Here is a 71381-nt window from a genome sequence, read left to right on the forward strand (position 1 = left end):
TATTACCACCAAAATGGTGGACAATGAGATGGGCTACAGGCCCAGGCCCTGCAGGAGGGCAGCCACAAAGCACGGCATTAAAGGTCTATGTGGTAAAAGCTTGGTCCCCAGCAGGTAGAGGGACCTCCAAGAGGTAAGAACTAGTGGGGCGTCTTCAGGTCTCTGAATGTGCCTGAGAGGAATTGTGGGCCCTGGTTTCTCCCAGTTCTCTTTCTTACTTCCTGGTCATGAGATGAACAGTTTTCCCTGCAAATACTACCCACAAGGATATGCTGTCTTTCCAGAGGCCCAAAGCAATGGGGCCAGCTGATCATGGGCTGAGATCTCCAAAACTGTGAACCAGGCCAACAAGTTTCTCTTTGTAAGTTGGCTCTCTCAAGTGTTTTGAGATGATGGGTGCTCCAGGTACCTATCAGACTCTCTCTCTCTCTCTCTCTCTCTCTCTCTCTCCCTCTCTCTCTCTCTCTCTCTCACACACACACACACACACAAACACATGCGTGTGTGTGTATCGAAACACTACTCTGTACCCCATAAATATGTGCAATCACTACATGTTAATTTGAAGTTGGAATCAATTCTTAAAAGGAAAAGGGACAGTGCCTACAGTGGGCAATTGATATCTTAAAGGAATGGAATTTTCAGGTTTTTCTAAAGAAGCCAGAAAGAATCAAACCTTTTGTCTTTCTGGCAGCTGCTGACATACCATCAGCATTGTTCTTACCCATTCCTAGATGTGTCCCTCTGACAGGAATTTTTCTTAGCTGCCTCTCCAGGCCTTCTAAGACCCAGGAGGGTGCTGCCCATGGTGTTAACTCTCTGGCCTCGTGGGTTCTTGAGAATCTCTTGGGCAGCCAGCACATGGGAAGTACTAAACTGCTGCCTGGCTAAGAAAGAGTGTTAGACTTTTGGTGGGAGACCTCAGTGTCTCCCAAACATCTGGCCTTCCTCAGACCAGCTCCCTTCAATAGCAGCTTAAACTTACTTGTGACAGGAGACCTTACAGCAAGTTGAGTCCACAGTAAAATCATTGCAGCCCATCTGTACTGGCTGGCTGTATGTCAACTTGACACAAGCTGGAGTTACCACAGAGAAAGGAGCTTCAGTTGAGGAAATGCCTCCATGAGATCCAGCTGTAAGGCATTTTCTCCATTAGTGATCAAGAGGAGGGCCCCTTGTGGGTGGTACCATCCCTGGGATGGTAGTCTTGGGCTCTATAAGTAGGCAAGTTGAGCAAGCCAGGGGAAGCAAGCCAGTAAGTAACATCCCTCCATGGCCTCTGCATCAGCTCCTGCTTCTTGCTTTGCTTGAGTTCCAGTCCTGACTTCCTTTGGTGATGAACAGCAGCATGGAAGTGTAAGCCGAATAACCCCTTTCTTCCTCAACTTGCTTCTTGGTCATGATGTTTGTGCAGGAGTAGAAACCCTGACTAAGACACCATCCATCCCAGGGAGTCAGTCAGCATTGCCCTCTCCAATCCTGATCTTTTCATTCAACACCATGGAAACCCCAGAACTCTATCCTTCCCAGTTCCTTGGACCCATCACTGCTACATCTCTTAGTGGTGTCACATCTATGCAGGTACTGGATAGACATTTACAGCAGATCTGCAACAAAAAGGAAAATGTGGGGTGGGACTGGAGGCAATACCTGCCCTGATGAAGCTCCAAGTGTCAACTCAAGTAATTCCAGAACCAAGAACTTGCACAAACTTTGCTGAGCATTAGAAAGGGAAAAAGCCATGAGCCAGGAAGGGAAAAACATGGCATCTGACTTAGTCTGGTTGTTGGTGGGTCACCATGTAAGTCTGAGTGGATTCTTAGGGAGGTTATTTAGCAGGGAGTCCCATGATCTGGTTTGCAGAGTCCAAGTATGACAGGGCAAGATAGTGTAGGGGTTCCTCCATCTTGTATTCTTGCTGAGGCCATTTCAGGTTTGACTAGAATTTGATTTCCCTGATAGACAGTCCCATGGGAAATTACCCCACTCTATTCTAGGAACCCAAGGTCAAGATACCCCAGCTAACTTACCTTAGGTTCTGTGAAACTGCAAACTTGTGCAAACCTCCCTCTCCAGCTAGCTGCTTATCTTATCTTCTGTTAAACTGCTTGCTTGCATAAAGTCTCCTCTGTAGCTGCCAAGAGAGATACCAGAATGTGGTTTTTGCCTTTAAAAACCTCTTACTCTAAATACTTGGTTTTATACTTGGGTCCTAAATACCTGTGTATATTCTCAATTGGCTGGATTAGAAACTTTCACTTGGGGGCTGGATAGATGAGCACCAACCTCTCTTCCAGAAGTCTTGAGTTCAATTCCCAGCAACCACATGGTGGCTTACAACCATCTGTAATGAGATCTGTTGCCCTCTTCTGGTATGTCTGATGAGAGCAATGGTATACTCCTATACATAAAATAAATGATTCTTAAAAAAAAAATTATGCTGGGCAGTGGTGGTGCATGCCTTTAGTCCCAGCACTCGGGAAGCAGAGGCAGGCAGATTTCTGAGTTTGAGGCCAGCCTGGTCTACAGAATGACTTCCAGGATATCCAGGGCTATACAGAGAAACCTTGTCTCAAAAAAAGAAAGAAAGAGAGAGGGAGGAGGGAGGGAGGGAGGGAGAGAGGGAGGGGAAGAAAGAAAAAGAAAGAAAGAAAGAAAGAAAGAAAGAAAGAAAGAAAGAAAGAAAGAAAGAAAGAAAGAGAGAGAGGGAGGGAGGGAGGGAGGGAGGGAGGGAGGGAGGAAGGAAGGAAGGAAGGAAGGAAGAAAGAAAGGAAGAAAGGAAGGAAGGAAGGAAGGAAGGAAGGAAGGAAGGAAGGAAGGAAGGAAGGAAGGAAGGAAGGAACTTCCACTTGGCTACACACTGTGTCTGAGTGGTCATATCTGTTAGGCCATTCCTATAACAAAAGCTCTCATTGGCTTCCCTACTAGAGACTATGTAGGTAGAGGCACTCTAGCTTACGCAGGGACAGTGAGGCTATAACAGCAGGCCAAGAAGAGAAGGCATGTGCTGACAGCAATGATAGGCTGAGATATGGGTGCCCTAGCTATATTAAAAGAAGCTAGTGCAGTTTCAGAGAATAAGTGGGCAGCTCTGGGGCCTGTCGGTGTCTGGCTTACATACCTGGAACTGGTGGTACCCCTGAGACAGGGAGCCCTGGATGAGACATACTTAGAGCAGGCATCCCAGAGGGCAAGGGGAGAAGATTCCATATCCCAAAGCCTTTCTGTCAGCAGGCAGCTTTCCAGGCTGCAGGTTCAATACCTTTGCTTTTGACCAAACACTTCATGAACTCAAGGACTAAGTTAAATGCTACTTGGACACATGAAAGGAGGACAGGGCTGACACCCTGATGGAGCATTTAGACTGGGAGGGAAAGAGATGGTCAAAGCTTAGAGGGCTTGAGTGTGAGAGTCAACCAAGCATCTTGGAACAAAATGGGAGGAGGTGGGGGCATGAGTCTCTCTCTCTCTCTCTCTCTCTCTCTCTCTCTCTCTCTCTCTCTCTCTCTCTCTCTCTCTGTGTGTGTGTGTGTGTGTGTGTGTGTGACACACAGAGAGAATAGAGAGAGAATAGAGATAATGTGTACAGTGGAAATGTGTATGTATGGGGATGTGTGAGTGTAAGAGAATATGTGAGAATAGTATGTGGAAATGTTAGAGTGTATGAGATTGCTTTTGTGAGTGTGTATCAGAGTGTGAATGTGTGGGAGTATGTAGGAGTGTGTGGGAGTGTGTGTGAATGTGTGGGGGTATGTAGGAGTGTGTGGGAGTGTGTATTATGAGTATGTGTAAGTGTGTATGAGTGTGTGAGAGTATGTCTGAGTGTGTGGGAGTGTGTGGGAGTGTGTGTGAGTATGTGGGAGTATTATGAGTGTGTGAGTGTGTGTGAATGTGTGTGAGTATGTGATTGTGTATATGTGTATGTGAGTGTGAGTATGTGTGAGTGTGTGTGAGTATGTGTGAGTGTGTGTGAGTATGTGTGAATGTGTGGGAGTATATGAGGGTGTGTGGGAGTGTGTATGAGTGTGTGGGAGTAAATAAGAGTGTGTTAGGGTGTGTGGGAGTGTGGGAGGGTGTGTAGAAGTGTGTAAGGGTGTATGAGGGTGTGTGGGTGTGTGTGGGAGTGTGTGAGGGTGTGTGGGTGTGTGTGGGAGTGTGTGAGGGTGTGTGAAGGTGTGTGGGAGTATGTGAATATGTGTGAGGGTGGGAGGGTGTGTGGAAGTGTGTAAGGGTGTATGAGGATGTGTGGGTGTGTGTGGGTGTGTGTGGGAGTGTGTGAGGGTGTGTGAAGGTATGTGTGAATGTGTGTGAGGGTATGTGTGAGTGTGTGAGAGTGTGTGAGGGTTGTGAGAAGGTGTGTGATGGTGAGGGAGTGTGTGAGAGTATAGGTATGAGACAGCATGAGAGAGTGTGAATAAGAGAAAACATAGTTGAAGGAGGTCCTTGTTTAAGCACTGTGAGAGTGGAAACATGAGAATACATGGCTTCCTGTGTGCATCTGTGCATATGTGTGTGTACTTAAGAGAAAGCATGAAGCAGACAGCTGATCCATGCATTCTCTATCCATGTGTGAAGGCGTGAATCTGACTGAGAGAGGGGACAAGAACAGAGTAGTTAGGCTAGCCCGACCAACGGGCTATTCCCAGAATGAGAATGGCCCCTATAGGCTCTTATGTTTGAATGCTTGATCCCAGTGGGTATGACCTTGCTGGAAGAAGTAAGTCAATAGGAGTGGGCTTTGAGGTTTAAAAAGACTCATGCCATTCCTAGTATGTTTTCTGCCTCCTACTTGCAGTTTGAGCTGTGAGCTCTTAGCTATTCCTGTTGTCATGCCTTCTCTTTGCCATCATGGACAGATCAAACCCTTCCTTCTCTAAGTTGCCTTAGTCTTGGTGTTTTATCACCACAATAGAAATACAACTGAGATAGCCACTATCTCCAGTGGGACAACACTGCTGTATGCAGCAGGGCCATGGACTCTAAGCTCCTGGGAAGACCTGTCACCCTGAGCCTAGATGAGGTGATAGCAGCTCCTGCTCTATTGGGTTTGCATGAGAGTTAAGTGACTCACAAAGTTCTTCCTAGGACCAAGCACATAGAAGTGCCCAAGTCACCGACAGTGGTGTTACAACACCTTTAATCCCAGCACTTGGGAGGCAGAGGCAGGTGGATTTCTGAGTTCGAGGCCAGCCTGGTCTACAGAGTGAGTTCCAGGACAGCCAGGGCTATACAGAGAAACCCTGTCTCAGAGAAGAAGAAGAAGAAGAAGAAGAAGAAGAAGAAGAAGAAGAAGAAGAAGAAGAAGAAGAAGAAGAAGAAGAAGAAGAAGAAGAAGAAGAGGAGGAGGAGGAGGAGGAGGAGGAGGAGGAGGAGGAGGAGGAGGAGGAGGAGGAGGAGGAGGAGGAGGAGGAGGAGGAGGAGGAGGAGGAGGAGGAGGAGGAGGAGGAGGAGGAGGAGGAGGAAGAGGAGGAGGAGGAGGAGGAGGAGGAAGAGGAGGAGGAGGAGGAGGAGGAGGAAGAGGAGGAAGAAGAAGAAGAAGAAGAAGAAGAAGAAGAAGAAGAAGAAGAAGAAGAAGAAGAAGAAGAAGAAGAAGAAGAAGAAGAAGAAAGGAGTGCCCAAGTCAATAACCCAAGCTCTCCCATCCCCAGCAGCCCTGCTGGAACCTGGGTCTCACGCTCTCCTTGCATTGAGTGCTGTTTCAGTGGTCAACATCATCCCAGAAGCTCTGAAAGACTCGCGGTGGAGGGACACTTCACCCACAGGTATCTTTCTGGTACCTAACACAGGTTGGCACAGAGTGGGATACAGCAAGCATTAAAAATGAATGACAAATTGTAAAACAGTAGTTTCTTTGCCTTCTCTTCTCCCCCATCTTTCTTCCCTGTTTTCATTTGACCTGGATCCCAATAGAAGGGCTGGTCTTTATGTTAGTTAGCTGAGTTACCTGAGCTCCCTGGTAGAATGAAGGTAGTACCCAGAACCCGGACAAGAAGTAGAATTACTAAGACAGACCTGAGGTTCCCTCAGACTACATGGCGTGCTTAATGTCTACCAAATAGCAAGCACTGTTTCTGGAGCAACTGGGGATAGTCTGGGCCCCAGTAGCTCTCACATTGAGCCCAGTGACTTGCCCTCAGAAAACAAGCAATAATGATAAAAAAAAAGTGTTTGTTTGTTTCCAGAGTAGCTACATTAGGGAGAGAGATGGGGTGTCAAGTGCCCCCCTCCCCTGAAGTCCATCTTTGGGGTCTTGAGATGAAGTTTTAGTTTAAACAAAGAGCAGAGCGTGAATAACTGAGGAGCCCTGGGGAAGGTCGGGTCCAGCCATCCCTGAGCCATCCTTGTCTCTGCTCCATCCTGCCTGCTACTTGGCCGTCTGACAGCTTGTCAACACTGAGTGAAATGTCCTTCTGGGGACTAGAGCCCCCTCAGCCTTTTCCTTTTCCAAGCCTGAGGCTCCTAGGGCACTTTTAATTTCTTGGAATCCACTATTTCAGTATTCTGAGAGCTGGATATGGGGGCTTCTACGTCCTTTGAGCCTCCTCATTCCAGCTGTGGTGGGTTTCCAGTTCGTCTGCATCTGCCTCTGCCCGTCATCACTTTCCTCAACTCCGGACTTTTGAGAAAAGATTCATCTTAAAAAAGGAAAAAAGAAAAACAAGAATGTCAAGGCTCGTTTTTACTTTATATCATTTAAAGATCTCATTCCTCATCCCAAGCCCCCAGATGAGGCCTGCTGGTTTCTTTCTATTCTGCCATAGTGGCCAAGTCTTCGAACTTGTTTATTGCTGTTGAGTTTGAGATGTTAGCAGACAGTGTCCTTTTGCCAGATGTACTCTTAAAATTGTCAAAGAGCTAAGAAATCCTTATAGATGGATGCATGACAGCTTTCCCCGCCCCTTGCCCCCCCCCCCCCCGAGCCTAAACACCTACTGTGGCCTGAGACCTGTGATCCTTGTCCTCTGGGCTAAGCCCTACCATATTTTCCGAAGCTGAGGCTGAGATTGAGGCACCAATATGAGAAAAAGAGGCAGCAAGCAGCTTTGCCCCCTCCACCCCTCCATGCTCCTTTCTCTAAGAAATTGCTCTCTTCAAGCAAGAGAAACACAAGCTCCCTGAGAGTGGACGGGTCTACGCAAAGAGGTCTGTCTGCAGGAGAGGGTAGCTCACTGAGAAGCTAAGAGGCCTGTCTGCAGGGGAGGGTAGCTCACTGAGAAGCTAAGAGGTCTGTCTGCAGGAGAGGGTAGCTCATTGTGAAGCTGCATTTGTCTGAGTGAGACAAAGAAAACTTTTTTTTTTAAAACTGGGACACAGGAAAGAGGTTAAGACAAGCTCATTGCTTAGAAATGAGAACAATAGGAGTCCACCTGACCCTGGCATGGCCATCAGCGTCCACTCCTGGGCGTCCGAGCTTGGCACAATTATCCTGCAGATCATGATGATTCCAGGGGACAGCGTTTTCTGGTTTTGCCTGTGACTTCCATTTTCTCGTTGCTGACAGAGCTGTCTTTGTTGCTCTTCCTCTTCTGAACGACAGCTTCTGGGACTGGCTTATGAAAAACTGGCCTCCCACAAAGGCTGACGGTCAAATGCAGCAGCCAGCTCATCTTAGCTGCTTCCGTGAGAACTTCTCCTACAACTCATGTGGCTTTTCTTTTTTCTTATTCTTTTTTTTTTCCTTTCAATTTTCTTTTTTTTGCCTTGGAAATGGGCTTCATGGCTATGGTAGGCAATTAAATTTCCAAGCTGGAGAATGCCCATGTCCTCTGCCAGGAACTGCTAGAGCAAGCAAGCCAGGCCACGGGCTTTGAATACTTGGCACGGAAGTGGGGCCTCTGATACACACAGTCTCTCCCAGGATGGGCTTCCCAGAGGAGTGTGTTTGTCTTTGTTCTGAAAAGGAAAGTCCAATCCCATCCCAGCACTAGCTACACCACAATCCCAGAGCTAGGTGGCACCTCCTTTCCAAAGCTGGGCAATTGCCTGGTTCGCTAAGTGTCACCGTTGGCACGGTGCCATGGAGGGTTGGCTTCCAGCATGCAGGTCAGTTCTCAGGCCTGCCACTCAGCTCTCCTCAGTGGCCCCAGCCTTTGGAAAACTGCTATCTCTCAGAAGAAAGGAGAGCCCTGTGTTCCTGACCCAGCCTTCTCAAGCTGCTGACTGAATCACGGGGTTTGGGGCTAGCATCTAATTTCCAGAGCTGCTGTGAGCAAAATGCTAACACTTGTTCCAGAAGCAGGCTGGTGCCCTGGCTGTAATTCTAGACTGGGGGCCACTAGAGAGGAATCCAGGCTTGGTAGATTATACGTGCACGAGGCAGGGCAGTGGCCTGAGCCTTCCTGCAAGGGAAGGGACGTGTGTGGATGAGAAGGTCCTGAGAACTCATAGGTGCTTGGATAAAAAGTGGGACCAACTAATATGAAAGGAAAACGCTGGAGGGCTTCTCTGAGGAGTGACCTTCTAGGCAAGCCCTCCTGGGACAAGGGGCCTGTGGCTCCTTTAGGAATGGCACGGAAACTGGAAGGGGCTAGTGAGGGGTGGCAGTAGAGATGAAGTAGGAGCAACAGTGTTAGTCTGAACATTCTGTGATAGCTTTAGAGCTAGGAGAAGGACTAAGCTGGCTTGTTTGAAGGTCTCTGGTTTCTTGGTAGGGAGATGATTGGAGGAGGTGGGACTGTTTGTGGAAAGCTGCTTCAGGCCCTCGCTGTATCTTTGACAGACAGAAGGCATGGTCCATGAAAGAATCTGGGCTTCCTTCTCTAAGACTTCCTTCTCTGCTACACCAGAGGCACTCTGGACACTAGGACAGGACAGTAGAGATCACCTGGAGCGGTCATTTATAAGGATGGAGATGTCTGTCCTGCCCTGAGGATCTCTGTTGCAGCCTGGAGAATACTCTCCTTCTTGGGGACACTTGCATAGTTTACAGGCAGCAATACCAGACCCCTCAGCAGCCACTCTTACCAGGGCCTGCAGTAATCTGTGTTAACTGTGTAGTCTGAGTTCCTCTTACAGGATAGAATTTACTAATGTGTTATGCAGAAGAAAAAAACATTTCTCCATTAACACCAGCCACTCCGGTATACCAATAAGCACATTAAGAAAAGCGTAAAATTCTTCAAGCTGGTCTAAAGCAGCAATAAGAGAACTATGTATGTATGTGGGAAACGGAGGAGAAATGGCTCTCGAGCCCTTGCCTATTCTGAACATGGAGAGTCAGCTGTGAGGGACTGACAAACATATCCAAGCAGAGTTTGCTAGGCAGGTCTCAGAAAGCGCCTTGTTCTGTGTCAGAGATCTCATTCCTTGCGTGCTAACAGCCTGGTAGTGACCAGCCAGTGACATCAGAGAATGGTGTACAGTCGAGCAAACCCCTCTGCAGTGTCCATTTAGGGGGTGAAAGGTCACATGAGTGCTTACAACAGGGTATGGTATATTAGGCAAAAAGCACGTGCCTGGCTTCATGGATGCCCAGGACAGCAGACTAATTGTCTATATAAATCATCACTGATGAATTTAAAACACCTCAGGGGGCTGGAGGATGGCTCTGTGGTTAAGAGAACAGCAACCACACGGGGGCTCACCTCTGTCTGTGACTCCAATTCCAGAGGATCCAATGGCTTCATCTGACCTCTATGAGCACTCTGTGTATATGGTACCCAGACATACATGAGGACGAAACATTCGTACAAAAACAAACAAACAAACAAAACAATGACAACAACAACAAAAACCAAAGCATGTCAGATACTTGCACACAACCTGTTTCACGGAATTCCAGAGTGAGCATCAACTTCTTGAGCTCCGTACCCATGGAGTCGGCCGAGTGTCGAGTGAACATACTTAGGAAAACCCAGTTAAACAAACTTAAGATACAAGATACAACATATGCCTATAAAGACACCCACAGATTCGTTCCTCTAGGTAACAGACACATGCGTTATGAAAGAGGCTATACACCTATTGTTTTTCTGGTTTTAACTATGTCATTGATTTTTCAATGTGATGGACCAGTGCATAAAAATATAACTGATAATGAAAGTGTAAAACTCCATGTGATGCTCTAGAATGGCTGCTCTAACTATAGCTGTTCATTGAGATGGATGGACTTTGAAGAGAGAGAGAGAGAGAGAGAGAGAGAGAGAGAGAGAGAGAGAGAGAGAGATTGAACATAGAATGTCACAGTCATAGGTGAATAGGGGACTTAACTGCTGCCCAGTCAAGGGCTCTGTGTCTATGTGAATTGTGAACAACCAACAGTAGGGAAGTCCAGGCCATGGAAAGAATGCTGTTGTATTGGGAATACCTGCTGGGACCTTGGCAGGAAACAACGTCACACAAGATTCTGTAGAAGAGCTCTGGACTTCAGGTATAGATTTAGAAAATGAAGAGAACAGTGCAGTTTGAGGTGGCTCAATAAACCAGGCAGTTTATTGTGGTGCTAGTTAAGTTTTGAGTTATAATAGCCAGCTCCTAACCTCTCATGAGGTGGCAGGACATTCCACACCACGTGATTTAGTCTGGGACAGCCTGAGTGACAAGCAGCACAGAGGAGCCAGGTACTGGGTAAATCAGGGGCTGTGGAGCTATAGCATGGCATGAGAGAGCTGCGGGGGGGGGGGGGAGCTTGGCCTGGTTTCCTCAGGATGTAGAGTTTGGCCTCTGACAGTGACCAGTGTCTTAGAGGCAGGTCCGTGAACTAACATGACAGAGACAGACATCTCCACCCCATTTCCCCCAAGCCTGGGTTCTAGGTACATACTGGGGTTCGAAAGGCACTTGCTGAGTGACATCTCCTGGTTCTTGTGTCCCAGAACAAAGACTCAAACTGGGGACACATGGATAATGATTATCTATTAACACAGCATAAGGCATTCTCAAGGCTGGGACAAATTCTGCAGTTAGATTCTCTTACATGTTAATCTTGATTCTGCTGGAACCTCTTGCTGGGTCCTGTTCTCTGACATCGCCTTGTATAGAAGAATTTCTTACCTCTGTCTCCTGCTCTGTTTCTGTAGAGGTAACAGACAATAGAATCTTAGGGTCCAGCAGACAAGCGTCCTGAACTTCGGCTTCTGTTTTTAGGAGCTACTAGTTGGAAAGGATGGGGCTATGCCTCGTGGCCTGCAAGTCTGCTGGTGTCTACTTGGGGACCTTCCAAGGATAGTAGCCTCTTTTTTCTCTCTTCTCCCGGAAGTGGCCACATTGAATACATCTCCTTTTTCTGCTTCTCAGTGTTCCTCAGCATACTGGTAGTGGCTGATGTTCTCATTGGGGGTTGCCAAAACCCTAATAGCTGGTTACACCGTGGGGACAGGAGGCACTTAAACTCTGCTCTGAGGCTTGGGAAGTGCTGAGTGACTTTTTAATATTTTTTCTCTATTTCCCACTTTGTGGCAGGAACACGAACCTACAAGTAACTTTAAAATTGCTCTCCAGGAGCCATTGGGGTTTGGTGTTTATTTAAGCTGCATTAAGGTAATGAATTAATTAATGCATAAATTAATGCATTAAGGTAATGAAGATTTTTAATCTTAGTCTTTTAGCTTGAAACAACTGTGCCAGGTCACAGGACAGCCTAATTTTAGAGATGAGCCCAGCAGTGTCTCCGGTCTGGCAGGAATGAATGTTAGTGATTATTATAAGGTAACTCCCCCTTTGCATACAAGACCATTGCAACAGTGGTCCCCGGGAAATTAGAATTTCCCCAGAAGTCTCAGTCTGGAAGAAGGAAGCATGATGCACACCAGTGGGAGAATTTGGATCTCAGAAAGAGAGTTCACACAGTTCTGAATATTTGTCAGACTGCTTTGAAAGACCAGAGAAGACAGACCATGATTGGCAGACTCTCACTTGACCAGGACTACTAAAGTATGGATTCCTCTTGCCTCCATAACAATCACAACCTCACATCAGGATCCCAGTGATAGACTCGGGGATGGAGGGGTCCATGGGACTCTTTGTTTCTCCTCCAACACTGGCTAAATCTCTTTTCTCTGCCTTTCAAGATGACATGTTTAATTGGCCTCTTGAGGACGGATGGCTGGGTCTAGCATGTTAGGATCTGGGCTCTGGCTCTAACAAATCAGGGAGAAGAACCACCCAGGACTGGTTTGCATTGTGGCACAGACTTGAGCCCTGGCACTGCCCCCACCCTTCAAATACATACACAGCAAGTGGCATTCAAAAGTCAGAGCCTCCAGGTAGCTTCTCACTGGAGATCCTGAGTGGGTATCAGAAATGCTGGCAGCACATCTCCAGTGCACAGGTCTATTAATAGCTGGGGCTGCCTCCTGTAGCTCCCTGGGCAGCTCTGCTATTCTGTTCTGAGCACTTCTGAGTCCTCCCTAGACCCCGTTTCCCCCTTATTTCTTCTTCACTTCCTGCTTTCTGTCCAGCTTGTCTGCCCTGCCTCATCTCTTACTGTCAGCACTAATCAAAGGGATAGCAGTGGGAAACGAGATGCCTCACCCCATGAAAGAGTCCACCAAGGCAGTGTGTGCTGTCAGAGGTCACCATCATCTTGGCCTGGAAGTGGCCTGTTTACTAAATAGAAATGATGACATCAGTCAAATGTCATTGGAAAGCAAATGCCCAGAGCTTGGACAGAGAGAGATGGAGGGTTTCTGAGAATGGGTCCCTCCCAGGTCTGTATTACAAAATGTCCCATGACTCAGCAATACTATAAGAGGTCACTAGACAAATGCCAGGCTCCGGCCCATTGCTCTTTCTTGGCCTGGTTCCCAAGGCTGCCAGGCCTCTTCTCCCATTCCCTTTGTTCTCCATACCCATCCGCCCCTGCCCCACTTGATCAGAAGATGTGTAGGCCTTTTAGAAGGCCTTTCTTCCACTCTTCCCCTATCTGTGACAGAAAAGGCCTGTCCTTGTGTCAGAAAGCAATCCACCATCATTACACTCCAGCCAGAGACAGGAAAGGCAGGGTGATACCCCGAGGCATCACCTGGAGGATGGATGGGACTGGATCCTGTGCAGAAAATCACAGGAAACAGTCACTGCCTTGTTTTCCACAGCATGAGATAAGGCCAGGGCAGGCTGTCCATGCTGCAGCTCAGGAAATCAGCACCTGAAATAGGAACCTAAACTCCATGGCCTCAGATGAACTGGGCTGGTTAGGTTCTGTTACATTTGCTCAATGGCTTTTCCACAATGCAGGTGAACCTTGGGCAGGCAAGGGTCCCAAGTTTCACCTTTAAATTCTTCTGACAGTGAGGGTTGCCAATCTATCACCTGTAGTGTCCCCTCAATGTCAGCTGCCTTCTATGTGGGGCTTTTTTGTGAGCAGTCAAGTGGTTTCCATAGTTTTTTGGGATTCTTCTGCCCGGCGTTTGTCTGGATAACTCCTTCCAGCCCAGAAGTCTGGTTGTTACCAGAGTTGTCAGAGTCTGAGCCTGGGCCCTGGCAGCCCTAATATGCTAGCTCAGCCGCTGGTTCTCAATAGGTCCAAAGTCAAACAGACATGCAATAGTAAAAAAGCAGGAAACAACGTATTCAATGTGGCCACACTAGAAGAGGGACAGTGACTGGCCCCTATCAAGTCCATCTGTGGGGTCCTGACAAGAAGCTTAGGATTAAACAGAGGCTGAGAGGTATGAAGTCCTGGACAAGTGGGGTTCCACCAATCATGGCCCATCACTGTCTCATCTCTGGTTGTGTAAAATGCTCTGTCACATGTCAGAACTGAGTGAAATCTCTCCCTGGAGACCAGTTCCCCCTCTGGCCAGCACTGATCTTCAGCCTCTTCCCTCTTCATCCAGACTGAGACTCCTAGGGCACCAATTCTTGGGGACCATGGTTTCACTAGCCTGATATCTGAGCATCTCTTTAGAATCCTTGGTTCCTGCCACAGCAGCTACAGCTCACACACTCAAGGCTCCTGTTCATCCACTGTGTGTCAAGCGTACCCAGGGAGACCCACCCTGCTCTCAAGGAAGCCTGGTTGAAGGGAAAGGCTAATGAGCTTCCTGTAGGGATCAGGATGACAGCAGAAACATGAATTGGATGGGGTAGGGAATGCTAGAGGGTGGTGGACGCCATGGGAACGGAGTGCTCATGCTGTCCAGGGATTGGCAAGCTACTTAGCCTCAGTTGACTGTTACTATGTCAGAATGACTCTGGGTTTATTTACCTAGGTTTCTAAGTAAAGCCATATATCTGGTGTGTGTATGCGTATGCACACACATGCGTGTGGAGGTGCACAAGAGGAGTACATTTGCACAAAAGGTCAGCTCTGAATGTCATTCCTCAAATAGCATTCACCTTTACAATTTGTTTTATTTTTTCGAGACATGGTTTCTCTGTGTAGCCCTGGCTGTTCCGGGAACTCACTCTATAGATCAGGCTGGCCTCGAACTCAGAGATCCAACTACTACTTCTGCCTCTTAAGTGCTGGAATTAAATGTGTGTGCCACTATTACCTGGTTAAAAACTTTAAATTTATTATTAATACATGGATACGTGCACGTGGAGATATGAGGGCAGTTTTGTGGAGTTGGCTCTCTCTTCCACATTTCCACCCAGAATGTCAGGCTTGAACAGCAAGGACCTTTAGCTAGGGCCACCTTGCCGGCTCCCATCTTCATTTTGTTGTTGTTGTTTGTTTTGTTTTGTTTTGTTTTGTTTTGTTTTGTTTTGTTTTGTTTTGTTTTGAGACACGCTTTCTCACTAGTCTTTAGCTTGCTCTTTCAACTAGGCTGCGCAGAAAACCCTAGATTATCTGTTTCTGGAACCTAACATCACCATGCTTGGCCTTTTTAATATAGATTCTGGAGATTCAACATTCACACTTGCAAGGCAGATCTATTACACACTGGGCAGATTTATTACATCTCCTTGGCCCATGGTTGGAAGTTTGTACCTCCTTTTTCTTCTTTTAATACTGTATGGGCCAAATGAACTATGCCTGTAAGGATGTACGGGAAGCATCCTGTAATAATACAAGGTAAGAGCTGAGATAGAGGAAGTCTCAGGATCCATGTATAGGGAGATGCTGTTGAGCCTACCCACATGGAGAAGTAGGAACATCTCAGTAAAGATAAACTGAGTCTTGAGCGACAGTTGTGCTGGCACAAGGCATGACATGGTACATCCTTGAATGGCCATACAAATCATTACTGCAGACTGGGCAAGCCTCCCCCCAGGCAAGTGGTGACTTAGAAATGGCACTGTGCATGCCCGTAGAGCTTCCATTTCTCAGCCTTCCTTGTAACCCAGTGGCCATATGACTGATGAGGTCTCTGTTCTCATAGGAGAAGGTTCATATTCTTCCCACCCTGGTCATTGGTAATGGAAGTGTATGGCATGAAGCTGGTTAAATCTCTTTGGTTTCTGTAAAAGTGCAATATATCCAGCCCATAGGGAGGTTGTGAGGGTGAAGGGGATCTGGAAGGGAGGAAGAACTGTGTCTGATGTGCTCTGTCTCCCTGGCATTCTGCCTGCCACATTATGTCTCTGATAAGGCAGAGAAGAAAGAGAGCAGGAGCCTGGCTCCTGGCTCCTGATGCAGTCCTGTGCTGGCAGGCATGGATAAGTCAGTCAATTGCCCTCTGGTCTAAGCTATAGGATTTTGCAGAGTAACATAGACCAACTGGGTCCTTCCTGGTTTGTGGGAACCAGGTAAAAGGGCCTCATATTTCTACAAATACAAACGTGGTAATTTGTAGAACACACCCATATCCAGGCATAGGTGGCTTTTGGAGCCCTATGACTTGTGAGCTCAGATTTTCTCATGGCAGCGTGGTCAGTACCATATAAATGATGTCTCAGGAACTGGCTCTTTCTTTACGTCCCAGTTGTCAGCAAGAGCATCTTTACCTGGTGAAGTATGGGTAGGCTGAGTTAGCTTTGCTGAAAGGGTTTACTGCTAACCCTGCCCAATGGAGCAGGGCAGGGGAGTAGCAGCCCTTTTTTTCCCCTGCCAGGTCTTCCTGCCAGTCCAGGAACATGGTTTCCCAGTTGCCTCAGAGGTTCCAAAGCAAAGAATTTTGTTTACAGCATGAGGAAGTTCCTCAGTCCCTTAGTCCCTCAGTCCCTGCAGAGAGGCCTCACCTCTCCTGTGCTGCTCCTAACTCGAGTGCACATGGCACTTGCACTGTTCAGCCATCCTGGGAGACATCCTGCTTTTACTGTTGACAGACTTTAGCTGAAGGATGCGCCTATCAACACCACAGAGGCAGCATGGAGGCCCTGGGTACTTCCACTCACATCTCTTCCCTGGCCCTCACTCTGGTCTTGCAGCCTGATGTGATAGTGAGGCTGTTCTCAGCACTCCCTTCCACTCCCTTCTCCCCTCTCCTCTCCCAGTCCCCCCGCCTATATTAGATATCTATTCTTAACATCTGTTCTACTGTAATAACACACTGCCATGTTCTTGAAAGAAGAGTTAAGGTTTTTGTTTGTTTTGGTTGGGTTTTTTTTCAACTTAGGAGACACATTCACATAAAAGAAAACAATGCTTTGCTAGAGTTAAGGCCCAGATACCAGGAATATATTTTGTTTGGAGGTAGAGGCCTCTGTGTGACTGTCTGGTTCTATTCCTACACAAAACAAAGAGTCAGAGTGGCACCTAAGAGTTGGAGAATGCTGGCCTTCCCCTAGCTCCCTTCCATCTCTGGGAGGGAGGAGAGAAGGTACTTCCCATGGCAGTCTGGATGCTTCTGGTCTCATGGGAGCACAATGGCTTTTTCAGTGCCTTTGCTTTTTGCAAGTGAGTGAACTACCCAGAGCTCCACCAGAGGACTGTCAGGCCTAGTGCCTTTTCTCCTTTGACATGAAGAGAAGAGATTACACGTTTGGCTTAGACAATCAGGATTTGGTCTTGAGTCTGGGGTTCCCTCACCTGAGGTTGCTGGGTTCTGTTTGTGGATATAGCTGTGGGGTTCTTGCAAGGAGCACCAGGGCCTTCTGCACTTTCCAGCTTTGAAGCCCTGCTGGTCTCCCTCCTCACCTTCCACCATGCAGGCTGCTCCTCCATTTCAATGTTTCATAATTAACTCTTGGTCCCAAAGGTAGAGATTGCTTCTTGCTGTCCTGACTACAATTGATTCCACTTGGCACCTTGCTGGCAGCTGTTATTCATCTAATTCCTGTCCCACATCTTATTGATTTTGGCTTAAAAGATCACAATCTTCCAAAATAGTCAGCAGTAACGAAAGGTCATAGACTAATAACTTCTGATCTGATTTAATATTGAAGACAATGGCTGATACCCTGCCAGTTTAATGTCTGACCATATCTGAACACAAGCCTGGTGGATGTCCAGTCCTGGTGGTATGCTCTGTAGTTGGAGACAAAGTAAACACTCCTCTCAGATTTAGACCACCATTGTAAAGTTGATGGGAGTGGGCCTTCTCTGGGATGGTAAGCCACTTCAGTTGTGTAGCTGAGACTTTGTGAAAAACCAAGAACACGGAAATCCAGTGAGAAGACAGTTCTGTGACTGATTAATGATATCTGCCCAAGGGACTGAAGGAGCAGTGGCACAATTTCTGGTAGATTCTGGGCAAGAAAACCTTGAAAATCCAACTCTCTCTAACATTCTTTGACTACTCTCTATAGTTAATTACTGAAATTCCAACTGTCTAGACAACTTCCTGGGTTTCTTCTGTTGCTTTGATAAGATATTTTCACAAAAGCAATTTATGGGAGAAAGGGTTTATTTAGCCTATACTTCCAGGTTACAGCCCATCGTTGATGAGATGTCACAGTCAAGAACAGAGAGAAAATGAACGCCAGTGATCAGCTTGTTTTCTTCATTCTCATACAGTTAAGAGTCCCCTTTCCTAGGGAAAGGTGCTGCCCACAGTGGGAAAGTCTTTCTATGTCAAGTGATGTAGTCAAGAAGTGTCCCCGTAGACATGGTCAAAGAACTGAGTGGAAAGACAAGCGTGGTGGATGTCCAGTCCTGGTGATGTGCTCTGTAATTGGAGACAAACAAAGCAAACGCTCCTCTCAGATTTAGACCACCAGGAGCTCGTCATTCCCAGCTGAGTCTAGGGTGTGTTGAGTTGACAGCTAAAACTAATATTCCCAGCCACCTAGCACAGTCAGAAAACTGGACTCCAACAGAGTTGGTAGTCACAGCAACCTAGCACAGTTCAGAATCCGAACTCCAGTGGAGTTGGTAGTCGTATGACCCTGGGTTTGTGTCTCTTCAAAAATAGCACTGCTTTCTTTCTAGGATTCCTTAGGCAGACAGAGCCCGAAAAAAAAAATCTTGCCTTGGATTTCTTTATAAGTTGTGCATTTTTTTAGCCGGGCAATGGTGGCGCACGCCTTTAATCCCAGCACTTGGGAGGCAGAGGCAGGCAGATTTCTGAGTTTGAGGCAAGCCTGGTCTACAGAGTGAGTTCCAGGACAGCCAGGGCTATACAGAGAAACCCTGTCTTGAAAAAAAAACAAAAACAAACCAAACCAAAACAAAAAAAAATCTGTATTTTACATTATGCTTTATAGACAGAGGAAGATGCTGATGTAGATAAGGATATAGGTATACAGAAATGAATGTCTTTGTATGTCTGTATCAGTAAATGTTCCAGTATTATAATAAAATACTTTAGACTACCAATTTATAAAGAGAAATGGTTTATTCTTGCTTGACTTTGGAGTCAGACTGGAGTCCATGATCCAGTGGGCTCCACTGTTTTGGGGTTCTGTGAGATAATACATCACTACAGAAGTGTGTGGTGAGGCAAACCACTCACCCTTGTTGCTTGGCAACACAAAACAAGACAAGAAAAGGGATGGAGATCCCACAATGACATTTAAGGTCATGGGCCCAGTGACACATGTCATCCCACCTGTCAAAGGATCCATTCCTCTCAGCAGCACAGCTGTTGGGGACCAGGGCTGTAATTCATGCCTCTGTGGGACACTCAATATCCAAGCTACATCTCAATGCAGATATACATTCATGCCACATGTATGCACATGTATATAGACATCCTTCTGTGTCAAAAAGTGTGAACAGTGCCTACTGACTGCTCAGCCACTCAACACATACGTTGTATTGTCTATCATTCAGTGAAGCATACAGCTGGCATGTGCCAGTCAATGTCACTTTGGCTGCTGAGATTCAGCAAGGAACAGCCATCTGGTCTTTGATTTCCTCAAGGAGCTTGTACAAGGGGGTGGGTCAGGACATGATGGTGTCTTTTTAAATAAAGACTTGACTCCCATCAGATTAGAGTCACATCCTCACAACTTCATCTAACTGGAACTGCCCCCTTTAAGGATGTTTCTCCAAATATGATCACATTAGAGCTTCCACATATGAATTTGGCCAGGGACATAATTCAGCCCATAACCTCAGGTCCCATGGAACTATGTGGTTGGGTAAAAGTGTGGATGCTGTTTTCAGAGTGATGTAGGAGACCAGAGAGGGTTCTGAGTGGTGGAGGGACTCAGGTGCTGTAGAGATGGTGCTGTCTGTAGTGTGTCTGCTGTGCAAGAAAGAGAGCATGAGTTCAGATTCCCCAGTCCCCACCTAAGAAAAAGTCAGGTGTAGCAGCAGGATGTGCCTGTAACAGTACTGGTGGGGCAGAGACAGGGCACTCTAGGAGCTCATTTGCCAGCCAGCCTGGACAAGTCAACTCTAGATTCAGTCTCAATTGTGCATCAACAGCTGCTTGCACATGTTGGGTGTCTTTGGGTGAGGGTAGAGGCCATGGCTACAGGTGGAGTGACTGGTAGTCATGGGTTGGTGAGAACTGGTTAGATCCCCATGGATCTGGCACTTATGTTTGGGATGCATTGTGTCTCGAACTTTAGAGTTTTGGCCTTGAGCAGCTGGTGGAAGTTAGAGTCATTAACTAAGAAGAGAAATGCCCGGGCTGGCAGGAACTAACAGGTAGCGTGCACTGGGCCCTGGGTTCTACCCCTGGAACCTTATCAGCAAAAGAGAGAGAAGGAAACAGAAAATGGGGGAAACTGGGTGGAGGCAAGAGCAAGGCAGAAATCACGGTCCTGCTTGGGACGGATTCTGACGACCAGAGGACCTTTTCAGGTGGCACAGAGCTGGACATATAAGCTACGTATAGTTGCTGGTATGTAGGAGTCCGGTGTATCAAAACCAATGCTCGGCACTTTCTGCACATGACTGCTCTGAACCCTCAGACTCTCAGCTCTGTGGTATTTTGCTGAGCTGTGAAGGCTTGTCACTTAGGAACGGCAGAGCAGAGGTAGACTCTGGGACTTAGGAAGCCGTGACTTTTATCTCCATTCTGCCTGGCCCTCCTGTACAGGAAGTGCTGGGCCAAGCGGCTAGCACACAGTCATCCTTGCTGCCGAACTTGTGGTTGGCTGTCATCCATTGTGCCACCCTGCATACAGTTCAGCCTGCATCCTACACTGGCTGATTGGGGCAGGCTCCACACAGTGCGTACATCTTGTGCTGTGGAGACATTACCATGTCTGAGGGTAAAATAAAAAGACATATTGAAAGATTTTAGTGTGTGACTGTTCAGGCCCAACCCTTGCAGGCTCAAATCTGCATGTATTAAAGCAAGAAACGGGTACTAAGAATAAACAGCTTCGGTTCTCACCAATCTTGTCTAACGAGGAAGCCGCTATCCACGGCGGATTCTGATCTTCTCCTCAGAGGCTCCGTCAAGCTGCTTCTCTGTCTGTCCATGGCGTTAAAAAATGCTTCATTACTCTCCGGTAATCTTTCTTAAGATCCCTCTTGAACTGCACATTCACTATTTAAGTATAACTGCATTGAACTATACCCTCTGGAGCTGGTACTTTGAAAACTTTAGCAGCCAGGCCACTGAGACTGGGCATGCCACCAACCGACTCTAGGCTTCCCCGATCCTGGGCTGCTCAGAGCTGCATTGTAGAGGAGACCTCTCTGTTCTTCCTGACTCCGATAAATAGTGCTTTGGGAAGGTAGCAGGAGAGGGGCTGTGTCTAGGGTATAAGAGGGCCTCTCCTTGCAGCTTATCATACCAGCTGCCCCTACCCCACACAGGGAGTTTTGTATCACCCATTCTGGTGTGTTTGGATGGGTGGGAGCCTCTAAGAATCTTGTCTCACCAGCTGATGAGGATGAGGCACTGAGGGCCTCAGAACAAGCCAGCGAACCCCAGGGGTCCTCCACTCCACCAGCCCAGGTGAGAGTCACCCAAGGTGACTCTTTGTCAGCTCCATCTGCTTCTCCTTCCTCTGAGATCTCTGAGCAGCAAAGGCAGAGGCTGTTCCTTCAGGGCTGGCAAAAATAATAGGCAGGCTAGAAACAAGAGTGTGACCAAAAGGGAGGCTGAAGGCAGCCCATTTCCAACTTAGGGTTTGTGACTCAGGTTGTGTTGAGCCAAAATCTTGCCATCCCTTGTGCACTTCCCCCTTTGAGGTCCTTGTGAGACAATCCATTCCGGGTCAGGGAGCAAGCATCTACAAAGGCTAAAACATCTAAGCCTGGCCCCCACCCAACTACTGCCCCACCCTCCCCGCACCTCACCCGACTCCTCCCCAAGGTTCCCTTGTTGATCATATTTCCTTTTCCTTGAATCAACCGGAGGAGAGATAGAGGCCAAACAAAAGACTTTCTACTGGCAACACTAGGCAACATAGTCCCCCGAGAACACCCGTGACCTAGAAGATTCCATTTGGCAGGATGGGAGGGGCACCACCTCTGTGCATGGGTAACCTGGGCAGTTGGGCTCTCTCATGTGTAAGGAATGTCACGGAACTCTGCTACTCCAGGGACTTGTAATGTTGTCCCAGCTTGTTAGAAATGCAGAGCTTCAGGCCCTACCCACGACCTGTGCCAAGAGTCACGGAGAAAGCTGCTGTCCCTCTGTCCTCATTACAAGGCCACCTGTGCTGATGTAGGATGGTTTGTACTTTTTAAAATCTCATGGGTGCTGTGCTCTCAAAATCCATTTTGTTTTTCTCTTTACTAAGAAAAGTAGGTTTATTCCTACTGAAGCAACGGATCCACTGATGCCTGAGTGTATCAGGCCTATCACAGAGACCAAATGCATGTCCAAGAGATTAATCTGGTATGACCTGCCCTTCTCCATCCTCCATGCACTCCTCCATCCATAATGTCCTCCATCCTCCATGTCCTCGTCCATCCCCTATGTCCTCCTTCATTCTCCATGTCCTTCTTCAGCCACCATGTCCTCCTCCAGCCACCATGTCCTACTCAATCCTCCATGTCCTCCTCCATTCTCCATGTCCTCTATCCTCTATGTCCTCCTCCATCCCCTATGTCCTCCTCTATCCTCCATGTCCTCCTCCATCGACCATGTCCTCCTCTATCCATGTCCTCTTCCATCCCCCATGTCATCCTCCATCCACTATGTCCTCCTCCACCCACCATGTCCTCCTCCATCCCCCTCCTCCATTTTCCATGTTCTCCTCCATCCTCCTCCTCCATCTTCCATGTCCTCCTCCCTCCTCCATGTCCTCCTCCATCCTCCATGTCTTCCTCCTCCATCCACCATGTTGTCCTCCATTTTCCATGTCCTCCTCCATCCACCATGTCCTCCTCCATCCTCTATGTCTTCCTCCTCCATCCACCATGTTGTCCTCCATCTTCCATGTCCTCCTCCATCCACCATTTCCTCCTCCGTCCACCATGTTGTCCTCCATCTTCCATGTCCTCCTCCATCCACCATGTCCTCCTCCATCTTCCATGTCCTCCTCCATCCACCATGTCCTCCTCCATCCTCCATATCCTCCTTATTCACCATCCCCCTCCTCCACCCACCATGCTATTTGGCAGTCCTGGTGACATAAAACTCATTAACACATGGGGTAGATGTGGCTGAAATTCAGTTCCTCCCTCATTTGTGTTAGCTGATAAGAGATGAACGGCTTTAACTAGGGAGGATTGGGAAAAGCCAATGTGGAGAAGCATCAGGAGGACTTGGTCTGGAGCCAACTTCAGAATGTTTACCTGGGGCATGGGACAGGAGGTGAGCCTAGGTGTGAGGGCTGGGCAGGAATTGATCATTTGGAGCAGGGTTAGCTGTGATCATTGTGGTGGGCAGGAGGTGGGGATCCTGGGAGACTGTCAATGTGGATGACAGCAGTTGGCCCTGGGGGAGGGCGGTGCACAATCCTGGCAGACTGGGCTGGAGGCTTACCTTAAGACCTCCCTGTGATGATGAGGTGTGCACAGTTGCCCTGCAATCTCTCTTCTTTCTGCTCCCCCATCTTCCCAGAGGTGCTTGAGTCAGGGCCAAGCCTAACAACCAGAGCCTCTGGATACCACAGCATTTCTCTTTGGCTCAGCCACTCCCTAGGACCTTTTTTCTCTCCTGCCATTTTTTTTTCTTCTTCTTGTATTTGTGGCCACATCCATTCGGGGTTCTTTCATAAGCCTGTAAATGGGGTGGTCACAAATCTGAAAGCCCCAAATCCAAAATCCTCAGGTCCCCAAATCTTCCCAAACCTGAAAGGAATGTTGATGTCATTGTCACTTCCCAGGTGGAGATCCCATGCCTGGCCTCCTGGATTGTCTCAGTAGAGATAAGTGTGGCAAAGCAATGAGATAAAATCATCTTCAGGCTGTGTATGAGGTATATTTTGAAAAAAAGTTTAATTCATGTTTAAACTTGAGACCCTTTCCTGAGATAGCTCAACATATATGCTAATATTTCCAAAGTCAGAAATCCAGTATCAAAATTTGCCAAATTGGGCTGGGGGCACTAACCCTGAAAGTACATCTCCCAGAATGCTGAGCATAAGATGAAATATGGAGGACGGTGGTGGTGGTGGTGGTGGTGGCGGAGGTGATGGTAAAGATGGTGGTGGTGGTGATGATGATGTCTAAGACCCTTCCTCAATGCTGGTATCACGTTTCTGGACTTTGCAGACTCCAGAGCTAAATAAAAGCACATCTCTTCCTTACAAAAAAACAAAACAAAACAAACAAACAAACAAACCACCTCAGTCTGTGGTATTAAGTTATAGCAGCAGAAAATAGACTAAGACAGTTCTGAAGAAGAGATCAACCTGGATTTTCTGAGTGATCCCCAAATCCCTGAGGAGACAGCAGGAGAGGAGAAGGCAATGACTGGAGGCAGAGCTTGGAGCCATTCCAGCAGCCATAGTGGCTGCAAGAGGAGAGAAGGAGTCACCCTGGAGCTGCCCAGGAGTGCCCTTACACAAGCAGCCTCCAGAACCGCACGGTAATGAACACCCTGTCTGTGGCGATGTTTTGAGGGCCACAGCAAAGAGACACAGAGCCTCCCCCAGTGCCTCCCTGATCCTACAGAAGGTCACTGAGGCCTGGAGAAGTGGAAGCAGATGCTTCCAGCTACACCACGAGTGAGCTTGGAGCTCCGGAACATCTACTTTCCTCCTGCACTGCTACTGAAGGACTATCAGCTAAGATTCTCTGCAGCCAGGGCAGGTTAACAGGGTCTCACAGCAGCTTCCCCCAGACAGGCTAGCAGCTGCTTCTGGAAAGGGGTGACTCTCAAAGGTTGTCTCCCTTCCCATCTGGGTTGGTGCCCAGCTCCACTGAAAGCCTCTCTCTCTCTTCCAAAAATAACAGTGAGAGCATCTGGGTTTGCAGGTGAGGCCTGCTTTGAATAACTTCATCATATTTGTGAAGCAGCTGTGCCTGGCACGCTTACGGTTTCCCTATGGCCAGGTGGGGCTTAACAAACACCAAGCAAATTCGGAGAAATAAATGCATAAGGAAATGCTAGGCTGAGAGGATTTGCCTCAATGAGGCGTTATCTTGTAAATACCAACTTGTCCTGAGGCTCTGCTTCTTCCAGTTCTGTATGAATTTATGTTTTCAATGAAGGATGTAGAGTTACTGCTGCCTTTTGGCTGTGGGGACCAAGATGTGGGTGGGTGACTTGTCCAAGTCCGAGTTGATAACTGTCCAGACCTCAGATCTGTTCATTCCAGCTGAGCCACAGGTTTTTACCTGGCTCTCACCTCCAGGGAGTCTGAAGCAGCTAGCCTGGGGCATGCCTTCCTGTGGGATTTTCCTCCCCACTGAGTGGAATGTGCAGCGGAGGATAAGAACAGCTAATTCAGGTCACATGCTGCTCAATAGCCCTCTATCCCTGTGGGGTCTGCAGCCCCAGACTTAACCCAGACTGCAAAGAGGAAGAACTTGGAAAAAGTTCTCTGTTAGTGAACCTGCAGCTTGTTTTCTGTCGCTGTTCCCAAAACAACACAGCAGGACAGCATGCCATCTATGCAGCTGTCACACTGCTTTAGGGATTATAAACTCACAAGAAGAGGTTAGATGCACGTGAGGGTGTGCTAGGCCCCTGAACTTACTGTGCCGTTATACATAAAGGGCTCAGACACTTGCGACCGGGGGATTGTGGGGATGCAGAAGCCTGTGAGATCCAAAGATTGTGCTTTTGGAACCTTGTGTCCTTATCAGAACAGAGGAGCAGATTCCAGAGTCTGTCACCTTCCTGACTTCACCTCCAGTAAAGCCCAAGTTTCTATGCAAGCTTAGAAGGAGAGCCATGAGCCCTTAAAGACCACACACCGCCAGCTGTGGGCTCACCCTGGGCAGACTGTGTGAGTCGGTTCCCTCCATGGCTCACTAAGCTGTCCTTATTTTACAGAGGAGGAAGCTGAGGCACACACGGAGAGGCTGCTCATTCACAGCATGGCTCCCAGGTTCGCTTTCGGGGTCTCGTTTCCTAGTGTTTTGTTTCTCCTGTCTGTTAAGGTTGTGGCATGGGCCTCAGTCAAGGGTGTGTATGTGACAGGGCAGAAGCTGGGATTTCTGCAACCACTCCAGGGCCTCATGAGTTTAGCTAGGCTGAGAAGGGCAGGAGGCAGATGATAATAATCCCTAAAGTTTATAATCCCTAAAGCAGTGTGACAGCTGCATAGATGGCATGCTGTTCTGCTGTGTTGTTTTGGGAACAGTGACAGAAAACAAGCTGCAGGTTCACCATCCATTCTGGAGGTTTGGCTGTGTCCCCCAAGGCTTGTGTGTTGGAGGTTGTATTCTGGTACGGTGAGAGGTGTGGTGAGAGGTGGGGGTCAGTGGGCATGCTGCCACCGTGGCCTAGCTCCCGTGGGCACCTTAGTTCTCATAGAAGGTTGTTATGAAAGGAAGACAAGCCTCTTCCAGCTCTCAGGCTCCCTGTCTTGCTGTGTGAACTCTGGTGCCATCAGCCAGGAGGTGACAAGCCAGAGCTGGTGTCACGCTGTTTGGACTTTCAGCCTCCAGAACTATGAGCTAAATAAACATCTTTTCCTTATCGAGTACCTGGCCCTGGGCATTTTGTTACTGCAATGGGGAATGGCCCAAGACATTCTAGGGCCTGGCTTCTTCCTCAGTATAACCCCTGGGCCCTTCTCCTTGCCTCACGGAGTTCTCTAGCCTCCGCTGAGGGAGAGGTAGAGAAGTGGAAAACAGAACTCCTTAAACTGTTTCAGTGTCGCTTCTGTGCCACCCCCAGAGTTAATTTTAGAGCCTTTCATTCGAGGTGAAGGTTGTTAACTATAAGGTAAAATTTAAATGGGTAAACATAAGGATCTGACCCTTTGTGAAATGAGTTCCACAAAAAATAGCAAGAACTACAGCAGAGGGCCTCAGTTTCTGTTTGATAGTCAGCCTAAGAGAGCACTGATGAGGAGACACTGGGGCTCACAGCCCATGGGACGTCCTTCAGACTGTCACATGACTGGGAGGCAGGGAGCAGTGCTGTCAAACTTTGGTGAAGTGTCAGCCAGTAGCCACCACTCTGCCCACAGAGCCACTCTGGGTGCCCCGTGTCTGTGCATGGTGCCTCCCAGAACTTTCACACAGGCTACACTACTGGGAGGATATGTGCAGTGGCACATGTGGTCAATTCTCCCATGTAAAGAGGTGATAAACTCACAGAACTGGAAAGAGTATGGCCGTCAAGGTTATTGTGGTCAGGAAGTCCCAAAGCAAGGAGATAGGGGGGTGGGTGATTGGTTCCCTGTGGGGTACAGGAACAGAAGCCCCAGCACACATACAGGAGCATGAAGGAGGCATTGCACGCCCCATTATCAGTGGCTACGGAAGTGACCAGGGAGGGTCCCTCCCCAGCTCCCCAGCTGTTAGTCCCCAGGGACAGGGTGAAGGTGAACTTCTCCTTCAACCTCCTCTCCCCCGTCTTCTAGCTCCCCAGGTCCTTACCCCATCCCCACTCCTATGAGCCTTCAGGAAGTGACAGCACTCTGCTGGCAGCATGTGACATGGTTTAGTTTTCATTTCATCTACACATTCCTGCCCATGGTCAAAGGCACTAGCTTACCATGATGGACATGGTACGTTTTTTGGTTTTGGTTTTGTTTTTCAATGAGGAATTTAAATGACAAGCATGATGTCATCAACACTTCAGGGTGCTGTAATTGTGACAGCATTGCACATGACAATTGTAGGAAGCTGTTCAGGGTGGTGTGAGCTGCCTGTCCAGTCTGACCCCTCCCACACAGTTGTAGGAGAGCTTAGGAAGTCTCCCTGGAGGGGCAGCTGCCACTCTGTCCTGGAGACTGCCCTGTGTCCCCCACCCCCACCTCTCTTCTCTTTGCCCTGTAGAACCTCCTCCACAACCTCTACTGCTTCTATGCCTTGGAGCCAAGATCTGCCAGCTTATATTGGGCAGCAGGTGTCCTGTTGTCCCTCAGGGGTCTCCAGCTTCTGGACCAGGCTGTTGTGGGGATGCAATCCTGCAGCAGCAACCCCTTTGGGACTGGATCCTGAGTCCCCAGGGCTGCACATCCTCACTCTCTTCTTCATCTTCCACAGACCCCACCCTGGGGCAGGTGACTCAATCTGTCACCCCATCTTATTATGTGCCCCTTGAAGGTAAGGAGAGGGACATCCTGAGCTTTGCATCCTCAGAACCTGGTCCTGATCCAGAGAAGGCCCATCGTGGCATTCCATGAACAAGAATAGAAATAACGACAGCCCAGTTTACAGAACACCAGCTGTGTCGCGTGTCACATGATGATGTTAACTTTATGTTACCATCTCAGTAAAATTTCCCCATAGTATCAAGCATAAACGCACACACCAACCCTGTCACACCAACCCCGTCGTATCAACGGGGATGTTGACTAAGAGATCTCAAGTGTCAAGGAGCTACAGCATGTGACAGAACTGATACTTGTATAAAGGGGGCCGCCACACTACCTTCTCCAGAAACCACAGGGGATACACGTGGTGACCCCTTTTCCAACTCCACAGTAAGACAATCAAGGTGAGCATGCAGGCCCACTTTGCTGTTTCCTGATAGCTCTGCTGCAGGGGCACAGGCCCTGGCTTCCCAAGACTGCAAGCAGCCTTCCCTATTCAGACTTGCCAGGCAGTGCCCTGGCCCTGGGGTGGTTAGTCAGGTCTCCACCCCACCCCCACACTGTACAGGATTATGCTGCAGCCACCTTGCTCTGGGCCCAGCTGCCTAGCTTGTGTGCAAATTTGTGCTGATTTAATTAGCTTGTTTAGTCACCATTGCTGGTGGAAGCAGGAAGTAGCTACCAAATGACATTCTGCTCCCTGTGACTCTGTAATCGCTTTTGCAAGGGACATTATGTTAATATCGCACACAAGCAGGGAGGACGAGGCTGCCAGGCCCAGCCATATGTGCATCACAACCCCCCTGCTTTGTGATCCGGGTCATTGAGATCCTCAGCCTCTGCAAGCTGCAGCTGATGGGCAGAGGCCCTCTGGCAGCTGACCTGTCTGTCATTGGAACCTTATATCAGGGATGATAACAGTGGCATGGAGATTCATGCTAGAGTCTTGATACTTCTGAGACAGGAAAACCTTTGTCACTTGCTTAAGAAAATCAGCATCCTTGCCACAGTCTAAGTTCTGTTACTAGGCAATACCAGGGCACCAGCCTCAAGGGTGAGGCCTTTCTGTGTAAGCCTTCCAATCACCTGCTGCTCCTTGTTTAAAAGCTGTGGGAACTGAGGCTCCAGAGTGCAACCAGGGTGCTTAGGGCCACTCCCAAGACAGGAAGATCCCAGGTCTGGGACCCCTGTGGACCCAGCACTACAGCTGGAAAGCAGTTAGGGAGGGTATTATCATCCTCAGCCATCTCCCCAACACCGCAGCACCAAGCAAATCCAATCAATGTTGGCCCTTGGAGGTCTCCTTTAAATCAGGTTGCTAGGCCCTTCCCCAGAGCACCTGAGCGAGTGGGTCCATAGTAGGATCTGAGAGTTGGCATTTCCAATCAGTTCCCAAGCCAGGTGGTTGGTCCTAGAGGGCACCTTTGGGGAGCACCGACCCAGGTGGCCCTCATTCTCTGTCTCTTGGAGGCCCAAGATGGGCAATGGATGATTGCTACCCCAATCTACAGATGAGGCTCAGGCCAATTTATGTTTCTAAGAACTCCCAGCTGCCTAGCCTTGAAGAAGCCTCTGTCCCCAGCAGAAAGGTCACAAAGCGGAGAAGTCTGATCCAAGAGGCTGTGTGTCATAGGCCAGCTTACTTTCTGAGGTCTGGTTTGGGTCTCACTTGACAGTTGCTTCATGCTTCCTTGCAGGGCCACCAACTGAGCCCTAAACTCTGAGGGTTTGGATAGAGTGTACCACTGGGTGGGGCTCCTCTGCACAGGGTGATACGCGCACTCTGTGAGGAAGACGGAAACAATTGATCACCGATACTTCTCTTCCTTACTTGGCAGTTAAGGTCTACCAGGCTGGCCGGACTGACCCCTGTTTAACCTCTCTCTCTCTCTACATGTCCACCAGGTGTCCAGAAGAGGTAATTTCCAGGGTGTTTGCTCAGGCTGGGCCCAGGATACACTGTTCTCCCCATGTCTGTCAGTCTTCTTCCAAGAGGCCCCGCTAAAGCCACCCTGCTGAGACATGGGCAGGGCAGGCAGGTGAAACCCTTGTCCCCTGCTCACACTTTCAACAGCTTCCTTTCCTTGACCCTCTGAACAGACAGCCAATCATCCTTTAGGCTTGTGGAGATGGTGCAGGGTCCCAGTGACTTGTGTGCCTACCCCTGAGATGCAACCATTTTCTTCTTTCTCTTTCACCTCCTTCTCTCTCTGCCACAGACTGAAATCCTGAGCCCAAAGCAATCTTTCCCTCTAAATTATCTCAGGAATTATACTTGTTTGCTTTCTGTTACTTTGTCTCCCCCAAAAGCATGTTGGGGGAAGAAAGGATTTATTTTGTTTATACTTAGACATCATAGTCCATTATTGAGGGAACCCAAGGCAAGAACTCAAGCATAGAGGAAGGCTGCTCATTGGCTTTCTCTCTCTGCCTTGCTCCTCTACTTTTCTTATACTGTCCATGCCCATCTTCCTAGGGATGGCACTGCCCACAGTGGGCTGAGTCCTCCTATATCAGATAATAGCCATGAAAATGCCTCACAGAGATGCTTTCAAGCCAATCTGATGGAGGCACTTCCTCAATTGAGGTTCCCTTTTCCCAGGGGACTCCAGTTTGTGTCAAGCTGACAAAAATAACCAGTCCAGGCATTTTATCACATGGAGTGCTGACTAACAATGACTGACCAGCTGACTGGCTCATGAACAGGTTCTGGTCTCCTGATGAAGGCCACTGGCATTCCCTCTGACCTCTCTATACTAAGCTGTGTGTGTGCATGCAGATGTGTGTGTGTGTGTGTGTGTGTGTGTGTGTGTGTGTGTGTGTGTGTGTGTAGGTGGACACAGATTTGCTCCTGTTGCTGTATTGCCCATGATTTTGGCCTGCACCTCCCTCTCAGTATGCCTTGGTGGGTTTTATAGGTAGTAAGAATCACTCTGTTTTGTTCATGGAGAGACACTGAGCTCCAGGGTTTCCCAAACTTCTCCAGCCTGAGAACTATTTGGCTAAACCTGAAAACTTCTGTATTCTGCGGAAGGCTCCAGTTTTCCACGCCCAGATAACAAGCTGTCAACACTGTCAGCAGCCAAGGACACTGCATCTGGCTTTGCCACAATTTGCTTTATGAAGCAAGAGGGGTATCTTTGTCAAACAAAAATATAATTCTTATTCATATGCCAGCTCAATTGTTCCCAAGGTTACCCATTCCTGCCTTGTTGACTTTCCTGTCAGCCACACCCTTCTGAAGAGTGACCCATAGTCATGGTGCTGGGAGAGGCAGTGCTGGGCAGGACAAACACTCATCAGAAAATGGGCCCTCCCTTCCCTGCAGAGATGACCCCCACTTGCAGGTTCTATGCCTATGGCCAAGTGATGGTTAGCTTCACGTTACACCTCTGTGGGCGCCCCTCCCAGGGTCTGCTGAGGCCCTCATACAGCCTCTCACAGTTGGACCCTTGCAATTTCATGTTTTCTGTGTGATAGATTTTAAAACTCACATCAATTTTAGGTTTAGAGAAAAGCTTTAGAGAAAAATGCAGAGAACTCCCAACATGAGATGCAGTTTACCTTAGGATGGGGCTCTGTCAATGAACTCGTGACAAATGACAGGCAAGAAGCAAGGGAGGGAGGGAGGGTTTATTTTGGTTCACACTTCAAAGATGTGGACTGAGATGCACTTTCTCTTATTCAGCTCAGGACAGAGTGGTGCCACTCACATGTGGAGTGGGATATCCTATATCAATTAACCTGATCTAGAACTTCCTCCACCGACTCATCCAGATGTTTGTCTCCTAGGCGATTCTCTAGTCTGTCAAGTTGACCGTCCATAGTGAGTTCCCAGCATCATTGACTGGCGGTGTTGTTCATTGGCATGGAGAGTCTGCTGCTCCCCTTCGGGATGGTGGAACATCAGACCACATAGTACTCGCCTGAGGAAAGAGCCAGATTCAGTAATCAAAGTATGGTTTCTATGGATTATGGAGCACTCCATACCATCATAAAGTCAGGGCAACATACAGAAGGCTTTGTGTGTGTCACCATGGTTCCATTTTTCCTTATAGCCTCCCACACTGGTGAGACACTTACTGGACAGGGAACCCACATGGATACATTGTCATTCACTAAAATACATAGCTTAGGTTGGGTTTACCATTGGTGGTCACTGTTTGATGGGTTCTCACGAGTGCATTAGTCCTAGTTCTATTATAGTTTTATCCAGGAAGGATGCACAGACCCTGCAGCTCTGTGTGCCTGTCTCCCACCCCAGCACTCAGCCTTCTGTACTTCATGGCAGTCTGCACAGATAGAGCAGGGTTGTCACTCAGTTAAGACCTGTTTCCTCCCCTGGATGGAACAAAGCTTGCGGCCACATCCACTGCCACATCTCCTGGATCTCTTATGGTACAGCCCATATAACAGCTTCCTGTCAATCAGCTACTCGTCAACTCTGTTGATGGATAAGGAGCTTGCAGACACCCTTGTGGGTGAGCAGCAAAGAGGAGGAGGATGAAAGAGGGTTCCTGGAACTGCTTGGAGCAGGTGGTGCTCAGGAGCAAAGAGGAATCCGCTTATGAGTCACTGTGGTCCATGCCCAGAGCCTCCCTTTAAGGCAAGAGATTGTCAAAGCAGTTGTCTTCAGGCAAAGCAGCTGAGAATCCACAGTAGGACCTCTTCTGGCAGTCAAGTATTTGCTCTTTCCCTCAAGGGGCGATGTGGGCTGGAGCCAAGGATTATGTCCTGGGTGCCAAGCTCTGAGATGCCCTGCCAGGACATGGTGTGGGCTATCTGAGTCTTCTGACTTTTGGAGTCACTTCCAGATCTTTTGGCCCAGTAAATGATTAAGCAGTTAAATAGACAGAGGCTCCTTAAAGAAACCAGCTTCCCTTCCTACCTGCCCCAGTTGCTCCTGAATTTACTGTCAGTGAGCCAGTTTCTAGGACAAACCTCACTGGTTTTTATTTTATTGCCAGAGCCTTGTGACCTTGAAGCCAATCAGTGAGTGACCTTACTTGTCCTGAAGTTTCCTAAGTCTCATCTCCTCTAAGACCTGAAGGAGTGGACCTCAGGATCCCTATGGTTCTCTTGGGAAGGGGCAGGCTACTGGTGGCCCCATTTGCCCAGAAGGCAGGGCAAGCCAGTGAAAATGCCCCCCCCCTTTTGCTACCTGGCCTTGCCAGCCTAGGTGCCCTGCGGCTGAATCAGATTGAGTTTCCTTGGCTTGAGCTATGTTCTCTTGTCCATATTTTCATCTGCTTGACTTTGCAAATTTGCTGCCTGCCAGCCGTATGACCTGGATTCACCGAGAACACCTCAGGCCTTTGCTTGGGCCCCTAGAGGCCCCTAGTTTATTTCAGGGCCAGGTAAGGACTAGGAAAGGATATGAAGCTGAAGATGAGGCCAAGATATGTAGTGTATTTTGATGTCAAATCTCGTCCTGTGACCTCCTTTTGGACCATTTCCCTGGTCCTTGAGCTTGCAGGGTGAGATCCTGTGATTCCCTGGGGTCTCCCCAGAACCACACAGTAAACAGATGGTTGCTGCAGCATTTGCACTCAGCCAACAACAGGGCTGCTTTTCTGTGTAAGGCAGGCCTCATACCCAGAATCCTCTGCTGGTTCCCGGTTCTAGGGGCTACAATGAAGCAGATTTCTGGGTTAAAAATATCAGACAAAACCCCCATTTCTGTGAACACTGAGAAAACCTAAACCTTTCAGGAGAAAGGTCACCCATGTCATCATGAATTCCTAGAGGGGACACAGGACCTGACTGACTGGGTGGCTTATATGATCACTGCCTTCCCCAAGACCCTGTAGCCATGGACTAGACTTCAAGTTTCAGAAATGAGCTAATCAGGACCCTGACCCCTGGGCCTAGTGGGGGGTTTTGTTGGTTGGGCTTTAGATTCTTAACCTGTTAGATGAGGTGGGTGCTCGATCACTGACCTTGGTCCCCTTAGGGGTAAGACACTGAGGTGACAGTAAAGAGGCTTCAGTGCGGTGGTTTTACCTGCCTGAATCCAGAGAATCCCAACATCTGTGGAATACTCGTCCTTTCAATATTTCTCTTCCCAGGTAGTGTCCACGCCACTTCCTCGAATTCAGGGTCCTCTGCTTTTGCTTGCAAATGAAAGATACATCTCAAGATGGGATAGATAGCTCTGTTTCTTTTCTGTAAAGTGGGTTCATAATTGTACACATGCTCATCAGCTGCTCATGAGAGCGCAGGCTCGCAGCAAAGCTATGAGCAGCCAATTATACATGTTCATTGCCAGTTATACATGGTCAGTTGCCAGCTCTATACACTCAGTTGCTGTACCAGCGTCTCCCTTTGGTCCAGTGGCTGTGACTCAGCCTCCCTTATCCCAAGTGGTGAAGAAGAGGGAGCACTAAAGCGACATTCTCACATATAGTTAATGGCCTTCTCTTCACTTATTAATGGCTGGGCTCACAAGCTGTGGCAACGGGGCTACAGAGCCAAGATGGTGTAGGCAGAGTGGGCATGGGCCTCTGTGCTAGGCTATCTCTCCCTGAGTACTCGGTGGTAGCACTAAAGGTTGAGTAGGGTCAGATGGGCTTGCTTGGGTCAAAAGTGTAGGGCAGGAGAGAGGACACATCCATCCAAGGGGACCCACTGTGTACTGACGAGCAGGAAGGAGTTAAAGTCACATGTATGGCCTTGGTGAGGAGATCTAACACATGGAGAGGAAACAAGATGCACGCTCTGGAAAACTTACAAATGAGCAACACAAGCCCCATCATACTGAGGGTCACAATCACCTTGGTAGACACAGCAAATCACAGGAAGTCACTGCTATGAAATGGAAGTCTGCGGTGTGATGTAATAAGGAAAGCTCCCAGGAAGAAGCCACTCCATGCACTCCACCTTTTACGAGGCTGATTGGAATGTCAAGGACCATGGAGAGGTTGGAATGTTGCCAGTCTACAGCCCACTAGTATTTATTTGGAGCTCTCTTCAGCCACCTTGATAGCCATTCCTTGCCCACCTCTGGGTCTGACCTAACATCCTCCTGGCAACCAGATGAAACTTTAGGAATGCACCAGACTCCCTGAGAACCCTAGCCTCCACCCCCGTAAAGGCCAGTCGTCCTCAGGCAGCCTCTGAGCCGCACAGCTAAGACCCCCCAGCATTGCTGTCAGTGCCCACCTGGTGTTTTCGAGAATATTTCTGGAGAGTATTGATTTACGACTTTCTTTGTTGTGCTTCAGAAAGGCTTCATGACACTGCTGCCTCATCGGAACATGGGGCTTGGCAAAGTTGGAAACCATGTCCCTGGGCCCCTGTCACTCATGTTCAGCTCAGGCATCCACTCTCTCTCTCATCCCCTTTGAGGTGGGAGCTTGGCCTCAGGACAGAGCTTGGAGGGAGGATAAAATGGGGACTGGTGACACAGAGAGGACCTGCTTGGCCTCCTTGATTGATGGCTTCTGCTTTTCCCCCAGGTGGAAAGCATCCTCCATGCCATAACCCAAACTGTATGTGCCCTATGTCTGAAATCTCCCATGACAAAAGCTTCCATGACGGGCTTATCCTTGTCACCAGACAAGGCTGATCTGCTGTTGGTTTTCTTTCCATTAAAGGATGATTTTGCTTCTAGAATTTCTTTCTTTTAAATATAAGAGCACTGGACTTAGACTCCAAAGCCTAGGGCTGGGATAAATCCTCACTACCTTGTGCCAGCCTGGGTTCCTGCAGCAGAACCTCAGCCTCCACAAACAGCATTAGGCCATTTGTCTGCTTAACACTCCCTGCTTTCTGAAACCCCAGGCTGTGCACTCTTTAGCTTTACAGTTCCCTGTCCTGCCTAACAAAAGAGGTTCCAGAACCTGAAACCCACCCATTCTCCTTCACTGACCCATACAGACAGTGCCTCTGGAACAAGTGGGTCCCTTCAACCATCTGGTCTCAGAGATCCACAGCCAACAAAGACAAGGCTCGGGCTCTGCACCCTGTATGAACTTTGCTGTCTCTGGCTGATACTTCAGGGTTTATTTGGTGACACCTCTTCCAGGAAGCCTTCCTAAATGGCCACCTTTGTTCCCACAGACTCTCTGTTAATCCAGATCAACCAACTTAATCAGCACAGCTCAGGGAAATCATCCCTAAATGTCACATTTCCACTAGATTACAGCATCCCAAAGGCAGACACTAGGTCTTAGGTTCCTTTGTTTGCTTAGCAGTGATTGCACAGGTTCTAGCTCCATGGCATTCAGATATCAGCTCGATAATGGCAGGATTCTGTCTGCTTTGTTCATCTGTGTAGTCCAAGTACATGGCACATGGCTGACATGTGGCATGTGGCAACCTCTGGTTACCAACTGAAGGGATAAATGGCTGATTGGCTCTAGAGAGGTGTGTTCTACTACTACTCAGATGGTGTGTGAGTTTGGGCAAGACACTTTACGTCCCTGAGCCTCCCTTCCCCTCTAACTGGGGATATTAATGGTATTGCTTTCAGAGGGTCACTCTGAAGGCTAAGCAAAGATGCACGGGACAGTCAAATGTCAGCCACATGGCCTCAGATGCTTACACATGAATCTAAGCCTGACCCCAAAGGCCTGGGATAAATTCCCAGTGGGCCTTGAGGTTGTCTTTCTGAGCTCAGAGCTCCCTCACTTTCCTGGGTGGTCCATGGGAAAGGGTTAACAGATCTGTGCTCCTTCTCTTTGGCCAGAAGCTGGTGACCTCTGGGGGTCACCTCTGACTGCTGGGTCATCAGAGGCTTTGTGTAGGGGCTGTTGATGGTTGGACAGCTCTACCGAGTCTTCAGGGCCCAGCTGGACAATGCTGCCAAGGTCACAGTCCCCTTTGCCTCAATGGCTCTTTCTTCAAATAGAGGCAGCCCCTTTGGAAGCTATGGGCAGCTAAGTCAGCCAGCTGTCTGAGGCCTCTCAGGTCCCTTTGAGTCCCAAGATGTGAGGCAGGCCAGCATGAAGGAGAGATAGGCTTCCATGGTGCTTTTACACTGTGGCATCATGACTGGGCTTCATCTCTCTAAGTGTGTGAGTGGGAAAAGCTACCTTTAAACATGCTGGGATTATCTCACTTCTCTGAGAAAGCAACACCACTCACCAGTCATGAGCGACTTAATATGGGACATAAGAGAAAAAAGTCTGGCATGGGGCATGGTTACTGTAATGTTTGCCCAGCATATGTGAGGCCGCATGTTCAATTTTCAGCACAGAGAAAAAAATCATAACAAAGAAATACAGGGCGTGCGGTACACAGCTGTGAGGGCTGATACTGGGTGCGGCCCTCCTGTGCTGGGGAGAGCAACCCAGAAACCCAGGTCTCCATGACTCCTTGCATATGGGTGTTTGTGCATGGCAGTGCTAACCCCGTGTCCTACATAACTGGAAATCTAGGGCACCAGGAATGAGAAAAGGCTCTCATAAGACATACATACCACTGAGCATGTCTGTGCACACAATGAAAAAGAAACATTTGGGATCCAGGTCAGAGGTCCAATGCTGCTTGTCTTGGCCAAGGTCTCCAGGGTACAGCTTCTATGCTCTACAGCTGCTCACTGGAGCTTCACCCTCCTTCCTTCAGTGCTGCCTGCTCTTGTTTGCCGGGCAGAACTTGTCCTTCACAGCAGGATCAAACCCCCTTTCTAAGCTTTCCTACTGCAGCTGATTTATCTCACACTGCCCTTGTCACAGTTGACAGACACGTTCTGTTCATTTGTAGTAATCAATTTACGAGTGTCCTCTACCAAACAGGGGGTCAGCCGTACAGAGGTCAGAGGTCCCGTGTGATTTCGCTGTCCATTTTTTCTCCAACACCTGTTGGGCAGGTGGCAGTGAAGATACTTGATCAGATATCTAACTCTAGATGAGCATCCAGAGAGCTAGGTAGAAGATAAATGGACGGTGGAGCGAGTAGTGGATGGGTGGATGAATGGATGAAAGGAAGGATGTGTGAATAGATTGATAGGTAGAAGATAAACAGATGGAAGATGGATGGAAGGTGGAGGGATGGATAGATGGGTAGAGGGCAGACAGAGGTTGAACGTGGATGGATGGGTGGATGGATGGATGGATGGATGGATGGATAGATATTACAGATATGAGTACATAAGGAGCAAATTGTCCATTTGAAACACAATACCTGTCTAGATGTAGAGTTAATTAACAGTAACTCAAGAGGTTTTGTGTCACAGGGTCCTGTTCCCAGTGCTAGAAGGCCTAGTCCCATGAGAGGAGGAAGAAGATTATAGCCAGTTGTATGGAAGCCTAGCACTGTCTCTACTGGCAGGGAATGGTATGTACGCCCCCTCCAACCCCCATGAAGCAGGTAATGTGCCGTCTAAAGACTAAAGGACACTTCTGCTCACAGGGAGCACCTCGTCTCACTGGTCTCCCAGAGTGTAGAGGAGGAAATGAGAGTGTACCCCACGCCTAAGCTGGCATGGGACAGTGGTGGGGGTTGTGCTTTTTCCCCACCTGGCTGAAAAAACAAAGTGTAAGGAAGCAGGGCGTCCTGCGTGGCTTGGCAGCCCCCAGAGCTGTGATTCCTCTTATGGGGTAGAGCTTGGGTTTAACAGCAGGTGGAGAGCTCTGCCTCCTCTCCTGCCAACAGCTTAGTTAGTGCTCTGGTCTCCCAGATGCAGAAAGAATGGGCAACCACCCAAGCGAAGGGGATGGCCAGGTCAGAGTCTTTGCCTGGAGAAGGGATGTCGGATTCAAGGGGAAAGGTTAAGAGCTACAGAAATGGCCCAGCTAACAACAGTAGATACAGATTCCTATTTCCAAACAGATGTAGGAAATTTTAAGAGGGAAAATATCTGCCGACATAATTCTGAGTGTAATGAAGCAGCATAGTTACTCAGCTCTAGTTAATACGGAGGGAAGGACATGCTCATGCGCATGCGTATGGGTAGGTCCTGCTCCCCTGTGCATCCTGCTCCCCTGCGCATGCGTATGCGTATGAGTATGGCCTGCTCTCCTAAGACTTTTTTTTTTTTTTTTTGAAAGGGCAACTCCCTAGAGGCAGAATCAGAACTGCATGCCTGCAGGACAGGGCAGGTCACACAGATGAGGGAGAGGCTCCAGCTTGGTGGAAAAACACGGTGTGGACAGGCTGCAGTGTCAGGCACACAAAAAAGAAGGGTGTGGACTGTGGCCAAGCAGAGCACCCAAGGAGAGAGCACAAAGCTACAGCCAGCTCCAGGTGCCGTGGTGGAGGGAAGACAGGTCAGAGTGGCTGTTTGGATTCAGACAGGAAACCTGATTGTATATTGTAATGACTAGCTGAGATATTCTTTCAAGCCATTGTTTGCCCACCCTGCAAACAAAGAGAGCCATCCGGCCAGTGCCTCCCTCTGCTCCTGCTAACTAAAGTCCACATTGTGCCATTGTGCTGCTATGGGTGCTTCTGCTATGATCTGTAGCTCTCCCAGAGGTGTCGCAGTGGGGGTCAGGATGCGGCATATGGGCCCTCATCCGACCTCCAGTGTGACTAACTCTCCACTTCGAGAACTATCAGATATTATGGGACATTCTGTTACTTTGAGTCTAAAATCCCACAGAAAACGGAGGAGCAGGGAAGACTGAACGTAGGATGCTAACAATTTTACCTCCCTCCTACCAGTGTCCAAGTATGCATGATGCCTTTTCTCCCTCCTGTGGTGCTCTATTGGAGGAACACAGCCCTGCTTTCTTATGCGTTATACTGTGTAGATAGTGTGTTGTATACACGTACATGTCTCTTGGCACCAGATTACAGGAGCTCCTGAAGGAGACATGTTGAGGTGCATGCTTGTTTGAGGACTTAAAAAAATGCCAGGGGATCACTCCACCAACATTCCCCACTGGAGGGGGATGGGAGCACCTATTTGTACTTCCGGGGCACTTGGCGTCCATGACCAGGGCGTCCTGAGCTCACTTGAACATGCTCAGGGAGAGAAAAAGCTCCCACTCTTCAGGCTGGCTCCTCCAGCTCTGTGCCTTCCTGTGCTCTGATCTTGCTGCTCTGCAGGTGCTCCTTGGTGACTCATCTGCCCCTGGGGACCCCTTGAGGGATGCTGAGGGGTCTTCCCTGGGCCGATTCTCTCCAGGCATTCAGGCCTGGGCTGGAGCTAAAATTGTTCTCTCTACCTTGCTTTGTCTTACTACCGGCTGTTCTGTGTTTCAGCCTGGGGACTCACTTTCCCGGCTGCACCACCCGCACCCGGACTCTTATGTTTTTCTTTCTTTTAACCTCATTCCTTATTAAATCTCCCTGTAAAATTGCCCAAGGTCGTTTATTTGCATAACTAAGGGGAGACAATGATTAAGTCTGAGAGAATACACACGCTCTTGTCACGCCCCTTTTGACCTGGTGGGACCTGTAGAACTCCTTGTGGGCGCTAATCCTCCTGACCCAACAGGAACAAGGCTCAGGCCACCAGAGCAGGTACTGTGTGAACAATTTCCCCTCATGACTGTGTGGTTGGTTGGAAATTTCTGCTGTCAGCGTCAATGAGCATTCACATGGCAAGCCCAGGAAAATTCCAACTCAAAATTCAAAGTGTGAGGCCTGATAAATGCATGCTGCTTCACAGTCATTCTGCTGACAAGGAGAGAGTTATGTTGGACCCTTGGGGGTTGTGTATATATGTGAAGAATAATCTCCTACCCATGTCATTATACAATTAATTCCCAAAGTCAGACACACTCAAAAGATACGGCTTTAGTTTTGTTTTTTTGTTTTTGTTTTTTCGTTTTTGTTTTTTTGTTTTATATCTTTTACTAAAAGGTAGGATTCTTTTATTGGTGTTATTTTATTGTTGGTCTCAATTAAAAAACTCCTAAGACATTAATTAAGATCAATGACTGCACCGTTAACCTTTTTGATTAGCTACACACTTTTCCACTGTGTGGGTGACTCAGGATTTATTTCACTGTTTCCCAGGTGTTGATGGCCATGTGAAGGTTGTTTCCCGGGTCTTTACCACAAGGCACGGTGCTGCAATTTAGTAAATGGCATAGACTTCGATACCCCCTGCAAGGGGTTACCTCATCAAAAGGTGCTTGTACTTTGTATTTTAGTAGGTGTGGCCTGGTTATTGCAGGAAGTCACATGTCTTGCTCTTTGCTGTTACCGTCTTTGCTCTTTGGTATCCCCCTCCCCAGGCTGCCTAGAAGTCGGGGTGACTCCAGTGCAGAACTGCTCCTGGCTAACTACTTACTGCTGAGGTTCTCTTGCAGGGCAGTGCTTTGTGTGTATGGAGGTGGCTGGGGGCCGGAACTGCCCCATTGCCCAACAGAAGCAACTGCAAACTGCAAACACTACTTCCCATGTGTTCTCCGAAGCCTCCTGGGGTCTTAGCATCTCTTAGGTGGTACAGGGTCTGAGGTGCTCCTTCAGCCTTTCTGCATCCCCATAACCTACCTGCCCCCACACTGCCGGCTGGCAGGGATAGAAGGCCCGGGGCCTCTGGCAGCCAGTCAGTGAGGCTCCACATCTGCAAAAGTCCAGGGTCTGTTTGCTTAGGCTTCTGAGGTTAAGGTGCACGTGTGCATGTGAGATCCACTCTCACCCGCTCATGCACTTGTGCACACATGTGCACGCAGCAGCTGCTGTCAGTATGACTGACCTCCTTCCTCAGGTCACCAAGTGCTGTGGCTTCCCTCACCTGGTGGACTGCCTTCAGCTTTGCCACATGCTTCGGCCTTTGGAAGCAATGCGTCCTACATTCCAGGATTGCTAGGCCCTCTAGGCCTCCTGCCATTCATACACTTTCACCCTTAAATCCACTTAATGCAAGGGGGGAAAAAACCCACAGCTTAGCCTTATTCAAAGCTATTGTGTTTATGCAATCATAGGTTAGGTATCCGATTTAAGATTTACATATGTGATAGATACAAAAATATGGACACCTGTGGATTTCCATCAGTGTGGTTCCATAGACACTTTAACCTCCGATAAAAGGGATGGGTGGGAATGCACATCGGTGGTCTGGATTAAATCTTTAACTGAGGACTAAATCATCCCCTGAGTCTCTGGCTGTTTGTGTTAGCACTTCCCTCGGTTCTACCATGCATCCTTCAAAGCGTGCCTTCTGGGGGCTCTGGAATGTACAGTGTATTAGCAAAGTCACTCCACTGCACCATGGAACCCAGGGACTGATCCATATGTACACATGTCCATATGCCTGTAAGGTCTGAAACACTGTGCTCATTCATTAGGACATATGGGCATGTGAACATGTGTACATACTAGATCACTTGCTTTGTGGTCTTAACATACATCCATATACCAGGCGTTCATCTGTCCCTCTGCTTCTCAGCATTACCACCTGTCAGCAAGTGACAACATTGCCCCGGAAGTACTTCTCATCTTCACTTTAAAGGTGATTGTTTGTTTTGTTTTAGGGGATCTGGTTTCCATGCATCATGCACAGGAAGACACCATTACATCAAAACAAGCAGGTGTGGCATAGCCCTCCTCAGTTACCAGCTCCCAGATGGAAAAACGTGTTTCCTGTTTCCTGTATCACAGATGCTTCTGTGAGAGACTCGACCTCCCTTCTCCTTGAACAGCATCCTCCCCTGAGACTCAGTGGCCCGTGCAGGGGTCAAGCCCAGAACCTCTCCCTTTGTGGTAGAAAGGAAAGGACTGGAAGTTTGGAGAAGAAGAGAAAAAGAGGAGGGGACGGAGGAAGGAAAAGAGAAAAGAGGGAAGGGGAAGGGGAAGGGAAGGAGGCAGATGCCCAGACAGATGGACTGGGCCCTGGGCTCTGCACTCCTAACTAATTCCCTCCCCAGTCCCCAGGCAGGTCACTGAATGAGACCAGCCTTAGCATCTGGGATGCCTCCAGGATGAAGCTAATAAGTCTGGCTTAGAAGAGCTTCCTGCCTCCCCACAGGCAGAAGGAAGCTGAAAGGTTCCCAGGGAAGCTGAGCAGCAGCCTGTCTTTGACACTGGGTGAAGCCCTTTATTAGGGAGTCATGGCCACAAGCAGTGACTATAAGACCGAGAATGCAGAGACAATGGTGAGTGTGCTGAGACCTTTGACTGACCTGGTTGCTGGCTTCTGGGCCTTACCACTGGATACTGTCTCCTTCGAAGCCTTCCTCAGCCCTTAGGGACTGTGTAAGCCTTAAACTCCTAACCGCTGCCCGGCTGTCCACAGGAAAGCTATGAATGCAAGATCACAGGGCAGAGAGAGAGCTACAGTGGCTGGGGAGTGCTTGGCACACCACTGAAATGATTGGTGAGAGAGAAGCAGAGGCAGGAAAAGGCCCAAACCAGTTTCCTGGACAACGTGACTAGAAGAAGCCTGCACTACTTTGGCAAGCCAGAACCTTGGAGACACTCAAGTGGTCAAGGTTGGTACCATTACTAACTGGAGATAGGACCTCCAGCCAGATATCCTGGGCCTCAAGGCTCCTGGTGAAGTGGAGTCTTCCTGGGTTACAGGAACAAGGTCAGGGCAGCCACCTGGAAATCCCTTCCCAAACAGCAAGCATCTCTCACTGGCCACCGTGACTGTGAAATCAAGTTAGGCTGAATGGCATGGGAGACGCCATAGATAAGAACTTAACCCATAAGATGAGTACCTGATGCCCAGATAAAGGAGTAGGGGGTGGACAAAGGGTCTTACGCTCCTCTCAGACCTGTAGTCCAGATTCTAGAGCAAGACACCCTGCTCAGAGCTCCTGTGTTCATGCAATAAGCAGATCTGTCATTTACTCTCTCCCAGTCATCTCCTCTGTGGCAGCCAGACTGGAAAAAAAAATCATAGGTCCGGACTGGAGGAGGGGTGAGGACCTCCACCTCCCCAGCCCCCCAGCACTACACTGGCTCATTTCACGGGCAAGAGTGATTGATTATACCTCTGACCATTGGTAATTAGCTCAGTCTCTAATTTTCACAGAGGGTAGGCAGTGGGGCTAACCATTCTAACACAGTAGACCTGCCTTGTTGGCTGTCCTGGTTGGTGATCAGCCTCATTTTGAAGCTGTTGGGACAGTCCAGCCTCCAGTCTGTTCTTCATCCCAAAAGGCTGGGGATACTGGCCAAGCCCCGGGGCTCTCAGAAGCCACTATGCCAGAAACCAGAGAGTCAGAGAAAAAGTTGTAACAAAGTTATAACCAAGGACTCTCCCATCTCACTCATCACTTGGCAACTAAAGAGTTTGTGAGCCTAGACAAGGGCTAGATGCACACCTACCACAGTAGCAGCCTGGTCTGTGCTTGAGGCCCACACAGTAGGGACCAGTCATCAATGAGATCAGGTCAAATCAGACATCGACCTGCCTGATCATCAAGAACATCTTGAATGAGGTTGCTGAACAGTAAAGGGTTGAGTAGTTTGTCAAAGTCCTTCTAAATTCATAAGCGATAGTTCAGCAGCCAGACCCTAGCGTCTTTCCAGGGCATGTGATCTGGCCCTGTCCATGGTCTCTGATGGTTGTCCTCCTGTGTATGCTGTTGGAACCCAGAACCTCTAGTCTGAAAGGAAGGTGCCCGGAAGCCCAGTGGATGCTTGGTATCCTTTATACAACACTTGTACCAGGCATAGCTGTCACTGACCGTGCTGGGCTTCACATGCAGCCTCCAGGAGTCCAGAATCTGGTGTCAGGACATCATGGGGCCAGCGAGCAAGCAGTTGTGAAGTCTACTTTCCATCACCCATGCCTTTCCTCAGTTTCCCCCATCTGCAAGATTAAGGATAATGGTACTCAACCAATTCATTTTATTGACCTGTTGACAGACTGATGCACTATGGTCTGCCTGCGTATCTTCAGTTTCCACCTCCACAGAGGCAACGAATTACAGGTTTAAAATAGAAGACGTGGACGGATCTTTTCTGGACATCCTCTTCTAAACTGTAACCATTTGCATGCTATTTATGTGTTAGGAATGCAAAGACCTATATGAAAGGACTTTGTCACCTCATGTGTGATGGCAGCCATTTTATATCAGGGACTGTCAGTTATTCAGGGCTCCAGACGTCTCTCCTCTGTGAACAGCAAAGGACTAATGCACATCCAAGCACATCCTATTAAGAATGCATCACTGTTCGCTGGAACCTTCTAGTCCTCTCTGTTCCTGGGGTCCTTCCTAGCTGTTTAGCTGACAGACTGGATCTCTATCTCCTGACCCCTCCCTCAGCTGCCCCAGTTCCCAATGATTCAATTTATTGCTGCTCTGCAGGTCAGACCTTCATGCTGTACCCCACTTGCCCAGTCAACTCAACTGGGACTCAGACTGAGCCATGCCTCACTGCAGCCCAGATCTTATGTAAATCCATTGCCTCTGGGTAGCATTCCAGCATTCCCTGTGTCTGACTCCAAGACCTCACCCAGTGCTCTTAGAGATCGCCACTTTCTTTGCTTTCTGGTGTTTTGTTTTGTTTTTTGTTTTCTTCCACCTACAAGAAACATAGAGGTTGAATTCATTTATGTCCTGTTTAGTGTTTAGTCAGGAAGTGGCAAGTTGAAGTCTGTGGAATTCTTATCCTTGTGAGCCCAGAACATAGCTGTACACAGAGAGAGTGGCTTATAATGCTGGAGGGTGGGGAGTTGTCTTAGATAGGGCTTTACTGCTATGAACAGACACCATGACTGAGGCAAGTCTTATAAAGGACAACATTTAGTTGGGGCTGGCTTACAGGTTCAGAGGCTCAGTCCATTATCATCAAGGCAGGAACATGGCAGCTCTAAGCAGGCATGGTGCAGAAGGAGCTGAGAGTTTACATCTTCATCTGAAGGCTGCTAGTGGAAAACTGACCTCTGGGCAGCTAGGATGAGGGTCATAAAGCCCACACCCACAGTGACACACCTACTCCAACAGGGCCACACCTTCTAATAGTGCCACTCCCTGGGCTGAGCACAGGCAAACCATAACAAGAGATCTAGATTCTGCAGGATGGACCAGCAGCTGCAGACTCAGGACAGCTAGCTGACGCTGGAGATTTCTCCTTTGTTCTAAGGGGCCTTCTTCAACCATCAGGGGATTTGTTTGTTTGTTTGTTTGTTTGTTTGTTTGTTTAGTTAGACATGGTCTTTCTATGTAGTATCATCTGTCCTGGAACTTACTATGTTGACCAGATTGGCCAGAAACTCACAAGAGGTCTGCCTGCCTCTGCCTCTCAGGCATTGGAATTAAAAGGCATGAGCCACCAAACACAGCTGCCACTTTCAACCACTAGATGAGGTCTACCCACACTATGAAGGGTACGTGAGGTTTTTTCAGTGTTTGTCCATTTTAACGTTAATCTCATCCCCACGCCTGCCCCCTCTAGCTGACACAGAACCTTAACTGTCACCTCTATTAACTGCACAGTTCACTTCCCCATGCTAAGGAGAATGCAGTGTAAACAAGACTCCTGGCATCCCTTTTAAGCAAGGAGCCCATCTCTATTCTGTCTCCTTCAGAGGTTTGAGTTTGAGGTCCTCTCCATCCCTCTGATTGTATTTGTTCTTCTGATGAAGGTGAATCCACTGCTGACCCCACACAACCCTCTTTCTGGAGTCCTGGGCATCTGGCTACCCTGGGGAATGACAACTTTGGCTTCCCCCCACTTCATCCACTGCTCCTCCAGCTTCTGTGGGCTGGGAATTCTGCCTCCCTCTCACTAAGAATGACCATGAGAGCCAGGCTGAGCTAATTGCCACCCTCTCTGGGCAGGTGTGGAATCAATACTAATGATAAGAAAACAGTCTCTCAGCCTCACAGACCAGAACAGGATTGAGGGGGCCAGAGAAGCAACAACGATATTAACTAATATCCTTATACCCTTTCCTCTGTTTCTGTTGTTTAAGCTTACCTCTGCTTTTTCCAACAAGCCAGTCATACACACACACACACACACACACACACACACACACACACACACTCATTCACACCACTCACACTCTCTCACATACTCACACACTCACACACACTCATACACACTCATACACATACACCCACACTCACAACACTCACACACACACAACACTCACACTTACAACATTCACTCTCACACACACAACACTCACATATTCCCACACTCGCACACTCATACACATTCACACACACTCACAACACACACATACACACTCACACACATATTCACATGCACACACACATAACACACTCCCATTCACACACATTCACCCACTCACACACACTCACCACACACACACTCACTCACTCACACCACTCACACTCTCACATACTTACACACACTCATACACACTCATACATACTCATACACACAATTCACATACACTCACACCACTTACACACACTCACACACACTCATACACACACAACACTCACTCTTACAACACTCTCTCTCACACACACACACTTACAACACTCACACTCACACACATTCACACACACACTCATAAACACTCACAACACACACACTCACTCACAAACATATTCACATGCACACATACATAACACACTCCCATTCACACACACACACACACACACACACACACACACACACACACACACACCACAGCTGCTACCACCACAACCACACAGTGGCTCTCAAGATGAAGTAGGTTCATCCTCTGAGAATACATTTGTGTTCGTCACAGTTCAGGGGATCCTGATGGTATCTAGTGGACGAAAACCAAGGGTGCTGTAACTAGCTGTGATATGTGGACAGCCGGCCAGCCACCTCCAGACTTTCTATGGCCCACATGTCAACAGCCACTGACATGGTTGTACAGTGCAGCACTGCTGCAGCCCTCTTTGTGCGACCATGCCCACTGCTCAGGGATCTCTTGATGGTGCAGTTGTGGGCTAGATCCTACACTACCCAACTATTCCACATCACCTCCACTGTCCAGACCTACCCACTGATAACCAGATCCATCATTACAGTCTTCTCAGCTCCTGGTTCTACTGTCTAACAAGAGCCTGAGTCTTGGTAGTGTCTGAATGTCATAGAAACAGTATCCCTGTCCTCCATCTTGGTAGCATTGTTTTCTCTTGGGCCTGAATGAGGTTTTGCTTATGCTTTTTTATTAAGCATAAAAGAGAAGGCCACTCCTCCCCAGCTCTCTGCAGATCCCTGGCATAATTTCCCACTCAGGGCTCTTGCTTTCCAGATGTGTTATCAGGGGCTCTTGTTGCTATAGAAAATTCAGAGGTGAGTTGGAAGTTGATGCTGCTTGGTTACCATGGCAATGCCAGCTCCTTCTGCCTCCACAGCAAGGCGGGGTGGTCACAGAGAGGCTGTGAGAGCCCCTGAGAACAGTCCAAGCAGAGCCCTCCCACTTGCTTCTAACACCAGCCTTCACCCATTTCCCAGGGATGCCTGTCTACCCCTGACCCACTCTCGCTCAATTCGTGCATCCCTGTGAGGAAGTGGAGACCTGCAGTTCGCCCTTGCCCTTGCATGAGGTGCTAAAGTCCTACTGTGTGGCATTTATACTCATTAGTGAGTCAGCCCTTGCACCAGCCCTCGGGATGATGCTGTCAGATAGCCCCCATCCTGTGGGCCAGTTGCCTTAGCTACTGTCAAAGGAAATTACCCAATTTGGAAGGAGCTATTTTCAAGCCAACATAGGAATAGCTGCTTTAGTTCTTTTTCTATTGCTAACGAAATGCCCAAGACTGGGTAATCATTATAGAAAACAAGTAGATTTGGAGACTAGGACTTCAGAGATCAGGCATCAAATAAGGATTCTTCCTGCATATCCTAACAAGGGAGGCAGAGCAGCTATACTAGCTCATCTCTCTCTCTCTCTCTCAATTTCTCTCTCTCTCTCTCTCTCTCTCTCTCTCTCTCTCTCTCTCTCTCTCTCTCTTTCATCCAGCTGCCCATGACACCACAAGTCTTCCATCCTCCTGAGCTTGTTTAACTTTAATTACCCCCTTGTGACCTTAACTCCAAATTCAGTCAACATATGACCTTGACGGTTAGGCCTCCAGTCCCTGAGATTTGGGGAGACAATGAAATCACAGCTTGGCTCTTCTCCTTTGTAGAATATAAAGGAGACTATTGAGCGCCTCCCCCTCATCCCCCACTACATGGGAGCAGCTGGGACAGCTTCAAAGCTTTTGTATCTCCAGGTGGGCTCTGAGCAGATGCTAAGTGGAGAGCTTTTAAAGGTAGTTGTCACCTTAGGTGTCACCGAGAACACTTCATTGGGTCTTCTTGCCAGTCTTGTAACAAGGACGAAATCACTAGCTTGTCACAGAGAAGAAAACAAGCTTGTAAAAGACCAAAGAAGGCACCCAAGGATTGCTGGAGTGACAGAACGGGGAATCGAATAGGATGGTTGTGTTAGTCAGCTTGGTGTGACTATAATAATATCCATGGTATCAACTTAAAAGGTGGCAAGGTTGCTCTTGGAGGTGGAAGTTTGGGTCTGCAGTCATCTCGACCCTGGCTTTTGGCAGAATCAGGCTGGGAGCGCGTGGCAAAAGAAGCTATCACATCATGTCTGGAAGCTAAAACAAATAGAGGAAAAGAATGGGGTCTGGGCCCCAGTACCCCGTTCAAGAGCACGCCTCAGTGATTTCACTTCCTCCCACTAGGCCACCCCTCTTAAGCCTCCACAAACTCCCAGTAATGGCACAGGTTGGCGAGCGAGCAATACAATAAGGAATGGGCCTGTTGGGGACACTGTAGCAGGAGGCTCATCCTAGACTTCACTCGCCTGTTTTGAACAGTTTGGGACGAGTCCGTTTGGGGACGATCTAGTGACAAGTGGCTCTTCTTACAGGCTCCAGCTGATGCTTCTGTGGGATCACCTGGCCATAGCACATGTAAGTCTTGTAAGTCCTTGGTGAGTGGAGACAGCTAATGCTACCAGAGCAGATGAGAGGGATCCCAAGCTGGCAGACTTTATTTACCCACAGTGGTAGCTCCAGTAGATTTGTCAGAACTCTTTGGCACCCTTAAGGGTGTCCCAGCCAAAGTTGATGGACATCTTCTGATAACGGGGGAGGACCTGTGGCAGGAGAGGACAGTGTGGAGGTGCTCAGAGGCACAGCCTGATGTAGGGGCCCCAGGGTGACACATCTCCCTAACAACTGAGAACAAGAAAAGACAAAGACAGAAAGGTCCTTAAACCCCCAATCTTCTGATGCCAACCTCTGCTTTGACATTTAAATGACGTCCCCTCTTCCTGTCCTTAGTACTGGTCCTTAGTAAGGCCACGGCATCACAGCTTCTTTCTCTCCTCAGACGTTTAGATTCCCTGAAGCTGAGTTGGAACCTCAAGTGGTGCGACCCAGGAGTGATTTGTTTCACTTCTGGAAACCTTATTTTCTCTATGAAACAGACAGAACACCTTTCTCTCTAGGCTCTGGGGGTGGGGTTGGGGCTGGGGGTTTACATGTGAGAGTAGGGATGAAGACCTGATTAGCCCTTGGCCCATGGCCAGTACTCAGCATGGCTCCTTCCCATCTCCCATGTCTGTCTCCCGAGCCAGTATGTGTGTGGTCTCTAGACAGCAAGACGCTGAGCTGGTAGCCTCCACAGAGCCCTCCTGCAGGCCTCAACAGGCATGACTGCCCCTTTCTTCCATGTGGTCCCAGCCCACCCACACTTCTTACCAGCCGGCCTGTAATTATATGGCTGCTGGGTCTTAGAAAGAGTGCCCATCAGCACCTGGCCTCTGCTTGCTGATGAGACCCCAGCTCCTATAAGAAACTAAGCAATGGTGGCTCTTCCCACAGTCCTCTTAGGCCTGAATGACACAGACAGATAGTGTGGGGCATTACAGAGGTGGATCCTGCCATGCCAAGGCTTCAGGCTTGGCATGGAGGAAAAAGAAAGGGCTTTGGCACTGCTGTCTTCTCCCATGCTGCCAAGCCACCAGTTAGGGTTCCTTGGCATGGCTGCTGTCATCTCACCATCTCAGCCTGTGAGTGGAGTGGAGAATGCAGGTGTCAACCAACATAGCACAAATCCTGATTCAGCCTCTTGCTGGCCTGTGTGGCCTTTGGCAAGTGACCTCCCTGCTCAAAGTCTCTTTCTGCCTAGCAGTGGAAGTGGGCCATACTCCAGATGCTTATGAAAATTAACTGGGAGCTGGGTGCAAACAGCTGCGTGAGAGGCTCTTCTGTTTTCTTTCTCTTGGTTCTGCCCCTTACTTCCTGAGTCGGCCACACTCGTGTCCCTCTCTACCTGGAATGACAATGTCTTGCGTGATTTGCTTAGCAAAGTCCCATTGATTCTGCAAGACCCATTTAAATGTCACCTCTGCTGGGAAACCTCTACTGGTTCCCCCAAGAAATTAAGTACTTTGTGTTCTGTATTCCAATAGTAGTTTGATCATACAACCACGCACTGTGTGTTACTATGGTAGCCGCTCCCCATCCCATCCTTTCTGCTCCCCATCCTCTCGTCCCCACCCCTTGGCTTGGCTTAGGAAACCAAGGGAGACTCCGCCTCTATTTGTTCTTCCTGGTAACTCATGGAGTAGGTCCTCTGTAACTCTCAGCTGAATCAGTGCCTGCCTGCAAGGAAATAAACAGGTGAGCAGATAAGTGCAGAGAATAAATATTCAAGGAAAAACGCAGAGGTCGAGGAAACTTTGTTCGTTGTCAACATTTTGCTTTCTTTGGGCTGGGCTGGATTGAAGGCTGAGGACTAGAAGGAAGTTCTGAGCTCACAGAGAAGCTTTCTAGGGGACAGGAGCCCCCAGGAGACCCGCTGACTGACTTCAGCCTTATTTTTCTTAACTTTCTCTGCCCTGGCAGAGGAGATTTAATAAAGCCTCAAGCTGTGAAGACTTTGGAGGCCCAACAGAGGTGCATCCTGGCTGGAGACTTGCAGGAAGGAGTCTTTGACCTAGGCTCCCAGGAACTGGTGACCCATGCATGTCCCTCCGTAGAGAGGGATAGGTCATTGATGGTAACCAAAGCAGTTGCAGCCAGGAACATGTCTTTGGAGAGGCCCCAGGGCAAGGACAAAGGCACTGGCTGCTAGGTGAACCTGTTACTACAGATGCTGTGTGCAAATTAAGAACTGGCCACAAACCTGTCTCCAGGAGCAGCCTGTGTTCAGTTCTCCTGGGCTCTGTGAGCTGTGCACCTGCTGAGCACCTGCTTGTCCACTTCTCTGATCAGCCCATCCCTCTGCCTTCTTCAGCCACTGACTGTCTACCTGATCTTTCTGCCTTCTTGGCGCCCTCTCAGCTACACCAGCACACCCATGTCTGCTTCTTTCTTCATTGAGACCCTCATCACCGGAAGGCTGTGAAAGGGTCAGGTCTTGGCACCGAGTGGTACAGAGTAGGTCATACATAGCCTTGAGTGAAGGTATGCTAAGTGAATGAGTAGACGAATGGATGGAAACACAGATGAGTGGGTCAGCTTGAACAAGAATGCTACTCCCAGTCTGACGTTCAACCTACAGTAAGGGGTTCCTTTAAGTTACCTGGAACAACAGCCCCTGGATGACACCCTGGAGGCCCTGGATGGACTCCAGAGGACACAGTTCTTCACAGGGCTGGGCACAGAGTATAAGTCCATAGTGGGCACTATTATAATGTACAGATGCTTGCTTGACTTACCATACAGTTATGTCTTCATAATTCCATGTGATGGTTTGAATATGCTTGGTCCATGGGAAGTGGCACTGTTAGGAGGAGTGACCTTGTTGGAGGAAGTGCGTCACTGGGTAGGTGGGCTTTGAGGGCTCCTAGTGCTCAAGCTCCACCCAGTATGGAAGAGAGAGTCTCCTGGTTGCCTTCAGATCAAGATTGAGAGCTCCCCCAGCACCATGTTTCTCACCATGAAAACTGATTAAACCTCCGAAACTGTGAGCCTGCCCCAATGAAATGTTTTCCTTTATAAGTGTTGCTTTGGTCATGGTGTCTCTTCATAGCAACAAAACACCCTATCATAAGTAGAAAACATAAGTTGGAAACACACTAAATCCACTTAGCCTTCCAATCCCAGCTCAGGAACACAGCCTGCTGACCCGAGGCTGCCTGGGAGCTGTATCCTGCTCAGCTGTCTGCCCAGCTTCTCAAAGGAGAATTGTACCACTTACAGCTGGACTGGGGAAAGATTCAGATTCCAGCTACAAAGCATCTTTCTTCCAAATACACATGGCTTCCATGCTGTCACAGCCTCTGACAGTCTCTAAGCTTCACTGTCCTCAGTTGGAGACACTCTGTAGCCAAATCTCAGCCGTGGCATCCCCTTATTCTGCACGTCCCAGGCTATGTTTCTTACTCTTTCTGAACACTTTTTCTATAAGTACAAAAGAACCATTAAGGTTAGCTACTCTCTGGGATATGGTAAAGACAGAGATGGAGTAAGGTGCTGACACACAGGAGGAACTAAGTATACAAACATCACCACATAAAACGTGACCCCAGCCCCTCTGAGGACTGGCTCACCTGGGCATGAACAAGCTTATATGGAATTCTATGCCACCTCAAGCCCCCCTCCCACACCGCTTGATGTATATCATCCTCAGCTAAGATTCTGGAGTTTGAGACTCCCTCCCATCCCTCTCTTTTCTGCCTACATCACCACCTTTCCTTGACCTCTAGTTATGGCCATGAAATTAGCAGCCATGCTGTGCAGTGAAGAAGAGGGGGTTCCTCGACTCAGGGCTTCCTTCAGACAGCTTTGTCCAGTTCTTACTGGGGAAACAATGAGAGAAAGATCTCTGTGTGCTCTGCAGAGCAGCCGACTGGCAGCTGCAGTCTTCTCTTCTAGCAGGGACTTTTCAGGCTTCCTTTTTTTCTCCTTTGAAAACATGGGAGCAGGCCCAGCCAGGGAAGCAGAGCTGAGCCTTGTTCTCTAAAGCAGTGCACGGAGTATGCTAAGCTCCCAAGCCACATCTCCAGCTCGAGAGACTTTAGGGAGCTGGAACTGTGTTGTATCCCCAGTGCGGTTCTGGTCACACAAATCTACGTTTAAATTTTGGATTCCCTGGAGTCTGATGGAGTCACTCGGGTTTGATGACATCAGGACATTTTAAAGCTCCCTAAATAATCCATCGTGCTGTCAAATGAGTCAAACATTGACATCAATAGAATTTAAGTCTGTGCATCTGGCCCTGTGAACACGCAGGGGTGGTAGGTAATAAAGCTGGGGAAGCGACAATGGCCCCAGGCTGAGCCCAAGTCCTCCAGTGTGCGGAGGTGGAATGAGGAAGAAGGGATTCAGTTGTAGGTGTAGAGGCTGAAAGAGCCTTGCCTCAACTAACACCAGCTCCAGCTGTTGATAAAAAGGTTTTCTCTGGGTCCAGAGCAGATGGAGGATCCAGATGGGTTCCTGAATCATCTCCTGCACGGAGGAAGCAGCGTAGCCCTGCTGGCCCCTTGACCTTTTCTCAGGGGAATCAATTGTGGATTTCCAACCTTCCAACCTGGAAGATAATGAATCTGTGTTGCTAAGACACCGGGCTTGTACTAATTTGTGACAATAGCAGGAGGAAATGAGAACACTCATGCTCTGCCCGAGCAGGCTCCTAGTCACAACTTCCTGTGTGCCTCCCTCCTCCCCTTCAGCCTGTGTGGAAGGCCTCATCCTGTTTGAGCACTAGGTGGCCTTGGGTCCTCCACTTGGTGTCTTTGACACAGTCCTCTCATTTGCTAAAAAACCTATAATACAATAGACGTCACCTGCAGCTCTAAGGGTAAACGGGATGACGTCTGGAAGGTCTCTTAGCAACCATGCCTGGCATGAAATTGGTGCTTGATGCTATTTTTAGGCATGGAACAGAATTCTAAAATTTTTGTTCCTGCTCTGGATGGGGTCCCAGCCTTCCCTGAGGGGACAGTCCCTTTCTGAAGTGCATAGGCTGAAGAGAGCTGACTTTCTCTTTCCCACCAGCCCCAGGGCCTCACAGTCTTGCCTGCCACCCTGACAGCAGAGAGAAACTCAACTAGCGGCTCAAATCCTTTTGTTGCCATTTCTTAGCTGAATGACCTCAAAGGAGTGAGCCCACCTCTCTGAGCCTTCTTGCCTCCTTTGTAGAGAACTCATTGTGCGGCCTGGCCCAGGATGTTGGTGTAAGGGTGAAGTATGCTCAGTGTGACTGGGTATATGGCAGGTGTTCAGTAACCAGATAAACTGTCAGTCTCCCTAAAGGAGGAGGGGCTTCCTCTGCCCAGGTTTGGGTGCTTCCAAGTCCCACACGGTTTGCAACCCCATGATAATAATGATTTCTCAGGCTTACAGATTCACTAGGGCTTCAAATGGGATTATAACAAAGAGGTGTCTTGAAGCCTGAACTCTATGGCCTGGAGTTTAAACTCATCAAATAGATTCCAGAAGAGCCTTTCCCAAGTAGATTGGGTAGGCCCCAAGAGCCCAAGACTTTCTGGAACTTTCAGAAGCATCTCCCACTGAGGCTTCCCGCAGAATCCAATTTTTCACGGTAAGCAAACAAGACTCTCAATGGAGCAAAAGAAGAGCATTTTACTCTCGATGCCAGCTGCTCAGACCCATGCAAGTGAGTTCCCGCTTCCTGCCTGGACCTCCAGCTTGTTAGATTTAAACAAATGAAAATATTAAATGCTCAATTTCAGATAAATAACAAGTAATTTTTAAGGAGTAAGTAAGTCTCAAGTACTGCATAGGACATTTAGCTGCTCCACCTTAACCATGCCTGCCAGAAACTTGTAAAGTCAAATTCAAGGCCCCGCTCGCAGGGGAAGTGAAGTTGCTGAACTCTTTCTCAGGCAAGAATGTGACAACCCAAACTCAGAATGTCTCTATCAGATGTGCCCCAGTTCTGAAAAGCAGCTAGGGACCCTTCATCTTCAGCATAAGAATAACCAGTGTGTGCACGGGTGGGGGTGGGAGGCCAGAAGACGCGTATTTTGGTAGTAATTGTTGCTGCCTCCCAAGCTAGTCAGGGACTCAATTGTCAGAGTTACCCAGAGGCAGATGGCCAGGCTCTAGAGTTATGAGACTCTTAATTCCCCCCACCCCTCATCTCTTTCCACAGTGACATTTGCAATATCTGTGAATGAAGTTGCATAAAATGCATGTGCAGGAAGGTGCCAGTAGCAACTATCCCTGTTTCTTAGTCCGTTTTCTGTTGCTGTAACAAAGTACCCGAGTCTGGTAATTCTAAAAGAACAGGTTTATTTGGCTCACAGTCCAGAAGCTGAGTGGTCTAAGAATTGACCTGGCATCTGGTGAAGGCCTTGTGCTGCCTCCTGAATGGTACATGGCACCTCATGACAGACGGGAAAACACAGTCTGGTTCTTCCCTTTCTTCTAAAGCCATCAGTTCTGTCTTGCTGGCACCACTCTCAGGCCCTCATCTGATACTAATTGTCTGCCAGAGACCTCACCTCCCATGATACTGGCATATAAATTTGGGGTGGTGTGGGGAGGCAGGGTGAGTTTATAGCACTTGAACTTCAGAAAGACACATTGAAACCACCACATTTTAGGCATGGATTTCGTTGTCAATCATTTTAGAATCTGTGTTTTCCCCAGCAGACGGGATTGTTCTCTAGAAAGAGGCAAGATGGGAACTCCTCTACACATATATATAGTTCCCAGGTGGGCACACCTCTGTTTAGTGTTCAGCAGGCCCATTGTTACAGGATATTTACCTATTTACCAAGAAGCCATGTTGGAACTTCAGCCTCTTGCCTCTTGGAGGCAGATTCCAGGGTCCCAGAGTACAACATGCTTTCCTGCTTCTGCTGGCGCTGGGCTTGGGAAGGCGCTCCCACACATTCTCCGCCACACTAGGTGGCCCCTGTGGGGTGACCTACAGGTAAGGTACGGAGGCAGGCAGCCCCTATGAGGAGATGTCTCTGCAGGTCTTTCTGCAGAGGCAGAAACAGCAGCTCAGAGCAAGGACTGGTGTTGAGCCTCTGCTGCATGCCTGCAGTTCACATCTTACTGCTCAGAGCAAGGCTTTCTTCTTGCTGCTTCCAGGAGCCACAGACACAGGAGATTAAAATAGTCTCATATCCACGATCAACCCTGTTCCTCCTCTTTGAACCGCCTGAAGGTTCTTAGCCTCTGTCAAGGTACACTCGAGGTCAAGACGATTCTTTGCTGCTGGGGCTACTGTGTTTGGAAGCTGGGGCTACCATGTTTGGAAGTGTCTTAGCCCCTAGATGCCAGTGATCCTGCCACTGTTTTTTGTTTGTTTGTTTGTTTGTTTGTTTGTTGCCATAGCCACAGAAATGGCCAGCTCTCTCAGGGAAGCTGCATGGCAGAACTGGCCTGGCTAAGAGGCCATGCCATAGAACCGTCACTGCTAGGAGTTGCTCAAGAATCTTTTTAGACTATTTCTAAGCCTTTATTTAAAAACAAATGCAGATGACTTTAGATGTATACAGTTCTTGACCAACTTGCTTTTTTGCATGACAATAAATCTTGGTCCTCATTCTGTATCTGTGCCCTGAATGTCTCCTGGAACAACTTCATGCAATCACTGTCTTCTGTGGCCGATGCTTTGATTGGTGGACTTGACAGTCCCCTGACAACACCTTTGAGTTGATCCTCTCCTAGGGTTTTGCTGTTAGCACCCTGATCTGCCCCCTCAGCACCCTTGCCTGAGCAGGGACTAAATTCTTTTGTGTGTGTTAGTGAGTATTATAGAGGTTATGCACATGTGTAGACATGCATTTGGCATGTGGAGGGAAGGTGGACCGCAGCTGTCTTCCTCAATTGCTTCTCCACTATTTTTTTTTTTGAGACGTGGTCACGCACTGAATCTGGAACTCACCGATTGGCTAGCCAGTGAGCATGGTCTTCCAGCCTCTGCCCCACCCCTGCCATCTGAGCTTGGTTTTGTTGTTTGTTGGTTGGCTTGTTTTTTACAGGGAGGTGGTGGATTTGATCTCAGATTCTCAAGCTTTATCAACTGAGCTCTCTCCCTAGCCCCAGGGCTAAGCTCTCGAAGGGGGAGCATTGGACTAGAGGTATGTGCATTTTTAAAATTCTGAGTGGCTACATTGTTCTCGAAAATGGTTTGTACCCAATTTCTCATGAATGTCTTCGTTAAAAGCATGCCATATTTATGAGCATATATTGTGTTGTGTGTTCTAATTCAATTCCTACTACCATCGATCGTGCTCTGCAGTGCCTGACTTTATTCCCATCCGGCAGCTTGTAAGTGGCAGAAACTGGAGCCTCCCACCTGATCTGTGCATTGAGAGTTTATAATCTCTCTCTGAGGTCTGTCTCTTTCCCCCAGGTTCTAGTGATGACTAGAGTACTTGACCCACTATCATTGCTAGAGCAGCAGATCCAGCCACAAATACAGAATCCTAGTCTTTCATCCTGGGAGGCTCCAGGCCCACCTCCTCTAGGAAGCTCTCTGGGATTGCTCCAGCAGTCCTCAGATGCCCTCTATGAATAACACTGTGGGATCCCTGGGGATCAGCAGTTGGCACTTGAAGCCAGCAGGGTAGATGTGTGGGTATGTAGGTTGCTATGGGCAAAGAGTCAGGTAGACTTAAGTTTGAAATCTCCTCAGTCATCTGCTCTTTCAAGTGAACATACACAAGAGGTCCCTGTCGGGGCCTTTGATGCTCACAGTCACTATTCTTGTCCTAGTTGCTTCCCCTTCTCGCCTGTTTTCCTTTTATAGGAGTTGGCTTACTCATGGTGAACCACAGTCCAAAATTAGTGGATGGAAGATTCCAGAAATAAACACTTCTTAGCTTTAAAATCAGATATCATTACACGTCAGGTAGGATAATAAAAAACCTGCTCCTCAACTATACCTGGGGGCAGTTATGATATGCCCTCAGCGTACACATCTGGTGCCAGACCCTCAGTTTGAATAAAGCTGTTCATTTCAGAAGTTTCTTATCAAAGCAGGAAAGAGAGAGAAGAAAGGGGCCCAGAGCACTGAACCAGTTGTCCTGGCAAAACCAGCTGAGCTCTGCACTCCTGAGAGTCTCTGCATCTGCCATGCCAAGGGCCCATCGTGGCTTCTCTTCCAGGTCTGGGTGAAGAACTGCCACTTTGCTGGCTGTGAGGCCTTGTTGCAGGTTCAGGAGGTGGAGGGGATATCTGTGGTAAGCACCAACACAGCCTCCTCCAGATAGCTCACACGAGCCTTATAATGAACCCATCCTGACTTGGCTTGGCTTTACTGCTGCCCTGACTAGTTTTTGTCAGTTTGACACAAGCTAGAGTTGGATGCAAAGAAGAGCCTCCCCTGAGGAAACACTTCTGTCTATCAAGTCGCCCACAGGCAAGTCTGTGGGGCATTTTCTTGATTGCTAATTGATAGAGGATGACCCATCCCACTGGGGGCAGCACTGCCTCCAAGCAGGCAGTCCTGGGCTGTACGAGAAAGCAGCCTGAGCAAGCCATGAGGACCAAGCAGCGTTCATTCCACCACGGCCTTTACTTCAGTTCCTGACTCCAGGTTCCAGCCTTGGCTACCCCCAGTGATGGATCTGCAAGCTGAAATAAATTCTTATTTTGGTCTTAGTGTTTCATCACAGCAATAGAAGTGAAGGGACATAGTCTCTGAACTTGCCTTTTAATTACAATAGACCTGGCATCTCTAGCCAGCTCCGAGATCCTTTTGAGAGTCCATTTGTTGCATTTCCTGAGATATTTCCGTTGCCATGCAGGGAAACCTCTGCTGATTAGCTCAGGTACCTTGTCCTGATAACAGAAAGCTGGAAATACAGGGGGATTGGACCTTCCTTAAATGCCACCAAGGGAAATTTTCTCATGGTAACCGACACTATGTCAGACAGGGACTGCCAATCATTTCATATCTGACAGAGCCCAGGGTAGTAGAATTATCCCAAATGAGAGGGTCCAGGGAAATCCAAGGTCTCAAAGGCAGCTTGAGGCAGAGCTGGCCCTTGAACTCTGGTCTTTCTGGTCCAGAGATGAGGTCCCAGTCCATACATACCTGCCTTGGTTTTCACATACACATGCATGTGTGCACACAATGCACATTGCAAACATGTACACACACACACACTAAGAGAGAGAGAGAGACGGAGGGAGGGAGAGAGAGAGAGACAGAGAGGGAGAGAGAATGTGTGCGTGTGGAGGGGCAGGGGGGATGACATGTTTTTTCTGTTCTCCTTTGAACGGAAGAAAAGCAGCCATGACTGAGGCTCAGAGCTAAAGTTTAAGGGCAAACCAAATATTTGGAGAGGAAGCCATGATGATGTGGTTTTTTGACATTAAAAAGCAAGAAACATGTTAATTGGCTCAGGTTCTTCCTGGAGCAGAGAGGAGTTTCCCACAATGCATTGCAGGAGAGTAGGACAAAGAAAAATAAAAGCAGCTGCGTGCATGATTCTCTGTTCTGTGTGTGGGTGTGGTCCTCAGCACAACGGGGTCAGGTGTATGCGAAGACACTAGAGAGAGCAATGGCAGGAATGGGCACTCAAAGGCCTGGGTTCTATTCAGCATCGCCACCAGCCAGTGATCCAGAAGAAATCACTAATCTGGACCCAAAGCCCAAATCTTGAAGAACTGAATGGACAATACGCCATTTCCCTACTCCATTGAGGTTTGACAAAGACAACCTTTTCCAATTGAACAAGGAATTCTATCTCAGAGGGACACACACCTTAACCATCAGGGGTGGGCATGATTGATCAGAGTAGCCAATGTTTACAAAGCTCTTACCGCAAGCTAGCCAAGAACAAGAATGGGGCAAACCACTGTGACTCAGTTCCCTCCGTCCTCTGGTATCTTTTTATCCCACACTAATAGGAAGATTGAGGCTTGGAAGAGGCTCAGTGATTTGCTCAAGTAACAGAGTAGAAATAAAAGCAAAATGAAATAACAAAAGCTACTGGCAAATTCAGGGTTCCCCTGGATCTACTTCAAACGGGGTGGGTGGCAGACAGGAGAGAGCCCCAAGACTGACCTCCTCAAGAGCCCCTGACTGGCAGCAACTGGGAGTGCAACTGGATAGGCTTGGAGAGGCTCCAGTTAGTAAGTCATTCACTGGGGCCAGAAACCTGAGCTGCTCCTGAGAGGAGCTGGAAGGCAGCCGGGGACCTGGGGACTTGTCCTATCTCGGCTTTACCTTCATAGGCTAAGTAGCTTTTGGCCCTTGTTAATGGCACCATCTCAGAACAGTGCCGGGGAACCACAGGCCATAAAGGGAGAATTTGGGTTAGAGGCTTAGAACCCCGTCACCTGCAAACTCTCTGGGGAAAATGCCATGTTCCAAGTCCCCCATCCTCCTCCTGTGTTCAGTTCCGCCATGTTCCTGGATGCTGACCTGACAGGCCTACTGGCTGCCCTTGCGGTGAATCCCATGGTCTGAAGTTCCCTAGGAATTCTTTCTCTTCCTCTTTCCCGGCACCTCCCCTTCCAATGTACCTCAGAACAACCTGTAACTGTGAGGTCTGTTAATACTGCCCAGACTCACCTCAGCAGGAGGAAGCTAAGTGAAAATGAATTCATACATTAGACACTGACAATGTTGAAATTTTGGTTTATTTACTTTTTATTTGAGACTGGTCTTGCTCTGTAGCCCAGGCTAGCCTGCCATTTGCCTTTGTTGTGCAGGAAAGCCTTGAAACAATGGCAATCCTCCTGCCTCAGCCTCCCAAGGACGTTATTCATTTGTTTAAAGAAATACACTGTATGATACCTTTTAAAACATGCGTTCTAATGGAATAGACGAGGCTCTGGTTTGCTAAGTTGTCCTTTTACAATGTCATAACAATGCTTCACGTTCACCAGAGATGCTTTCACCGTTGCCTTCATTTTTTCAGATGAAGAAACAGAGGCACAGACAGGGAAAGGAACTTGCCTAAGGTTTCATAAATTATAGTTTACTAAGGCAGCGTCTACTCAGAGAGTGAGGGATGATAACCCCCAATTTACTAGGTCCTTGAAAGAAAACTTGCCCCTTTCCTCTGCATCCTCCTTCCCTCCCGTCCTTATGGACAAGAGGGTAGGTACCTGTAACACTTCCCTTCTTTCTTCCCTCCCTCCCGCCTTCCTTCTGTCCTCCACCCCAATCTTGTAGGGGAACTGAGATAGCTTTAAGTCAATGTTTCTCAACCTATGGGTCTCAACCCCTCGGGGGCTGAATGTCTCTTTCACAAGGGTTGACTAGGAACATTGGAAAGCACAGATTTTTACATCACGAATAATAACCATAGCAATATTGCAGTTGTGGAGTAGCAATGAAAATAATTTTATGGTTGGGGGTCACCACAACATGAGGAACTGCATTAAAGGGTTGCAGCTTTAGGGAGGTTGAGAACCACTGGCCGTAAGTGAATGTGTGTTATTGACATGGCATGGCTTGCACATCTCATTCACACTGCTGTTGTTCTTTCCCTGGCTCTCACCGCACACTGAGCCAGAGCACCTTGTACCCTGTCACGTCTTATTTAGCATTTTTATGGGATCAAAACTTTGACCCAGGGAAGTGGAATGGCCCAGGGCCATACAAGGAGGGAGCCGCTGAGAAAACTGGTGGAAATCCCCAAGACAAGACAGCATGTGGTGCTCTGCAGGTGGTCAGTTCTCATCTCTCCACTCTGGGCCTAAACCCCCAGCCTGTGTTCTCAAAAGGAAAGCACTCCTCCCAGCGCCTGCCTCTGGCTTTCTGAGCTCTCTCATTCTACCCAGCTTCTCAGTAGACAGTTCCTGGCACGGCAAGTTCACTAGACACATTACCTTTTGTTACCCCTTGTCAAAGTGAGATGCTGAAGGTCACGTGGTCTAATTCAGTCTACAGCAGGGACTAGCAGACACTTCATCTTCTATCTGAACCCTGGCTCTGTTAGTTTCTCCATTGGGCATGCTCAAAGAGTGGCCATTAGTCAGTGAGAACTGCAAACGATGGGCACATCTGCTGCTGCTACCAAGGCAACCGAGTGTGGGCATCAAAGCACTTGGAGCTCTTTAGTGTTCTCCCACTGTGAATCTGCGGTTGTGTGTGTGAATCTGTGGTCATGTGTGTGGATGTGTCTGTGCATGTGTATGCATATGTGTGTGTGTTTATGTGTGTGCATGTGTATTCATGTGTGTGTGTTATACATATACCAGTGCCTATCTACGAATGCCAGAGGAGGATACCAAATGTCCTGGTCTGTCACTGCTGCCTTCTTCCTTTGAGCCAGGGATCTATACCTGAAACCAGAGTTAGGCTGACAACTGGCACCCCTCTGATTCTCCTTTCTCAGCCCCACACCGTGCTGCTGTTATAGGCACACAGCCACATTCACAGCCACGCCAAGTTTTCTTGCTTTTCACTTAGGTATTGGGATCTGAACTGAGGTCCTCATATTTGTGGATCCAATGCTCTTCTTAACCACAGAGGCATCAACCAGCTACTTGGTCTCATTTTGTAGGGGTGACATTCTAGGATCTAGAACCGAGACCTTGCATCCACATGGTCAGGTTTGGGATTCCAATGGACAGGGTCTGTGACAACTGCTACCAAGGAAATCGTGTGACTCCATCTTTCATACGTGCTACTCACAATATTTTAGGGTTTTGAGTGTTTCAGAACCCAAAGTTAGTTTGTGACCTCCAAATCTGTCATTTCCCTGAATTTGACCATGACTATTTTTTCCCCCAGGCAGGGTTTCTGTGTGTAGCCTCTGCTGTCCTGGAACTCACTCTGTGGACCAGGCTGGCCTCAAACTCAAAGAGATCCACCTGCCTCTGCCTCTTGAGTGCTGGAATTAAAGGTGTGTGCCACCACTGCCAGGCTTGACTATGACATTAAAGAAGAATTCTGAAGTCTCCAGCAGAACTTGCCTCTGTCCAATCAATCTACCACCCCCTGCCCAGCACCCTTCCAGTCCTGACCCCATTGCACTAAGCAATCCCCCAAACAGACGGCACCCCTCCAGCACACAGAAACCTCCTCAGCTTGTACAGTTGGACACTGCACCAAACTCTGGGGTGGGACACAGTTGGTTTCTACCTGCATTTCTTCCTCTTTTGTGTTGATATTCTGTTTCTTCTGGGAAATATGGCAGGTTGGAATGTTTTTTTCTAGTTCTCCAGTCTCTTATACTGGATAATGTGTTCAAACCACTCAATGTCCCATTGTCTCGACATCAATGGATTTATCTCTCATGACGCTGACATGGAGTTCATCATGGTCACCTGTGCAGCTTTCATTTCTGATGGGTATTTTGGTTTGGATTTCCTTTTTTTCTGATGGTGCTGGGGAATGAACTCAGGACGTTGCATGGACTAGGCAGACTAAGCTACAGCCCCAGCTGTATGGCTTCTTGTTGTTGTCATTTTTAAACTGACATTTACTGAGGGATATGGGGGGGGGGATGGGGATGGGAGGGGAGGGATGGTTCATCTGTGGAGGACAGAGTGGAGGACTAACTTGCAGGAGTCAATTCTTCCTTTCAACATGTCAGTCCCAAGGATGGAACTCACACCATCAGGGTTAGCAGCAAGCACCTTACCCAGTGGGTCACCCCATCGGCCTTGGTTTAGATCTTTCACATCCCCTCAAACCTCCTGTGTTGATGAGTTACTATCCAGCTGCTGGGCTATTGGGAAGTTGTGGGACTCTTAGGAGGTGAGACCTAGAGAATTTAAGACATTGGGGACAAGCCCTTTGGGGGGAATATTGCGATGTTGCCCCCCCTCTGTGTGTGTGTGTGTGTGTGTGTGTGTGTGTGTGTGTGTGTGTGTGTGTGTGTATGTTTTCTTCCTATCTTTCCTGAGGTACCTTGTCATCTTCTTCCATGTACCCTTGTCATCGTGATGTACTGGGCTGTCTCCCATGGGCCCTGGATGATAAGACCAAGCCACCCTGGGTTGTAGCTTCTGAAACCATGAGATAAAATGGAGTTTTCTCTTTTCAGGGTGGTTTTTTTTGGGGGGGGTGGCACTTGTCACAGAGATGGAAAGCTGAGTGGCACCATGAGGAAACACATTTGTTGTTCAAGCCAGAGAGAGCATGTGAAAGAGACCCACCCACATTTGACCTCATCCTGGAGCCCAGCCCAGTCCGTTTGGCTGGTGTAAGCATAAGAAATACAAACCCCTGCCAGCATAAACCTCTGAACCTAGAGCAGATGCCACCACTCAGTCCAGCCTGGTCCATTCCAGGCCTAGGCCCCTCCACACTGCTGTCCTGCTGGACTCTGACATTTCCTTTCTGTGCTCAGTGCCTGGTAAGCTAACAGCTGGCTACAGAGTTTCTCTGTGGCTAGTCTCAGATGCCCCGCCGCCTCTGCTGCCTCCCTCAGCTCAATTCCCAGTTTCCAGGAATAAATCTTTCATTAATTTGTCTTAAAATCCCACACTTTCCATTCCAAACCCTGGATGCACATGGATGAGCCTAATCCCTGAACAGACAAAATGAGGATTATAGTGTTGCAAGGCTGTTGTGAGGGAAATTAAATCACGGGGCATGGCTGGCCTGGCTGTGAGTTCCTGAGATCTGCGGAGAAGCTAGCTTTCCTGGCTGATCACATTACTGCTGACATTGAATGCAGAGGCAGACACACATAGAAGCACCCAGCAATGCCTGCAGATCGAAAGGCCCCGTGTTTATGCTTTCTTCCTTTGACATTTTGATACAGCAGAGTACAGCACCCAGTGCCATGGTGACAGCGACAGTCTCTATAAAAGTCTCCAGCCTGCTTTCAGCACACCTACGGATGCAGTGGGAGGTGGCACAGATCTGGACCAATAGAGAGAAGGCATGTTTAGCCTTGGCCTGGTTACAAAGAACATTTATTTTTCCTCTTTGAAATGGACCTTCCTGTCCCGATTCAGCACAGACCAGTGTTGTGCTAATGTGGGTCAATTTCCCATCAGCTCCTCGAAAGAGTGTTTTTCCAGTCTCTCCTGGGGCAAAGGAGAATCACAAACCAGATAAGGCCAGTCTCCACGTTCCACAAGGCCCACAGAGGGGACAGCACTTCAGGGGTGGGGGAACTCAAAACAAGTAATTCTTTAGATACTTCACCCGAGGCAGCATGGCTCTTGAAACCCTATGCCCGCTTTGTGCTGGCCCTTTTCTTTGTGAGCCTTGCCCCAGAAAGGCTGAGTAAAGGCCCTTGAAAGACACCACCAGTGAATCTGTCTGTGCCTTTAAGAGGGTCCTTGAGGAGGGACAGTTAGAGAATCAAGAAGCTGACAGCCAGATGGCACTCAACAGGATGACATGAATTAGGCAGAGACAGCCAGCCTGTGGGCCACCTGTCTTGTTGCCTCTGGCCAATAGCTACTGGTGGACTGGACTGTCTGACCTACAGGTCTCACTGTCACGGCAGTGAGAAACTGACTAAAGTCCTGAACTGAGACTCAGAGGCACCAGAACTAAAGCCTATGGAGTGAGGTGGCCTCATTTTGTACCTGTAGACCTGGCCAGCCTGTCTTGTCACCTCCCTTTGAGGCAGACCAGAGCTCTGGAGGTTGTGAATATCCAATTCATATGAACACATGACATATGCTAGTTTGTGTTTGACAACTTAACACAAACTAGAGACATAGGAGAAGAGGGGCTGCCAATTGAGGAGCTGCCTACATCAGATTGGCATGTGGGCACGTCTGCGGGGATTTTCCTGATTACTGATTGGTGTGAAAAGGCCCTGCCCACTGTGGGTGGTGCCGCACCTAGGCAGGTGGTCCTGGGTGTAGGATAGCAGGCTAAACAAACCATGGAAAAAAAGCCATTAGCCAGCATTCTTCTGTGGTCTCTGCTTGAGTTCCTGCCTTCAGGCTCTACCGCTAAGTTCTGCCCCTGACTGTAAGCTTCAAGGCTGGAGAGATGACTCAGAACTGACTACTCCTGCAGAGGACCCTGGGAAATTTCCAGCACCCACATGACAGTTCATAACCGTCTGTAGCTCCAGTCCCAGTGGATCCAATGCTCTCTTCTGACCTCCATGGGAGCCAGGCATGCACATGATGCACCCAGACATGAATAATAATAAATAATAAAATCATAAATAAACAAACAAATAATAATTATTTTAAGAGTTGAAATAAACCCCTCTCTCACAAGTTGGTTTTGGTGTCTGTCACAGCTGCAGAAACCAAACTAAGAGACATAATAATGTTTTTTTTTTTGTTTTGTTTTGCTTTTTGAGCACTGGGAATTTAAGCCAGTGCTTCATTGAACCCAGGGCATCATGCATGCACGCAGGCTCTCTACCACTGAGCTACAGTACCAGCCTATACTTTTTTTATTTAACTCAAAAGGTACAAAGTACATGTTTAGGGAAGCTAAGGTCCTGGGAATTTGAAGATAAAATTCCTGAATCCTAAACACAGTTGTAAGGATTTGCTTCCTACTCCAGAGTCCTGTCAGTTTCCAGATGACAGTGGCATAAGCCACACAAAGATTCAGACAAGGATCCGCACTTCTATTCTATGAGAGGACTCTTGATGTGGACAGTCAGGGACTAAAGCGGTGGCTTTCTGGTCATCTACTGTCTTGATGTCCCACTATGATTGGGAAAAGTCTTCCAACATGAATGCCATCTCATGGTTAAAAGATGCTGCAGCTCCAGCCCACAGGTCCACGTTCCAAGCCCCAGGAAGGAAAACCGCACAACGGGGTGCCTCTCAGAGGAGTCAGCACTTAGAAAAGCATTTACTAGAAATTTCTCCCGATAACGTCCATTCACATTTTTTAAAAAAGGTTTGTTTTGGCTTTTAGTGTATGTTTGCTTGCGTGTATGTCTGCCTGTGCACCGTGTACATGGCTAATGAGTGCCCATGGAGGCCAGAAGAGGGCATCTGGTACCTTGGGACTGGAGTTACAGGTGGTTGTGAGTGGCTGTGTGAGTGCTGGGAACCAAGGTCCTCTACAAGAGCAGCCAGTGCTCTCAACTGCTGTGTCATCTCTCCAGCCCCTGCCCCCAAACACATGCAGTTACATTTTATTAAGAACCTCCTCCACCAAGGAAGATTAGGCAATTATTGAGCAGACCGATACCCCCAATAATGTGAAGGTCATGTCATTTCTGGCATAGCCAGTGTCCCATTCCTTTGATTTGCTACCATAGGGAACAGGATCTTGGAGGTAAAGGAAGAATACATCAGGAAATGTGGAGGCTGGAGAGGGCTGAGCCTGAGGGTGTAGATGTGTTTAGTCCCTGTTCTGTTAAGTGTATTACCAGACTGTTAAGACTCCCTGGAAAAGTGGGAGGGGCTCAAGAGTCCAATCCTTTCCTGTGGGTTTGTGTTCAGGTTGAAGGAGAGACATTTTCTTCAGTGGTGTAGCCACTAGCAATGTATCTATATGTTCCTGTAAGCCCTTACCTGTTATCTCTTCTATTAGGAACCATAATGAATTGTATTGGTTCAGTGTGTGTGTGTGTATGAATATACATACATACATACATACATACATATACATATATATATGTATATATACACATGCATACATATATACATATATGTGTACATATGTTCTTACATATGCACATATATGTGCGTATATATATATATATATATATATATATATATAGAGAGAGAGAGAGAGAGAGAGAGAGAGAGAGAGCACATGAGAAAGGTAAATAGGAATGGGAAGAAAGGGATTAGGGAACATGAGAGAGAGCAAGAGACAAGATAGGGTAAGGGGTGTAAAGGATATATGATTGAAATATATAGGTTTAAGAAACCATCATAACAAAAACCACTATTATACATTATTGTGAGGAGCCGCCCTCACATTCGCCATTATAAGATGGTGCTGACAGCTGTGTTCTAAGTGGTAACATGGTGCTTCCCCTGATATATAAACATAATCTGCACACGTGCAGGGGCAGTTTTCCCGCCATATGTTCTGCCTTTCTCGTGATGACAACTGGGCCGATGGGCTGCAGCCAATCAGGGAGTAATACGTCCTAGGCGGAGGATAATTCTCCTTAAAAGGGACGGGGTTTTGCCATTCTTTTTCTCTCTCTTGTTCTTGCTTTTTCTCTCTCTTGTTCTTGCTTTTTCTCTCTCTTGTTCTTGCTTTCTTGTTCTTTTTCTTTCTCTTGCTTTCTTGTTCTTGTTCTTTTTTTCTCTCTTGCTCTTGCTCTTGCACTCTTGCTCTCTGGCTCTCTGGCTCTCTGGCTCCTGAAGATGTAAGCAATAAAGCTTTGCCGCAGAAGATTCCGGTTTGTTGCGTTCTTCCTGGCTGGTCGCGAGAAACGCGTGTAAGAGTTGGTGCCGAAACGCGTGTAAGAGTTGGTGCCGAAACCCGGGAGGACAAGAAAACCCGGGAAGAAAGAACCCGGGACGAAAAAACCCGGGACAAGAAAACTCGGGACGGGACGAGAAATCCCGGGACGGGACGAGAAGACCCGGGACGAGAAGACCTGGGACGAGAAAACCTGGGACGAGAAGACCTGGGACGGTTACCATCACAGGCGCAAGGAAGATCCCTCATTCCGGAACCAGAACTGCGGGTCATGGTAATGAAGTGTTCCCACAAAACAGACTGTTGAGAAGGATTCAACTGCGTGAATTCAGAACTCTTCAGCTGGGGAACGGTGGTAATGAAGTGTTCCCGTAAAACAGACTGTTGAGAAGGATTCAACTGCGTGAATTCAGAACTCTTCAGCTGGGGAACGGTGGTAATGAAGTGTTCCCGTAAAACAGACTGTTGAGAAGGATTCAACTGCGTGAATTCAGAACTCTTCAGCTGGGGAACAGGGTACCCATAAGTATAGCTTTACAAGGTATGTCTGGCCTTGAACTTTCTAACGAAATTCAAGACAGTCTATCAGAAGTAAAGTGGGAAATAGCTTTACAAGGTATGTTTGGCCTTGAACTTTCTCTAGTGTTAGGAGCCTTTTGTTCCTTTTCACATGTTACCAAGTGGTTAAGGCAGGGCAGATTCTGGACGAAATTCAAGACAATCTATCAGAAGTAAAGCGGGGAGAGAGAGTAGGAGCAAAGAGGAAATATGGCGCACAAAATAAGTATACAGGCCTTTCCACGGGTCTTGAACCTGAGGAAAAGTTTAGGTCAGGTAAGAATACCTGGGGAGAGATTAGAAGGAAGGAAAAGAAAAAAGAAAAAAAAGATCAATTAGCGGAGGTCTCTAGGAGAAGGAGCCTATACTCATCACTAGGTGAGCTCAAGGAGCCAGTTCTTAATAGTTCTGAATCAGATGAAAAGGCTATTAGGGCCTGGAAGGCGCTCTCCCGAGCAGGTGAAGCCACTGGACAACTAACAAAGATCGTCCAGGGACCTCAGGAGTCATTCTCAGATTTTGTGGCCAGAATGACAGAGGCAGCAGAGCGTATTTTTGGAGATTCAGAGCAAGCCGCACCTCTGGTAGAATAGCTTATTTATGAGCAAGCCACGCAGGAATGCAGAGCAGCCATAGCCCCAAGAAAGAACAAAGGTTTACAAAACTGGCTTAGGGTTTGTCGGGAGCTTGGGGGACCTCGCATTATGCGTTACTTCCATTCAGTATGAGAAATTTACTAGGGCAGCTAATTTGTTAAAAAGTCTTTCTCAGTATATGTTACAGAATTGGACGGCTGAATTTGAACAGACCCTTCGGGAATTGAGAATTGCCATCATTCAGGTCAACTCCACGCGCTTGGACCTGTCCCTGATCAAAGGATTACCCAATTGGATCTCCTCAGCATTTTCCTTCTTTAAAGAATGGGTATGGGTGGGATTATTTGGAGATATACTTTGCTGTGGATTAGTGTTGCTTCTTTGGTTGGTCTGTAAGCTTAAGGCCCAAACTAGGAGAGACAAGGTGGTTATTGCCCAGGCACTTGCAGCTCTAGAACATGGTGCTTCCCCTGATATATGGTTATCTATGCTTAAGCAATAGGTCGCTGGCCATTCAGCTCTTGCACCCCACGAGGCTAGTCTCATTGCACGGGATAGAGTGAGTGTGCTTCAGCAGCCTGAGAGAGTTGCACGGCTAAGCACTGCAGTAGAAGGGCTCTGCGGCATATATGAGCCTATTCTAGGGAGACATGTCATCTTTCATGAAGGTTCAGTGTCCTAGTTCCCTTCCCCCAGGAAAAACGACACGGGAGCAGGTCAGGGTTGCTCTGGGTAAAAGCCTGTGAGCCTAAGAGCTAATCCTGTACATGGCTCCTTTACCTGCACACTGGGGATTTGACCTCTATCTCCACTCTCATTAATATGGGTGGCCTATTGCTCTTATTAAAAGAAAAGGGGGATCTGTGAGGAGCCGCCCTCACATTCGCCATTATAAGATGGTGCTGACAGCTGTGTTCTAAGTGGTAACATGGTGCTTCCCCTGATATATAAACATAATCTGCACACGTGCAGGGGCAGTTTTCCCGCCATATGTTCTGCCTTTCTCGTGATGACAACTGGGCCGATGGGCTGCAGCCAATCAGGGAGTAATACGTCCTAGGCGGAGGATAATTCTCCTTAAAAGGGACGGGGTTTTGCCATTCTTTTTCTCTCTCTTGTTCTTGCTTTTTCTCTCTCTTGTTCTTGCTTTTTCTCTCTCTTGTTCTTGCTTTCTTGTTCTTTTTCTTTCTCTTGCTTTCTTGTTCTTGTTCTTTTTTTCTCTCTTGCTCTTGCTCTTGCACTCTTGCTCTCTGGCTCTCTGGCTCTCTGGCTCCTGAAGATGTAAGCAATAAAGCTTTGCCGCAGAAGATTCCGGTTTGTTGCGTTCTTCCTGGCTGGTCGCGAGAAACGCATGTAAGAGTTGGTGCCGAAACGCGGGTAAGACATTATCACTATGTGCTAATAAAAACATGTCCTAAAAAGATAACTTGGCGTCTGTCAGTCCTCAGGAACTGC

General features: G+C 48.3%; 3 long non-coding RNA genes across 9 annotated transcripts in view; all 3 read right to left on the reverse strand.

Moving 5' to 3' along the window:
* Gm39673 overlaps positions 1-11078 on the reverse strand; it is a 12338-nt gene extending 1260 nt beyond the window's left edge. The window contains exons 1-5 of one of the 7 annotated variants that reach the window (XR_001780174.2): positions 7373-9572; positions 5945-6635; positions 5664-5777; positions 2031-2134; positions 1-1607 (exon numbers count right to left, since the gene is read on the reverse strand). The exon at positions 1-1607 is cut by the window's left edge and continues 1260 nt beyond it. This is a non-coding gene — a long non-coding RNA (predicted gene, 39673). The other 6 variants (XR_001780173.1, XR_872339.1, XR_872341.1 and 3 more) reach the window with 6 other exon arrangements.
* Positions 11079-17735: 6657 nt separating this feature from the next.
* Positions 17736-21223, reverse strand: Gm35131. Its single transcript, XR_381135.3, has 3 exons — positions 21052-21223; positions 20559-20639; positions 17736-17933 (listed from the first exon to the last, which is right to left on the reverse strand). It is a non-coding gene; the product is annotated as a predicted gene, 35131 (long non-coding RNA).
* A 22374-nt stretch (positions 21224-43597) lies between these two features.
* Gm39674 lies at positions 43598-45441 on the reverse strand. The gene is made up of 3 exons (XR_872342.3): positions 45403-45441; positions 43960-44446; positions 43598-43831 (listed from the first exon to the last, which is right to left on the reverse strand). It is a non-coding gene; the product is annotated as a predicted gene, 39674 (long non-coding RNA).
* Between the last annotated feature and the right edge of the window lie 25940 nt (positions 45442-71381).

This window comes from Mus musculus, chromosome 11 (genome assembly GCF_000001635.26).
Source record: "Mus musculus strain C57BL/6J chromosome 11, GRCm38.p6 C57BL/6J".
In the NCBI taxonomy this organism is placed as follows: Eukaryota; Metazoa; Chordata; class Mammalia; order Rodentia; family Muridae; genus Mus; species Mus musculus.